Genomic DNA, 70,727 nt, shown 5'->3' on the forward strand with positions numbered 1-70,727 from the left:
TAAATTGCAAAAGCTGTATCAATCTCCAGCTAATTTCTCCCCAATAAAACGAGACCTCTGTGCTTGGTGTAACACGAATGCCACACCAAACAGAGTATAGAGGAAAGAAAGCAAACCCAGAAGGTAAATAACTCTTTGTGGAGCCTCAAAGAACGTTTGCTCTGTGTACACACCCTCTTAGTAAGTAGCTGTGGTTTGGAAGAGCTTTGCACTTGACAAAGCATGAAATGACAGCTGCCCCATCTCCTTCCGACCTGGAGATCAGTTCTGAAATGCCAAATGGTAACCCAAAGACAGATAGCATTAAGGGGGTTGTTTCACGCAACCACCCTGGCATTGTGGAAATAGAGTCGTTGGGAGGACTTCCTCGCTTCAGAGCTCAGCATGCAAGATCACGCCAATTTCCCACTCAGGGCTGCCTGCGGCTGCTGCTAAGGTGGCCAAGCTCCGTGTGTGTCTCTCTGTGTGTGTGTGTCAGAAGATCTCTCAGAATTACAGCTGACCTCCAAGTGACAGAGACCAGTTCCTCTGGAGAAAATGGCTGCTTTGGAGGGTGGACTCCATGGCAGTATACCCCACAGCGGTCCCTCCCCTCTAGGGTTGCCAGCCTCCAGGTACTGATGCAAATGAAACAGTAGTAGGCAAAATTGAATGGAGAATAGGCAATGGATAGCAGGCAGCAAAACAGCCAAGGCTGTAACTATATTACAAAGAAAATAAATATACGAATGAAGCTAAGCAACAAGGGTTACAAAGCAAGGAAATAACAACGTTGCTGATAATGGGTGCAAAAAAGTTCATGTAAGACATAGAGTCATTTTTTAGTCAATTTCAATGTGTCTTCAGGCAACGGAGATGCAGATGGTAACGTGGCTCCGGACATATTCCAGCGTTTTCACTACAAAAGTAGCTTCATCAGCCAAAGGGCTTAATATTACTATTCCTAGGATTAAAGTGGAGCTCCCTGGCGGGCTGCTATCTTGACACGGATACAACTGTGCTGCAGGTGGCAGCAGCACGGAGTGAAACACCCACCCCAAGAATTGCCAAAATGTGCCACTTGAGAGCAGACTGGAAGGGAAGAGAAAGTGTTACGGATGGTGCACGACACCTAAGAAAGCAGTTAAATAGGGTTGCCAGTAGGGCTGTTGAAAAAAAATCAGGAAAATTCAGGTTTGGGTTTAACCAGTCTTTTTTTCCCCTGGGAAAACCCAAATGCCGAATCCCCCTATACCAGTAAAGGTGGGAATTCAGCTTTAAATTCAGGATTCCTGAAAAATTCAGCCATTTAAACCCATTAAACCCATTTCAAGGCTTTCCATGGCTCCTGGGGGGGCATTTTTGCAGGTAGAGGTCCCAAATTTTCAGGGTAGCTTGAAGGGACTCTCCTTGCAAGAACCCCAAAGTTTGGTGAAGATTGGGTCAGGGGGTCCGAAGTTATGGTGTCTGGAATGGGTTGCCCTCTTCCTCCATTAAAACAAACTTTTTTTAATGCATTCCTATTGAGAAAGGGATGTGTGTGACCCCTTCCAGACCCAATCTTTACCAAACTTGGGGGTTCTTGCAAGGAGAGTCCCTTCTAGCTACCCTGAAAATCTGGGACCTCTACCTGCAAAAATGCCCCCACATGAGCCACGGAAAGAAGTTCCTGATAAAGCTGAATTTTCGGGAATGGCAAATTCGGCTTTGCCAACCTCCCAGATTTTGTCGAAGGCTTTCACGGTCAGAGTTCATTGGTTCTTGTAGGTTATCCGGGCTGTTCCAAGACCACGGTTACACAGCCCGGATAACCTACAAGAACCTCCCAGATTTTGATGAAACCCAAACCAGAAAATTACCGAAATTCATTTATTCTGTATTTTTTCGGTTTGGTTTTTACCGAATCAACAGCCCTAGTTGCCAGGTCCCTCTTCGCTACCAGTGGGAAATTTTTGGGGCGGAGCCTGAGGAAGGCAGTGTTTGGGGAGGGGGGGGACTTCGATGCAATAGAGTCCAGTTGCCAAAGCGTCCATTTTCTCCAAGTGAATTGAGCTCTATCACCTGGAGATCAGTTGTAATAGCAGGAGATCTCCAGCTTGTACTTGGAGGTAGGCAACCCTACAGATAAATGATCACAGTTTAATAATACAAGGGTTAAGGGTATGTGTGATTCGGTGGATACGAAGGACTATGCAATATCTCTTTGCATCAAAAACTCTCAAGAGGGAGCATTGCCAGCTCTGGCCCGGGAAATACCTGGAGATTGTGGGGATGGAGCCTGAGGATGGTGGGATTTGGGAAGGACCTCAGTGGGGTATAATGCCATGGAGTCCACTTTTCAAAGTGACCATTTCCTTCAGGTTAAGTGACCTCTGTCACCTGGAGATCAGTTGTAATCCCAGGAGAGCTCCAGCCATCACCTGGATGTTGTAATCAAACAAAAGGCTTACAAGTGCTTACAGGAGCATGGAATTCAAAATATGGCACCAAATAAATGTTTCCAATATAGGAAAGAGACAAAGCAATACTTGCAATTAGAAGAATATAATGAGAATATTGAAAACAGGTACACTTCTAAAGCAACAAATATACAACAATGGGTGAAGTCCCAAAACAAACACAGTTGTGAAAATATGCCGGCGTAAACGCTCAGTTCATATCAGTTCGTTGTCTATAATGTTCATAAATATATCACATAGCAACGGAAACCAGACGTAAAGCCCAGACGTAAAGCAATGGAGATCCGGTAAGCTTCCATTTCGTGTAGACTTTCTCAAGCCTTCAATCTTTCCGTGCAAAATTCATTCAAAATTTAAAGGAATGTACCTTTCCTGTATCTTGGGACGGCAAAAGTAAGACGTCTTTCAAAGTGACCATTTCCTTCAGCTTAAGTGACCTCTGTCACCTGGAGATCAGTTGTAATCCCAGGAGAGCTCCAGCCATCACCTGGATGTTGGCAACCCTACCAAGGGGGCAGTAGAACAAGCAACGTGGACATGGGTCAGGTTTCTGTATTCCTCTTCTCTGTTTTTCTGGTGTCTCTGTGTTGGATTATGAGGGCTTTTGTTACGCCCAAATCCTTTTTAAGTTAGTAGAGTACACAAAGGCTATTGGGGAAGGGCTGTGGCTCAGTGGTAGAACATCTGCTTGGCAAGCAGAAGGTCCCAGGTTCTGTCTCTGGCATCACCAGTTAAAGGGACTAGGCAAGTAGGTGATGTGAAAGACCCCTGCCTGAGACCCTGGAGAACCGCTGCCGGTCAGAGTAGACAATACTGATTTTGATGGACCAAGGGTCTGATTCAGTAGAAGGCAGCTTCATGTGATCATGTGTTCATGTGTACACAGAAAAGCCCATCCAAACCTCAGTGTGTGCCAGGAACAAAACTGCCGGGAGCCTTTTTGTCTATTCAACTAATATATTTCTGGTTAGGATAGGATAAAATATAGTTCCCTATCTATTCTAACTAACTAGGATGGAGGGAGATCAAGGACTTGCGTCCTTTCCTCATAGTGGCAAAATGGAGAAGAGGTGCCAGTGTGTGTGAGGAGGTGAGGAAGAAGCAGAAAGGAAGGAAGTTCTTCCTAAGAGTAGCAATCTACATATCAAAGGGATAGTTAAGAGCAGTAGAGAAAGGATGCTCCAGTGTCTTGCCCCTTCTATCTCTCTGACCCACTAGTCTTGTCTCCCTCTGATGTCTGAGGTTAAGAGACAGTGCAAAGTCCTTCACTTCCTGCACTCTGTTCACCCAGATGGCTACTGTCATAGGGCTTTCCTTCTAGCTGCCCCCCTCTCTCTTTTTCTCTCTCCCCGCCTCTCTTTCTGAACTTCCCGAGAAATTGAAAAGTAGATTTTGGATTGAGACCACAGGCATGAGAATGTTAAAAATGTCCCTCTTTCCTTTTGGTTTATGGCGCGTGCAATGGAACCATTTCATCTTGTCGTTTGGTGTTAATCTATGGAGGCAGCTTTATCCCGCTGGGTTTGTTGATGATCTGCTTTTAATTGCTTGTCTTCTAGCTATGAATCTTGCGAGCTGCCTTGGGAGCTTTTTCAGCCGGATAAAATAATTTAAACAAATAAATGGAACTACTGAGGTGTAAGGGCTAAGTGCCTTGGGTATAATCCTGGGCGTGACTGGACCCTGTCTTGCTTCCGCTGCGAAATCATGGTGGTGGCGGCGGCGGCTTTGGCAAAGTGCTCAGCAGTCTCTTTTTGACAGCAGTGGGGAGAAAAATCGTGTCCTGTCTTACAGGGATGCTGGAAAGCAAATTGAATGCTCTATGGCAAGGGTGTCAAACATAAGGCCCGAGGGTGGCATCTGCCCCCTTGGGAGCTCTTATCCGTCCTGTGAGCCAGCCGAGGCAGCCACCTAGGGTTGCCAGTAGGCTTACCAGGTCCCTCTTCTTCTTTGGAGGGAGGTTTTTAGAGTAGAGGTGGTGGTGGTGGTGGGGGGGGGGGGGTTGCGTGCGCCCAGAAGTGCAGGGCCCTTGTGGTGCATTTTACACCCGGAAGTGCCGCATCGCAACAGGCTTTTACCACTCAAACTGGGAGTTTGAGTGGAAACTGGCCCTTTGCAATGCAGCACTTTTGGATGTGAACCGGAACTGACGTGTCGCCGGTTGCATGGATTGCCTGCCGACCCTCATCTGGTCAGCTGGCAGCCAGGTGGATTGGCGGGGGTTTGCCCACCACCACCTGGCACTTGGCAACCCTAGTTGCCAGGTCCCTCTTTGCCACCGGTGAGAGGTTTTGGGGGCGGAGCCTGAGAAGGGCGAGGTTTGGGGAGGGGAGGGACTTCAGTGCCATAGACTCCAATTGCCAAAGCAGCCATTTTCTCCAGGGGAACTGATCTCTGTTGGGTGGAGATCAGTTGTAACAGCAGGAGATCTCCAGCTAGTACCTGGAGGTTGATAAAGAATATGCAGCCACTATGGCATATAGTTTAGCATTTAAATATGTTACAACAAAACATAGCTTCAATATTAAACTGAACTCCCACTGAGTTTTATTTTCATCAATTTTTAGAAGTGCATAACACAATACATATAGAACCTTTCATTTACAAAAACCTGTACATGTGGCAACAGTCCAAACAAAAAAAGGGGGGGAAAGAAGATGCAATAGCCTAAAGAAGAGGGTGGTACACGTATCCAGGAGTTTCTCCGGTAGTTTCAACCCTACAGCCACCCTCCCCCAAACTCTCAGTCTGGGCTAGCGAGGCATGGCCTGGCCTGACCAAGTGAAATTGATGTCATATCTGGCCCTCATAACAATTGAGTTCGACACCCCCTGCTCTGTGGGTTCAGAGCTCCCAGCTATTCTTTTTAATCATACATGCACAGGTCAGATTTGGATCGGGAGCTGGTTGCAGAGGGTCGCCGGGCTCGTCTGCAGTAGAAGAGTTAGATTTAAGTCTGGTAGCAACTTAGAGACAAACAAGATTTTTGGGGTACCGGTTGAGAATCCCTAATCTGAAATGCTTGGTACCAGAAGTGTTTTGGATTTTGGATTATTTCAAAATTTGGAATATTTGCTTATACATAGTGAGATATCTTGGGGATAAGGTTGCCAGGTCCCTCTTTGCCACTGGCGAAGGTTTTTGGGGTGGAACCTGAGGAAGGCGGGGTTTGGGGAGGGGATTTAATGCCATAGAGTCCAATTGCCAAAGCGACCATTTTCTCCAGGTGAACTGATCTCTATTGGCTGGAGATCAGTTGTAATAGCAGGAGATCTCCAGTTAGTACCTGGAGGTTGGCAACCCTACTTGGGGATGGGACTCAAATTTAAACAAAAAATTCATTTTTGTTTTATATACACTTTATACACATAGGCTGAAGGTCATTTTATACAATATTTTTTAATAATTCTATGCATGTAGGGCATTGTGGGGAACCTGCCATTGACGCGACCGGCCTGCACACGTGCCATATTATTACCCTTTGTGGGCACTGAAAAGTTTTGGATTTTGGATCATCTTGGATATCGGATTTTCGGATAAGTGGTACTCAACCTGTATAAGTTTTCGAGAGTAAAAGCCCCCTTACATATCATTCCTATCCTTGGATTGGGAGGACTTAACACACAAAGGGCTGTGTGTGTGTGTGTGTGTTGTGTGTGCATGTGTGTGTCTCCCTCCACATTTTCCCAACTAGAAACAACCTTGGACAATTGCCCTTTGCACATGGAAAAACAAGAGGGTATTGAAATGGGCACCTGCGGGTTTTCCCCAGTATAGCAAAAGTGGGGTCCCTGGTACTATTTTATGTCAAGAAGATGGCATAGGGAGGGAGGCTTAACCCCCCCTCTTGCAATGTGGTCTTGATCCAATCTGGCGCATCCTAATGTGATTTTCTAGGAACACATGATGCTGCCCTATAATGGACCCTCAGTCCATCAAAGACAGCATTGTCTACCCTGACTGGCAGTTGCTCTCTGGGGGGGTCTCAGGCTGAGGTCTAGGGTTGCCAACCTCCAGGTCTTAGCTGGAGATCTCCTGATATTGCAACTGATCTCCAACCAATAGAGATCTGTTCACCTGGAGAAAATGGCCACTTGGCCATTGGGCTCTATGTCACTGATGTCCCTCCCCTCCCCAAATCCCACCTTCCTCAGGCTCCAAGCCAGAAATTCCCACCGGTGGTGAAGAGGGACCTGGCAATCCTATTCACATCACCCATTGCCTGGTCCTTTTCACTGGAGGTGCTGGGGATTGAACCTGGGACCTTCTGCATGCCAAGCAGATGCTCCACCACTGAGCCATGGCCCCTCCCAGCATGCAGTTCACCCCCGAAGATGCTATCGAAATGGTCAGTGTTGGTAATGGTCAGTGTTGCAAACAAAGAGTGCTTTGCAAAGGAACGCAGCCTCTACCAGACCATGAAGGTTGCCTCAACGGGCTCCCAGGATGTGGCCGTTGTGTCAACTCAGCAGCCTTAAGTGCCACTAATCCTTGATAAATTTGGGCTGGCAAGACAGCCCTTGGTGACTGATGGCATCTTTCTCTCAAAAGTACATTGCGGGTGGTGCGAAGAAACCTCCCCGTTTCCCACTGTGCTTGGAGCCTCAAGTAAACACTCAACACCCTTGTTAAACCTTGGGTTGGCATCTCTCCTGATTGCCAGCTTTCCATTCCCCACTCCCAGTTGCCTATATAAAACCAAGGCATAGGCTAGCCCAAAAGGTGGGAACAACCAGTGCCACCAACATCTTGGAGACCCACAAAGGTAAGGACCCAATTCTGGTGTTTCAGAAGCCATGGGGCTATGGATCTCTTTATGCTGAGTGGTTAGTATTTGGATTGAGGGCCACCAAGGAAGCTAAGGTTGCTCTGCAGAGGCAGGCAATGACAAGCCACCTGTGTTCATCTGCCCTGACCTTGATGGTCTTAGAAGTTAAACAGGGTTGACCCTGGTTAGTACTTGGATGGGAGACCATCAAGGAATTCCAGGGTTGCTACTCAGAGGCAGGCAATGGCAAACCACCTCTTTTTGTCTCTTGCCTTGACCTGGATAGCCCCAGCTAGCCTGATCTTATCGGATCTCAGGAGCTAAGCAGGGTTGATCCTGGTTAATACTTGGATGGAAGACCCCCAGGAAGTCCAGGGGGGCTATGCAGAGCCAGGCAATGGCAAACCACTGAGCAAGAACCAACCATCAAATGTAAATGCAAATGGCCTTCATAGCCAAAGACAAGGGAACAGCCAGCTTAAACCTTGGCTGGAATCTGGTACCTAGAGGAGACAAATAACTGGGGGCTGTAAAGGGCCAAATGTCATCTTCTTGGAGATTTCAAGAAATCTCTTTGGCCAAAAAGGGGGTGGAAAAACAGAAGAGAGAAAATATTTTGACACAGAGCAAGAGAGGTCCATTTTGGCTGATCCCATCAAGAGGAATGAGCTGTCACACCTGAGCTACATCTTGACAGCTGCCATGGAGCAGACAGAAGGCTAAGGCTCCAAGGTAGTGGGAAGCTTTTTGAACACTGCAACTTCTAAGTTGAAAGAGTCTGCCTTAAAATAAGACCAGCTAGGGCAAGTATAGAGTGAGGGTCCCCACATCAGCAGGGCTATTACATCACATCCAAGTTAGGTGTAAAGAAAGCAGAGGGTATGGGTGGGTATGACTATTTTTAAACAAAAAAACCTGCGGTCAGATGGAATTCTGGAGTCTTCTCTCCAACAGGCCTTTGATCTTCTGTTGGTGGCGCACAGCAGATCTTAGTCAGAACTCCCTGAGAACTCTTTCGCCTTCCTCTTTCCAGATTGCCTGGCAGCTTCATCCCCGCAGGAAGATGTTCAAGCTGTGTACTTTGGGTATCGTTCTGTGCCTTCTGGCCCCATCTCACGAGACCACCCCTGGGACTGTGGTGAGAGTTCATCAAGAAGCGCTGGAGTATGGTACGTGAGTTTGCATGTCTGCCAGAGGGAATCTGACTGGCTCCTCCCACATTTGCATCTCCCACTTAAAAAAATGTTAAGGCTCCAAGTATTAACCAGGATCAACCCCCAGTGTGGGAGAAAAAGTGGGTAAAACTATTTAATATATTTATTTATTTAAAACATTTATTAGCCGCCTTTCTTCCCTACAGAGCTCAAGGCACCTTACAATAGAAATAAAACACATTAAATAAAGTACATAAATTTTCTGTGGGTGCTGATTTGTTTTCTGTTGCCCCAGAAGGTCGGACTAGAACCAACGGGTTGAAATTCAATCAACAGAGTTTCCATCTAGACATTAGGAAGAATTTTATAACAGTTAGAGCGGTTCCTCAGTGGAACAGGCTTCCTCGGGAGGTGGTGGGCTCTCTTTGGAGGTTTTCAAGTAATGCTAATTCTATAACCTTAGGCAGATCATGAGAGGGAGGGCATCTTGACCATCTTCTGGGCATGGAGTAGGGGTCACTGAGGGTGTGTGGGGGGGAAGTAGTTGTAAATTTCCTGCATTGTGCAGGGGGTTGGACTAGATGACCCTGGTGGTACTTTCAACCCTATGATTCTATGATTCTATACATAAAACAAAACAAAAATAAATAAATCACAATTTAGGACTGCTGTAATCAAATGCAGTCCTAAATAAAACCATCTTCAGCTTTTAAAAAATGTTTAAGACTGGAGATCAGTTCACCTGGAGGGTGGACTCTATGGCATCATGACCCATTGAAGTCCATCCCCTTGGCAAACCCCGCCTTCCTCAGGCCCAACCCCCAAATCTCCAGATATTTCCCAACCTTAGTCCACCAGAAAAGGGGAAGAATCCATTAATGGGATTATTCTCCTGCAGAATAATAAAAGAGGAATCAAAGCAACACGTTCTTTTAAAATTGTATTAAACATTAAACAAAGTAAAAATGGCAGGATAAGGAAGAAGCATGGTTAAACCCGACCAGTCTCTTTGGCATCATTTCAGGCTTTGTCTCTCTCTGAAAAAACAGACTAATCAGCAGGGTACCCTCTAAAGCAGCCATTGTAATAGTGGGAGATCTCCAGGTGCCACCTGGAGGGTGGCAATCTTAGTCACACATTCTCAGCCTAGTCTACCTGACAGGGATGTTGTGAGTATAAAATGGAGAGAGAGGAAGAATGATGTACGCTGGGGGCAAGGCAGGAAAGGAAGAAAGGAAGAGTAAACGTTAGATTCATACACTATAACTGCACAGATAAAGGAAGCATCTCAAGTCTTTCATGATACAGGTTGGGGAGCATCTTTCACAAGCATTTCATGTCTTTTCTCCACAGTATGCCAAGAAGGAAGACCATTCCTTATAAAGGGTATGATGGCCATACAGGTCCCAGCTTATAAGCCTCCTGGGTTTATTTTTGGATCCGTTCTGAAAATAGTGGGGTAAGTTGAGTCATGCATGGCTGTTTGTGTGAATGCAGAGAAACCGATGTTCAGATTCCGTTAAGCAGGAAAGAGATTTTACAGGCCCTGGGAACCTCTCTGTCATGCAGGAAATGAATTCCATCACACGTAACTGTGAGGAAATTTCCTATTTATTTTTAAAAAATAGTAATTAAAAAAAGGAGAAGATTTGTACTCCAGGGCTGAGATCATGTCACAGAGCCTATATCTGGCTGTGGAGACATGAAAAATACATGATGGATTTCTTCTCTAAACATGAAGCTAGTTTCAGAGGGTAGCCGTGTTGGTCTGCAGTAGAAAGGCTAGATTCGAATCCAGTAGCGCCTTAGAGACCTTTCCCAGAATTTCTAAGTGTGGATGTTACTTTGGTAGTCATATAACGGTTGCTTGATTTTGCAGCATCAAAATCCTGGATGTTCAGCTCCCGCACCTCTCTGTGAAGCTCATTCCAAAGACCGGCGTCCAGCTTTCCTTCAGCAGTAAATTGCACATGAAAGGCAACATGTGAGTTTGGGAGCTAAGCAGGGGGTCTTCCATGGGGCAAGGCATGGACCCCATAGTTGTCACAGGCTCCTGAGTGGGGGGAGAATATTCCTCCCCTGTCCGGTCCATGGGAGGAAGGGGCTGCCTCCTGCGACTGCGAATTGTGCACCTTCGATAAAAATCCATCTCCACCAAAGCATCACTCTTTCTGTTTGACCTATCGAAGCAGCAAATCTGTTTTTGTCTCAGTGCATGACCTGGCGATAAAGCTATCGCCACTCCTGGCTCCCTAATGCACGCACCTTTTGATTCCTGTGTTTGCGGAGTAGGGACGGGGCATACTGCTCCCCCGAACCCTGGTTGGGGTCCCTGCCTGTAGCAATGGCAGAATCATTTCGAGAATGAGCCTCGGACCAGCTGCCTGATGGGCTTCCATATCAGATCCCAGTACTATCCAATATGTGGGTTGAAATTAAATCAACGGGTTGATTCATGCAGGTTGAAATTAAATCAAAAGAGTTTCCATCTGGACATTAGGAAGAATTTTCTAACCGTTAGAGCGGTCCCTCAGTGGAACAGGCTTCCTTTGGAGGTGGTGAGCGCTCCTTCCCTGGAGGTTTTAAAGCAGAGGCTAGATGGCCATCTGTCAACAATGCTGATTCTATGACCTTAGGCAGTTCATGAGAGGGAGGGCATCTTGGCCATCTTCTCGGCATGGGGTAGGGGTCACTGGGGGTATGTGGGGGGTGGGAGGTAGTTGTGAATTTCCTGCATTGTGCAGGGGGTTGGGCTAGATGACCCTGGTGGTCCCTTCCAACTCTATGATTCTATGATACTGTGGTTCTATGATTCTACGCTCCATCAGTCCTGCAATCAGAGAATAACGGGGAATGCTGAAAATTCGTAGGGGAGACTTTTGGAGTGCAATTTAGTTGCAGCTCTGGAGGTTTTCCATGGGTTAAATTTTTCAAAAAGGGGGGGGGCTCCAGTCAGGGAGATTCCTTACAGTGCAGGACATATCAGAGGGGCCGTCATTCCAGACTCATCACCTGTCTTCCTTCCTCCTGCAGCTTGGAGTGGAAGCTGGGGTCGTCCATCTTGCTTGATGTCCGGGTCACGCGCAGCCCCAGTGGCTTCCCCATCTTGAGCATTACCGCTTGCAAGTCCCTATTGGGAGATATACAAATTCTCTTTGGCGGAAACAAGTAGGTGGCATCTATTTTATTTATTTATTTCTTGACTTCCTTTATAGTCCGCAGTGGACTCTGATCTGGAGAACCGGGTTTGATTCCCCACTCCTCCACATCAGCGGTGGAGGCTAATCTGGTGAACCGGGTTGGTTTCCCCGCTCCTACACATGAAACCAGCTGGGTGACCTTGGGCTGGTCACAGCTCTTTCAGCCTCACCTACCTCCCAGGGTGTCTGTTGTGGGGAGAGGAAGGGAAGGCGATTGTAAAACGGTTTGAGACTTCTTAAAGGTAGAGAAAAGCAGGGTATTAAAAAAAGATGCAGAAGTTACATAGTAGGATCATACTTAAAACAAGAGGCAGTATGTGTATATATAAATATATATTTGGACTTTCCCTGACCTGGATAGCCACCTCTGTTTGCCTGCCCTGCCTTGGCTGGCCCAGGCTAGCCTGATCTCGTCAGATCTGGGAAGCTAAGGAGGGTCGGCCCTGGTTTGTACTTGGATGGGAGAGGAGACCACCATGGAAGTCCAGGGTTGCGATGCAGAGGCAGGCAATGGCAAGCCACCTATGTTCATCTCTGCCCTGCCCTGGATAGCCCAGGCTAGCCTGATCTCATCAGATTTCAGAAGCTCAGCAGGGTCAGCCCTGGTTAGTAGTACTTTGAAGGGAGACCACCAAGGAAGTCCGGGGTCACTACACTGAGGCAGGCAATGGCAAACCACCTCTGAACATCTCTTGCCTTGAAAACCCCACGAGGTCACCATAAGTTGACTGTGACTTGATGGCAAAAAATAAATAGAATTGGACTGCTTTATTTCGTTGTCAACATTTATTGCTGCCAAATTTCAATTCCCCTTCATCAAAAACACAACTCAAGAGTTTTACCTAACAGTCTGGCTCTGTTGCTAAGGAGAATGGCCATCGCTCTGCCGCAGAAAGAAGCCTGTTTTAGTGAGCGGACTTCCCCTTATTCTTTGAAAAGCCCGGCAGCATGGCTGGAGAGTCAGGGAGGAGAAAAAGTTTTAAAAATGACCCAGTCCCAGGTGGGCAATCATTGGGTGTGAAGGGCTCTTTCTAGGGTTGCCAGGTCCCTCTTTGCCACTGGTGGGAGGTTTTAGGAGTGGAGCCTGAGGAGGGTGGGGTTTCGGGGAGGGGAGGGACTTCAATGCCATAGAGTCCAATTGCCAAAGTGGCCATTTTCTCAAGGTGAACTGATCTCTATCAGCTGGAGATCAGTTGTAATAGCTGGAGATCTCCAGCTAGTACCTGGAGGTTGGCAACCCTAGCCTCGTCACTGGCAGTGCCTACGAGGGGCTGCCCTTGTGGCACTGGGCCATGGGAATGTGGTTTCCATGCCAGGGCTGTGAACTCTAAACTCCACCTTAGAAATCAAGCTCACTTCAGAGGGAGGGCAGCAAGATGGAAAAAGGTGATTTTTTTTTAAAGCCCTTTGAAACTCCCCATAGAGTTCTACAAGGCTGTGCCATGTATTTTGCAGGCGTATTTTGACACCTGCATAATGGCACATTTTAAGCCCAAAAGGGGTTAGAAAGCCGCCTAAAGGCAGCTCCGCCCCTGGGAATGCTCTCCAGGATGCTGGCACAGGGGGAAACGCCGGGGAAATGCCAACGGGGGTCCATTCTGGCCTCCGAGAGCCAAGCTGCTGCCCTACCCCGGCATCCATGCCAATTTGCATGGAGCAAGTGTAATGCCTGAAATCATTATATTCTATGGGAAATGTATTAAAAATGGATTCTTTGATTTGAAATATATTCTTTGTAATCAATAAAGTATAATCTGCACTTATGAATATGCTAGACTCAGCATATAAGAGTTGGCATCCATTATAAAGTCACACCAAGCACACATATGTTAAAGGCCTTGAGTATAAGAGGCCCAGCTTTGCTTGTTAGTAGTTAATTAGAGAAGCTATAGAAGATCTTAGTATGCTCTCATAAACTGCCCCCCCTTCCCTCTTCGGGCCAGCTAGGAACACTCCCTTAGTTAGCTTTGGCAAGTGCGAGGATCCAAGATAAGAACTTCAGTAGCTTAGGATCAAAACATAGCAGCACCTGACACTGAAAACTCTTCTTGCTCATTAGTGGACATGAGATCATAACTTTCTCTGCAATGCCTTCAATGCTGTTATAGGCTATTCTAATTTAGACGTCCAAAGTATTGGGCAGTTGGATCTTACGTGTGTATTACGCCTCTGTAACCACCCATTATCGAAGTCTATATCCATGCTTGCAACCCTTTGATGTGCGTGGAAATTGCTCTGCGCTTTAGGCAATTTTCACCAGCTTTTTGTGTATTGGCCAATAAAAACAAACTGCTTTGAATCATCAACTTCCGACCGTTTTATTGTGATTGAATATTGATACAATACGACAGGCTTATCACAAGTGGCACAGATGCCAGTGTAGGGGTCACACCGGCTCCTATGGGCTTTTGGCCCCTCCCTTTAGGAATGGGCTGCCCATCACCCCATGCCTAATGATGTACAATGGGACCACCATGTCTCCCCCTCCAATTATGAGTATTTAAACTTTCCTCCTGCTGTTGATATTTCTTGTTTGCTTCCTCCCTTCTTCAGTTTACTTGGCTTCCTGCGGCCTTTTCAGAACCACCTCCGAGCCATATTGGTTGACAAGGTACAGTAGCCCAGAAACATCCCATTTGGCTTACAACTGTGCCTGACCTCTTCAGCCCCCAGAGTATCCAGACTACATCTCTCCAACACAAGGCAATTAGCATGACGGGTGTGATCACTAACTCTAAGTGCTGGAAAGGTGGTGGTAGCCATCCAGAAGATGCAGCTCTTGCATGCAGGTCAGATCAGTACCAACAGGTTGAAATTGAATCAAAAGAGCTTTCGGCTAAACATTCGGAAGAACTTCCTGACAATAAGAGCGGTACCTCGGTGGAACAGGCTTCCTCGGGAGGTGGTGGGCTCTGCTTCTTTGGAGGTTTTGAAGCAGAGGCCAGATTGCCATCTGATAGCAAGGCTGATTCTGTAACTCACTATGAATTTAGGCAGCTCATGAGAAGGAGGGCAGGAAGGCTGGGCTCTCGTGGCCCTTTCTTACATGCCCAGGGAAATGCCGATTGCCACTTTGGGATGAGTTAAGGAATTCTCCTCCAGGCCAGATTGGCCCAGGGATACTGGAGGTTTTTTGCCTTCTTCTGGGCATAGAGCAGGGGTCACTGGGGGAGTGGGGGGGTAGTTGTGAATTGTCTGCATTGTGCAGAGGGTTGGACTAGATGACCCTTGGATTCCTTCCAGCTCTATGTTTCTATGATAATCTTTGGTTGATGAGATTCGGAAAGCGAATCTTGAAATTTCAAATATTTAAAATTTAAGATGTTAACAGCAGCATTCGTGTTTGAGAGATGCTTAAAGCTCCCAGCTTTCTAAAACAATAAGCCAATATGTGGGGGGGAAGAGAGGGCAGGGATGATGTTAATCATGCCACGCCAATGGTGTGACGTCACTTCCAGTGAATTCAGGAAGTGGAATCGCATTGTAGGCATGATGTGGCTCCAACGCTCTTACCATAGAGTTTTGCCCAAATTCTAGAGCATCACATTGATGTCATGCCAGTGATGTGATGTCATTTCTGGATACTCACTGGAAATGATGTTATGCTTTTGGTGTGGTGCCATGTATTAAACTTTTTTCCTCCCTCCACCCTTTGGCAGGTAGGCAGGCAAGACAGATTTCACTTTGTCAGATTCAGTATTTTCCATCTCTTCCTCTCCGGAACCTTCTAAATTCCGTACCACCTGTAATAACCCCGGCTCACCACCTCCTTCTCTTTCTCCCTCTTCACGCAGATGTGTCTGAGCGTCTCCAATGTGGTTTTGGGGCTGAATGCCCACTTGAGAACCATGGTTGGTAAGTTGCAGCTGAAGGCTACTCTAGCGCAGGTCTTGCTCAGATACCTGGATATTTCGGGGGTGGAGCCTGAGGAGGGCGGGGCTTGGGGATGGGAAGGACTTCCATGGGAAATGATGCCATACAGTTCACCTTCCAAAGAGGCCATTTTCTCCAGGGGAACTGATCAGTAGTGGGATATCTCCAGCCACCACCTGGAGGGTAGCCACACTATGGGTAGGGCACCTCCACATGTGGTTGAGGGGCTTGGCAAGCCAGCTAGGTGCCTCCTCCCTGCACTGCACAGATGAAGGCCTTCAGGGGCTGTGCCCCTCCCAACATGGGGCCCCGGGCAGCAGCCCTGGATGCCCTATATAGGGTTGCCAGGTCCCTCTTCGCTACCGGTGGGAGGTTTTTGGGGCAGAGCCTGAGAAGGGCAGGGTTTGGGGAGGGGAGGGACTTTAATGCCATAGAGTCCAATTGCTAAAGTGGCCATTTTCTCCAGGTGAACTGATTTATATCGGCTGGAGATCAGCTAAAATAGAAGGAGATCTCCAGCTAGTACCTGGAGGTTGGTAGCCCTAGCCCTGTGTCCAAGACGGCTCCTGCCTTTTGGGTCCCTTTCCCTTCCCTTTCGGTTGCACCTCTGTGGGCAGCCTTCCTATGTCGTTGGTGCTTAAATCGGAAGCTTGTTGAGGATCGAACACAAATCGCAGGCCCAGCCTTTCCTTGGGGTGACAAGATGCCCACATTTGCTGTTCTAGAGCTCTGATTTGCCCCCCTGCAGGCCTGAACACCATCAACTCTATGTCTCACCTCCAGTACTCCATGCTGGAGAACCCTGACATCACCAGTGAATACATGGATCTCGATTTGGATGTAAGTTCTTCTTCCCCCTGTCCAGGCCCAAATCAAAGAGGCTGGCGGTTTGCATGGGACTGAGGGATGGGATTAACGCCGCCATGAACGATTCTCTTTGAGTCAACCCAAGTCCTCAGAATGGAGGGCAGGGCCATTGGTTTAAACCTGTGAGCACAGATCTGAACCCGACCTTTCTTGAACTATGGATCTGAGCCCCTGTGCATGCCTTTCCAATGGGAGGCAGAGCCCTAGGGGCCGTGGCTCAGTGGAAGAGCCTCAGCTTGGTATGCAGAAGGTCCCAGGTTCAGTCCCCACAATCTATAGTTAAAAGATCTGGTAGTAAGTGATGCGAAAGAGCCTAAGACCCTGGAAAGTGGCTGCCAGTCTGAGAAGGCAATACCGTCTTTGATGGACCAGTGGTCTGATTCAGTAGAAAGCAGATTCATATATTCAGGTATTTATAGTCTGGGAACGACTTTATCATTGACAGTTGTGTCCCAGGAAATCTCCCCAGTCTGTAGCTGAGGCTTCTGTGCATGTTACAAGTTCAGTTTCTGGGTCGAGTGTGCTTCTTTTCTGACTCCCCCTTTTGACTTTAGTTGTGACTTTGGGAAGGGCTGTGGCTTAGTGGCAGAGCATCTGCTTGGCATGCAGAAGATCCCTGGTTCAATCTCCGGAATCTCTCAGATGGTGGGTGATGTGGTGTACTGGTTAAGAGCGGTGGTTTGGAGTGGTGGACTCTGATCTGAAGAACCGGGTTCGGTTCCCCATTCCTCTACATGAGCGGCGGAGGCTAATCTGGTGAACTGGATTTGTTTCCCCACTCCTCCACATGAAGCCAGCTGGGTGACCTTGAGCTAGTCACACTCTCTCAGCCCCACCTACCTCACAGGGTATCTATTGTGGGGAGGGGAAGGGAAGGGAAGGTGACTGTAAGCCAGTTTGATTCTTATTAAGTGGTAGAGAAAGTCGGCATGTAAAAACCAACTCTTCTTCTGAATGGGAGGGGGTGTGCTATGGGATTCTACAGTGTTGTCCATTATGAAAATGACCCTTCCTTCCACTTCTTCAATCATTGCAGGCTGCCTTTGAAATGATGGGGAAGCCCGTGCAAGATTCCAGCCCCCTGCCCCCTTTCTCCTTACCCCCCCAAGAGACGGCTGACGATGACTCCATGGTGACCATGGGCCTGTCCGACGACATGTTTGAGCATTTCTTTCAAACCCTGGAAAAATCTGGAGCCTTTAATCTGAACATCGGAGGAAAGTCGGTTAGTAGAAGGAAGGTTTCTTTTAACCACTTTCCTTGCCCAGTGACCGTTTGAACTGTGGTTAGAACTGAATCAATCTGCCATCCTTTGGGTGTGTGTGTGCGCGCGAATCTTTTTGCCCCCGTTGCAAATAGGGTTCCCCTTTTCTACAGCAAAAAGGGCTTTTCGACAGTGCAGGAAGAATGTCTACATTCATGGAGGTGATGTGCCAACATTCCTGGAGCGGGGAGAAGCGAGGGAGGAATTTGGAGACAGATTTCACCTAAAACCTGTGGTATACCATACAGTCTGCTCACCAGAGCTGCCATTTGCTCCAGAGAAACTGGCCTCGGAAGCCTGGAGATCAGCTTCCATTCCAGGAGATCTAATAATCATGCAGATCTCTTCTGTGAATAGTTATAATTAGATTGCCTTTGTGTTCATGTTTAGTTCAATGAACTGCATATTTCACTGACCTTGCACCGTTAGTACAGTTATAGTGTTATTTTTCTTGGTGTGTTTTTACATACTTTTTGAATACATCATTGTATTTCTTTACATACGAGCTTGTGCTGTTGTTCTTTTGCTTGTATACCCACCTGGAGGTTGGCAACCCCAACCCTCCCTCCCCTTCTCTTGCTCTGTTGGAGAAAAGTTTGTGGATTCCTTTTGCTGCTGCTTTGGTAGGGTTGCCAGGTCCCTCTTTGCCAGCGGCGGGAGGTTTTTGGGGCAGAGCCTGAAAAGGGCAGGGTTTGGGGAAGGGAGGGACTTTAATGCTATACAGTCAAATTGTCAAAGTGGCCATTTTCTCCAGGTGAACGGCTCTCTATCGGCTGGAGCCAATTTATAATAGAAGATCTCTTGCCACCACCTGGAGGTTGCCAACCCTATGCTTTGGCTGCATAAAAATGGAAATTTCATGAACGTGCGCCCCCTCCTTACTCCTGTTTGTCACAGGGGAGGTGGGAAAGGTCTTTGACCCTCCCCAAGGTGAAAAACACACCTGCTTCTTTCTTTTCAGGGCTCTGGAGACTTCCACCTCTCCACCTCTATGCTGCAATCTGCCATCCCCTCGGTAAGTGGCATCTCTTTGCCCTTTTTGGGGTCACCGTTGATGACCTACCCATAGAGAGGGCAAAGCAGTCCTCAGATATCTTGGCACACTAAGGTAAACCCCCCCCCTCCCAAAATGATTTAGTCTGGAGACCAAGTCCTATGAGTATAGGTTGAAGGAGCTGGGTACGTTTAGCCTGAAGAGGAGAAAAATGAGAGGGGATATGATAACCATCTTCAAGTACTTGAAGGGCTGTCATATAGAGAGGATGGTGCCGAGTTGTTTTCTGTTGCCCCAGAAGGTCGGACCAGAACCAACGGGTTGAAATTAAATCAAAATTTCTGCTAGGGTATGAGCTTTTGTGAGACACAGCTCACTTCTTCAGACAGACTAGCATGGCTACCCATTGTGATCTATACCCAGAATGAACCTGTAGCATTACTGAGGTGTACCTCTGGCTAGGAGTTAAATGATCTGATATAGGAAAGTTACTGGGAGAGCCCTGCATAACTGTAGCATGTGTGCATTGTGTGCAGCAGAAGCTTCCAGGTCCAACCTCTAGCAGCAGGAGGCCTGAGGAAGACCTTAGAGGCAATGCAAGTTGTAAAAGGCAGCACTAGGCAAGACTGCTCAAGGGTCTGTCTCCCAGTCAGGCAGCTTCATACCCTCAGTGGGCAAATCAATCAATCAATAACTTTAATATAGTCTAAGACCAGCAGACAGTGGGCAAATCACATGAACACATGAAGCTGCTTTACACTGAATGAGACCCTTGGTCCTTCAAGGTCAGTATTGTCTACTCAGATCGGCAGCGGCTCTCCAGGGTCTCAGGCGGAGGTCTTTCCCATCACCTACTTGCCTAGTCCCTTTAACTGGAGATGCCGGGGATTGAACCTGGGTCCTTCCGCGTGCCAAGCAGATGCTGTACCACTGAGCCACAGCCCCTCACTCACCTTCTTGCTCTTACTCCTTCTGGCCCTCCCTTGCAGCTTGCACAAAAGTATCCCAGGGATGTTGCCATCGCTCTCATTGTGGTCCTCGCTGAGCTTCCTGTTGTCACCTTGAAAGAAGGCAGAGCCACGCTGAGCATCAGTCCCACCATCCACCTGGAGGTGGCCGATTCGTCCTCCGAGACCCTCTGCTCTCTGCGCTGTGTGAGTGGAAACTTGCTGGCCTTTCTCTCCATGTTCTGTGTGATTTTTTTTAAAATGTCTGTCCTCGCAGCCGTACAGCAGCTGCGGGGGACTCGTTTTTAAAAAATCACAAGGGCCTAATTTAGGTCGAGACCATGGTGCAGGGATTGGAGAGGCTTCTGCCTTCCCACTGGGTATTTTTCCTAAGCCGAAACAGCCCCGCCGGGCATTATTAACCCCATTTTGGAGCTGCATGTTTCTCTGCTCCAGCTAGCTCAGCAGGTGGGGTGTGTGACACAGGTACACACATCTGCAGCATGCTCAGAAGGCACTTATGCAGCACATTACTCTCTTGCTGGCTATTGTCTATATGCCAGAGACTATGAAATAGTTCCCTCCAGCAAGGCATTTGAAAGTAGAAGCTTCCGGCTAGAGTTGCCAGTTCTGGGTTGGGAAATGTCTAGAAATTTGGGGGCTGGAGCCTAGGAAGTGTGGGGTTTGAAGAGGGGGAGGGACCTTAGTGGACTGTATTGCCATAGACGCCATCCTCCAAAGCAGCTTTTTTCTCCAGGGAACTGATCTCTTAAGTCTGGAAATAGGGTCGCCAACTCTGAGTTGGGAAATTCCTGGAGATTTGGGGGATGGAGCCTGGGGAAGGCAGAATTTAGGGAAGGGAAGGACTAGAGTGCCATACAGTCCACCCGCCAAAGCAGGCATTTGGTACAGGTGAACTGATCTCTGTAGTCTGGAGCTCAATTGGACTTCTGGGAGAACACCAGGCCCCTTATCTGGAGATCAGTTGTAATTCTGAGGGATCTTCTGGGAGAACTTCTGGAGAACTTCTGGAGTTTGGCTACCCTACTTCTTGGGTTGGGGCTGTGATAATGTTGAGCAGATTCTCCCCTCCTTTGTTCTATTATTAGTCTATTGGCTCGGCTGTGCCTCCGATGCTGCCTGCTTTCTGTTGGCTCCACACACCCCTGCTCCTGTTGCCTCCCTTGGATCATGGCCTTGCTGCACAAGCAAGCCTTCATCAATGCACGTGTATGCCTGCCTTGTGACAGGGGAGGGGAAGATGCAAATGGACCCCAAGGGCTGGATGCTACATAGGATCACCAACTCTTGGTTGGGAAATACCTGGAGGTTTTTGGGGTAGGGCCTGAGGAGGGTGGGGTTTGGTCAGTGGAGGGACGTCGATGTCATAGAGTCCAATTGCCAAGGCGGCCGTTTTCTCCAGGTGAACTGATCAATATCGGCTGGAGATCAGTTGTAATAGCAGGAGATCTCCAGCTAGTACCTGGAGGTTGGCAACCCTAATGCTACAGCAGTGCACATTCCAGTTCCAAAAGCAATTTTAGCAACCTTCCTCATTCACCGGGGACTCTCAGATGACATGGGATGCAGGACCAAGGAATGGAAGGGTGAAATCCTCTCCGCTCCAGTTCATGAAAGACGTGTTGTCTTTTAGCATTCAAAGCTAATAGTGTGGATCCCTGCATCGCTTTCTCCTGCTCCTCTTGTCCTAACCTTCCTGTCTCTATTGCAGGTGCTGGCCTTGTCCCTCCAAGTGGATGTCTCACCGACCTACCTCCAGTTATCGGTTGCCCTTCAGGGGTGAGTTCACATTCACTACTCACGGGGATTTTCACGTCCTTCTGGGACACAGCATTGTTGCAGCGCAAAGTGGAGTACTGCAGGGGCAAGTAGGAGAGGAAGGGGGCTTGTAAATTCTTCTAGGCTGCCATTAAGAGGCAGCTTAATCCCCAAATCCCAAGATGACTGGGATCCTGAGGAACCAAGGACCTGGAGAGCCTTTGAGCTTAATGAATATAATTTCTACAGTTTGATTTTTCACGTTGAATGAACTGAGAATACATTTAGCAAGAGAAAGGTCATGCACCTCTGCTGCAGGCTTCTGCAGCTTCGATTAGCCTCGGGGTCATACATGGAAGGGAGGAGGGCTGACCCTTCAACTTGGTTTTCTCTAATCAAAACCTGGTCCTCTGCTTTGTTGTTAGCACTTTAGAAAAAATGGTGTTTTTAAAAGGATCCATCTCCCCCCCCCCTTAAAGTGTTAGTAGAAGTCAGAAGTGTCAGTTGTCTTGATTTCACTTGCAGGGAGATGGGTCTGGAGATGGTTTCTTCCAGTGTGAAAGACGTGCAGGTCAGTGTCAGCCGCCTTCCGTTTTTTCTGTGACTGCCAGCCTTGCCAGAAAAGGAAGCTGTCTTTTTATCCTGTTTCATGTCCAGGAACAATCAAAGTTTTCTGAGCATCCAAAGTGGAATGATGGGATTGCATTTTGGGGAAACTTTTCTGCAAAAGACAAGGTTGCCATCTCCAGGTTTGGGAAGTCCTGAGTTTTTTTTTGGGGGGGGGGTTGTGCAGCTGGGATAGGCAGGGTTTGGGGAGGGGAGGGACCTCAGCGGAGTCAATGCCATAGAGTCCACCCTCCAAAGCAGCCATCTTCTCCAAGGAAACTGATTTCTATTATCTGACGAGGGGTTGTAATTCCAGGAGATTTCCAAGCCCTGGAGGCTGGCAACCCTAGGTTTTCACAATGCAGATGGTTGTGGTTCTTCGCTTGCTTGCATTTTGTTTATCCAAGGTAGATTTAACTGAGCATTCATTTTCACACATATGATAATCTGGTTTGCTAGGTGGCTTAAGATGATTATCTGTAAGGCAAATAGCCATGCAAGCAGTAGATGTTCCCCCTTGAGTTGGGAGCCTTGGCCAAATAGACAACATATAGCACTATACTTTACATGTCTAACTGCACCGCAACAGCGTAGAGCATATATGCTTGCCAGGCTAAATGCACTACCCTCCACCTGGTCTCTCAGGTCCCTGTGGATGACGGGACTCAAACCTCTGCTCCCCAATGTAGGAATAGGCGAGTGTTGGTTATTGGGGATTCCCTACTGAGAGGGGTAGAGGGTAAAGCATGTCGACCCTACTTGTTGTCTCGAGAGGTGTGTTGTCTGCCGGGAGCGCATATCCGGGATGTGACGGAAAGTCTGGATAGAGTTGTTAGACCCACAGATCATTATCCCTTCCTTCTTATTCATATGGGAACAAATGATACTGCCTGGCACAGCCCTGAAAGTATTAAAAGGGACTATACAGCTTTGGGTAAAAAGGTGAAGGAACTGGGAGCACAGGTTGTGTTTTTGTTGGTTCTTCCTGTAGTAGGCCGTGGATTGGGATGAGAATGAAAAATTCTGGAAATAAATGAGTGGCTGTGTCAATGATGTCGCCAGGAAAGGTTTGGTTTTTTGGACCATGGCTTACGCTACCTGGATAATGCTCTTCTATCAGGAAATGGTTTGCACCTCTCAAAGGTGGGTAAAAATGTGTTTGGCCGCAGCCTTGCAAGCCTGATAAGGAGGGCTTTAAACTAAATCTTCCGGGGAAGTGAGACATAAATTTAAAGCCTCAAGTGAGGACAATAACTGCAAATATAGATATGAACGGTTTGCACAGGGTAGCACATACGCAAGGAAAGTCAGTTCAAAAACGTAACAATGGGAGGGAGTCAATCTTAAATAAGCTGCCAAGAAGAAGGACCTGTGGTCTAAGGTGTCTCTACGCTAATGCACAGAGCATGGGAAATAAGCAAGATGAACTAGAACTTTAAATAGCAAAAAGCAAATATGATGTAATAGGCATTACGGAAACCTGGTGGGATGAGTCTCATGATTAGAATGTATTAATTGAAGGGTATAACCTATTTCGGAAAAATAGACCAAATCAGAAGGGGGGAGGAGTAGCATTATACGTTAGGGATGATTACACCTGCGAGGAGATCCAGGACTTAAACACTGGAACCCAGCTTGAAACCATCTGGCTAAAAATTAAGTGAGAGAAAAATAGTGATGTCATTGTGGGGGTATATCATAGACCCCCAAGCCAAACTGAAGAGTTAGATGATGCTTTCCTGGAACAGATGTCCAAACGTTCAAAAAAGAAAGATGTAGTAGTAATGGGAGATTTCAATTATCCTGACATCTGGTGGAAGGCCAACTCTGCCAAAACATCTAGGTTGGACAAATTCCTCACTTCCCTTGCAGGCAACTTCATAGTCCAAAAAGTGGAAGAAGCAACAAGGGGAACAGCCATTTTGGATCTGATCTTAACCAATAATGATGGCTTGGTTTATGGGGTAGAAGGAGTGGGATCTTTGGGTGGGAGTGACCATGTTCTCCTGGAGTTTTTTATACAGCAGAAAGGAGAAGCAAGAAATAGTCAAACATGTACTCTAGACTTTAAGAAAGCTGATTTCAATAAATTTAGGGAACTACTGGGTGTGATCCCATGGGTGAGAATATTGAATGAGAAGGGAGTACATGAAGGATGGGAAATTCTTAAAAGGAAGATATTGAAGGCACAATTTAAATCAATTCCCACGAGGAGAAAAAAAGGTAGAGGTTTGAAGAAACCAGGGTGGATGTCTAAAGAACTTTTGGTTGAGATAGGATTTAAGAAGGGCATGTACAAGAAATGGAAAAAGGGAGAAATCAACAAAGAGGAATTCAAACAAGGAGCCAGCACATGTAGGAAGAAAGTCAGGAAGGCTAAAGCGCAGAATGAGCTCCGGCTAGCCAGGGAAGTTAAAAACAACAAAAAATGGTTTTTTGGTTATGTCCATAACAAAAGGAAGATCAAGGTAATGATTGGGTCATTGCGTGGAGAGGATGGTGAGTTATTAACAGGGGAGGCAGAAAAGGCAGAATTACTTAACTCCTTTTTTGTTTCAGTCTTCTCCCAAGAGGAGAATAGTGCTCAACCTGGGAATAATGGAGCAGAGGATGCAATAGGGGAATTACAGCATAGTATAGACACTGAGATAGTACAGGAATACCTGGCTACTCTTAATGAATTCAAGTCTCCGGGGCTGGACGAACTGCATTCAAGGGTGTTAAAAGAACTGGCTGAAGTGATTTCAGAACCACTGGCAATAATCTTTGAGAATTCATGGAGAACAGGAGAGGTTCCAGCAGACTGGAGGAGGGCAAATGTGGTCCCCATCTTTAAAAAGGGGGGGGGGAAGAAATCCCAAACAATTATCGCCCAGTCAGCCTGACATCAATACCAGGTAAAATATTCTGGTCATGTGCGTGATCTCAGGAGACAGAAAACTCAAGCCCAGGGGCCTTCCTGACTCATACAAGATTTTTAGAGGGATTCGATTTGCACCATTTACGCCCTCCTCTTTCATTTCTGGCAGGTTGAGAAGATGAGAACAATCATAGTCTCGGTGATGGAGAAGAATTTCCTGGCTCACATGAACGGTAAGGAGGGCTAGTATCTTCAGGAAACTGACCTTCCAGCTCAGTGATCCCCATTGTGGTTCTTGGGAGCACCGTACTCCTGCTGATGTGTTTCCGAGTGCCTGCTGAGGGCCCGTCCAAGGATTTTGGATGCCCTAGGTGAGGGTACCCATGCCATCCTCTTCCCCATGCTGTGAGGAGGCAGGAAGATGGTGGCCGCCCTCCTTGGCCCCTTACCAGGAAGGAGGGGTGGGTGGGAAGATGGTGCCAGCCCTCCTTATGCCCTCTTAATTGGGTGAGGTGGGCATGGCATAGAAAAGCTGCCTCTGACAGGGCAGGGCAAGGTACAGCAGCACCATCTGCACGAGATGAAGTGTGGTGGAGGTAGGGTTGCCAGGTCCCTTTGCTCCACTGTTGGGAGCTTTATGGGGGCGTTGCTGGGGGATGCGAGCTATGCGCGTGCGCCTCGCATGAAGCGCTGATGTCACTTCCGGGTTTACCGGGAAGCGACGCAGACGCTCTAGCAATCGCCACTGAAACTCTGGTTTTAATAGAGTTTTGGCGGAGGTTGTTAGAGCATCCATGTCGCTTTCAGGTAAACCCAGAAGCGACGTCGGCATTGCGCTCCTCCCACTTCCCTGGCTCTTTTGCCTGCTGACCCACAGCTGGTGGATTGGCGGGCTTTTGCCCGGCCCCACTGGGCAATTGGCAAGCCTAGGTAAGGAGCAGGAGGGTTAGGCTTGCCAACCTCCAGGTGGGGCCTAGAGATCTCCTGGAATTTCAGCTGATCTCCAGATGACAGAGACCAGCTCCCCTGGAGAAAATGGCTACTTTGGGTGAACAGTATGGATCACATTGCTGCTGAGGTCCTTCCCCTCCCCAAATCCTCCCCAACCTAGATGGTTGCCTAGGGCCACCTAGTGGACAGCCCCTACTCCCCCTGTACCTGCTTGCTTCTTGAAACCAGAAGATCTGAAATGGAGCACAGAAAAGCAAGGAGATTTGGTCTGTTCCCTGCAAGCTGAATGACTAGTAGAGTTGCCAGGTCCCCCCCTGGCCACCAGTGGTGGTGGTGGTGGTGAGTCGGGTTGCCAGATCCAGGTTGGGGAATTCATGGAGGTTTGGGAGTGAAGGCTGGGGAGGAGAGGGACCTCAGTGGGGTCAATGCCCTCCAAAGCATCCATTCCCCCCAGGGGAACTGACCTCTGTAGTCTGGAGATGAGTTGTAATTCCAGGGCGTCCCACCTGCAGGCTGGCACCCCTAGCAAGAACATATGGATAGGGGGCTGGGAGAGGCTGGTAATGATACTGAATGCAGAGGATGAGACCCTCTACTCTGCACCCATCATAAGGGGAAGGAGACGGTGACCGCATGGGTATTTTCCTTTTCAGCTGTTCTGGTCGGAGGAATCTCTCTCCCCAAGCTGGCCAACGTCCAGTATACCGATGGTGACATCGAGATCCATGAGGTGAGCTTGCTGGCTAAGCTGCTTCCCCCTGCCTTCAGTGCCCTCCTTAACACCCTTTCCTTGAGGAAAGCATTTTTCAGAATACTGAAAAACCAACTCCTTCCCCCCCTCCTCCTCCAGCCGCCTCTCCTCAAACCCCTCCTCATCACACCTGGGCCAGTTTTGGGCTTCCTCCTTACCTATTGTTGATATGAAGAACTCTGGGCATGGATCACCTATATGTTCTGTACAGCTCCTAGCATGTAGCTGGCGCCCTGTCCGTGTTAAGCAGTAATAAGTATCTACAGAAACATAGACCTAGAAGGGACCTCAAGGGTCATCTAGTCCAACCCCCTGCACAATGCAGGAAATTCACAACTACCCCTCCCACTCCTTCAGTGACCCCTATATATGCTGGAAAAAGCACAGGGGAGGGCAATCACGATGATCTAGGGCCTGGAGCACCTTCCCTATGAGAAACGGTTGGAGAGTCAGGGACTTTTCAGTTTAGAAAAGAGACAACTAAAGGTGGACATGATAGAGGTATATAAAATTATGGAGTGTGGAGAGAGTTGACAAAGAGAATTTTTTTCTCAAACTACTAAAGCTTGAAGGCATCCAATGAAGCTGATGGGCAGTAGATTCAAGACAGAGGGCTTTCCCGCATTTTCATTTCCCTCACTTGCTAACTTCTTGTTTCTTCTGGGGGAGTGTGTGGGGGGTTCAGTCCCACAGATGTTTCGCTCCCTCTAGTGGTCGATTTGTTATCATACACTTTTACGTCCGGCATATCTCCCTGCAGAATTAAAATGCAGGTTTTTATGTGTGACATAAACCTGTGTGATATTGAATCAACCCCCTAGAGGAGTGGGGAAAAGAAGAAGAGCTGGTTTTTATATGCTGACTTTCTCTGCCACTTAAGGGAGAATCAAACTAGTTTGCAATCACCTTCTCTTCCCCTTCCTACAACAGACACCCTGTGAGGTGGGTGGGGCTGAGAGAGCGTGACTAGCCCAAATTAATCCAGCTGACTTCATGTGTAGGAGTAGGGAAACCAACCCAGTTCACCAGATTTGCCTCCGCTGCTCACGTGGAGGAGTGGGGAATCAAACCTAGTTCTCCAGATCAAACTCCACCGCTCGAAACCACCGTTCTTATCCACTACACCACACTGGGAGCAAAACATGTGCGGAACTGAAAAATACCCCAAAGAAACATGAACTGACAAGTGAGGAAAATGAGAATGTGGGGAAGCTCAGACAAAAGGAATTTTTTTTTATACAGCAAACGATTAAAATGTGGAATTTGCTGCCAGTGGATGTAGCAATGGCCACACACAGAGATGGCTTTCAAAGGAGATTAGACAGATCATGGAAGAGAGGCCATCTTCCCCAGCCTGGCCCATATCAGGATCCAGCATGGTCAGTCACTGCCATTTGAAGATTGCCAACTGACTCCATACTCTAGCTCGCCTGCTTTTGTGCCTTTAACATTAGCCATTATTCAGGAAACCCTTTCAAGGCATGGAGGGAAATGCAGTCTGTGCTGTTAAAAGCACAGGAGCAGATGTTGGTGAAAAAGGTGGCAATCCTAAGAGCCACTTTCTGGGCTTGGAGCCATAGTGAGTCCCTTTCTCATTTGCTCAAGGGGCCCAGCGCCGATGCCAGGAGATCCAGAAGCGGTGTGATGTCTTTTGAACACGCTTCCGCCATCCCAAACCCTTTAGGCAGGAACATGCACTAATTCCTGCCTTTTCTCTTTGCACTTCCAGGGTTATGCGCAAGTCAACTGTGACCTTGACTATAAACACTGAGCTGAGGTGGAGATCCACCAGGAATGCCTCTTCCCAATACAGTTTCCGCTCTGTTTGCAATGCCTATTGCGTGAAGAAAGGATAGGAATCGACATTTCTTTGCTGCAAGAAACATGGGGAGCCTAAATGTGTGTGTTGGGGGGTGGGGTTGGCTGCAGGCGAGGGCCAGGGATGGGAGCAGAAACATTTTCGTAATGGAACTTACTTCTGAATCAGTGGATGGGGCTCAGGATGGAGTTTTGTTTTTGTAGTTTGCCTTCTGAGCAGGGTTCCAGATGGAATTTACCAGGACTGAATCTCACTGATTTCAGTGGAAGAGAGTTCAATGCCTGTTTCACTTTCCCATCGAAATCAGCGAGATGGACCAGCGCTTCTCTCGAACAGCATGCTTCTCCTCTGGTTTTATTCCATTGCCGTTTATCTTTATCCTCTTTATTAAAATGTTCTTCCTCTTGTACATTTTGGGCACCTGTTTTCACTGCAAAATGTCGCCTGGTCCTGATTTAAAGTCTCCTGCAGCTTTGCAGGCTCCCTGGCAAATTGGCAGAGGGGGCTTGGGTAGGGTTGCCAACCTCCAGTTACTAGCTGGAGAACTGCTGCTATTACAACTCATCTCCGGCCGATAGAGATCTGTTCACCTGGAGAAAATGGCCGCTTTAGCAATTAGACTCTGTGGCATTGAAGTCCCTCCCCTCCTCAAACCCCGCCCTCCTCAATGAAGAGAGACCTGGCAACCCTAGGGGGGCAGTTCTCAAATCCAGGGTGGCTGTCTATGACCCAACTGTTTGTTCTCTGGCGTCCTCCCTCCTGAAATGGATTTCTCCATTGCATTTCACCTTTAAAAAATACCCATGAATTTAGGGGCGTCCAGCGGTCCCTTAAAGATGAACAAAGGCTTATTGTATCAGGTGCTTTCATGGAACAGAACACACTTTTTCACCTGTTCCTGCCCATGGAAGTGTACGCTAGAGTAAAACCATATTAGTCTTTAAGGTAGGGCTGGCAAGCAGCCTCATGGACTTGCCAGACGTTCATACAGAAAGTGACAAAGGGTAGCTCCAGGAATCCAGTTATTCCTAGAGCTATCTTGGTGTCACCATAGAGTTTCTGGCGATTCCTAGAGCTACCCTGGTTTTACTCTAGTTTTACCATAGAGTTTCTGGCGATTCCTAGAGTTACCCCGGTTTTACTCTAGTTTTACCATAGAGTTTCTGGCGATTCCTAGAGCTACCCTGGTTTTACTCTAGTTTTACCATAGAGTTTCTGGCGATTCCTAGAGTTACCCCGGTTTTACCAGAGCTACCCCGGTTTTACCAGATTCCTAGAGCTACCCTTTATCACTTCCTGTATGAATTGGTAAGTACATGAGGCTGTATTAAAAAGAAAAATGCCTGCTGTGATGCTGTGCACCGCCACAACCTTCCCACTCATTTTCATGCCTGCAATTTTTGGCAGCTGATTGACATGAGCTACTTGTTAATGCTACTTGTATAAATAGCACTGTCAAAAGACTGAGCTTATAGCTGACCGTTTCATGCCCCCTGGAGCTAGGAGTTGGGAGAGCAGCTCTAAGCAAAAATACAGCACCAACCGTGCATTGCTATTTTATCAGTGCTAGCCTCAAAGTACAGAATTTAGTTCATCTTGCGGTAGCCAAGCAAACCAGAGCAATTGTTTGCAAGGGATTACGGGCCGTGTTACAAAAATGGGAGCCCCCCTCGGACTCTTGAGAGAGTCGAAATCTTTATTTTGAAAAGATGCACAAAGGGCCAGGAATATCACCCATAGGCCACCACACAAAGATACAAAGCGCCAGAATTGTACAGCGATGGGAAAGGACAGCTAGATTTGAGTCCAGGAGCACCTTAGAGACCAATCAGATTTTCGGGGTGTGAGCTTTCGAGAGTCCAAGCTCCCTTCATCAGATGGGACAGAAAGCCTCTCGAACGAAATCATGCTCTTCTTGCATAGAAAACAATCCTCCTTCCTCTCACCCAGGACTGGTTTTTACAAGCAGTCGCACCAAGAGGTAAAGCTTTTGCTGGATTATAACCATTTCAGGCTACAGTTGACACAGGGTTGCATCCCCAAATGCTTCCCCCACACGAAACAAGGGACTGGACCATCTTCTGTGCAAGGAACTGCTCTGAAGAGTTTGGGGCTTTTCAATTTAGAAAAAAAGAGGACTAAGGGGGGAAATTGCATGGATTTATAAGTTATACATAAGGTGGCAAAAGGAAACTTTTTCTTCCTCTCCTATAATGCTAGAACTTGGGGAGAGAGTTCAGAAAAACTGGCTTCTGCCATTGCAAACTCTGCTCCTCCAGATAATGTGTTCATCTTTTCTGGAGGCATCTCCAATCTAACTCCAGTCTCAGTCTCCCGACAGACTTTGCAGATCCTCAGGACTTTCCTCTCTGCTATTTGAGAATGCAGCACTACTAGAATGTGAGCAAATTACACTGAACTTGCCCCAATGAGCTGAGAGACAGTGGGAAATCAAAGTAACATTAAGCATAGGATAGACACAGACTCTTCTTTCTGGCAAAGGCCTTCTGCTCTGCTTCCTGCTCCCAAGTGTATTCGGCGGCGGCCCCTACCTCTCATACACACAGTGCAAGGGAGCCCTGCGGAAAGGTCACAAAGGAAAGGGTTAGATCCTGGCTTCCATAAATGGAAAAGGTTAGATCCTTGGCTTCCATAAAGCGAAACGGTTAGGTCCTTAGCTTCCATAAAGGATCATGGTGAGGCATGTTGTGGCGCTTTTGGGATTTTGCCAGGTGCTGGAGGAGGTTTCAAGAGGTGAATGCAAGGAAAAGTGCCAGATGAGACATTTCCAAGCCCAAGACTACTTCCTGTGCCCATTTTCCTGGAACTGGGACACACTATGCACGGTAGACCTTTATGCCTCTACATAGCAACCCCGGACTTCCTTGGAGATCTCCCATCCAAATACTAACCATGGCTGACCCTGCTTTGCTTCCGAGATCTGAGGAAATCAGGCCAGCCTGGGCTATCCAGGTCAGGGCGAGAGAGGTTCAGAGGTGATTTGCCATTGCCTGCCTCTTCATGGAGACCCTGGACTTCCTTGGTGATCTCCCATCCAAGTACTAACCAGGGCTGACCCTGCTTAGCTTCTGAGATCCAATGAGATCAGGCTATCCCAAACAATACTGGAGCATAAGGATGTCTCGTGTCTTTTACATGGGCTCAGGAAAATCAGTTTTAGAAAGAAAATGCCCAGTCATGGCGGTCAAGTTCACCAGGCCCTAATGTGGAAGCCTATAGAATATAACCAACTAGCAGAGCTAAAAAAACAACAACAAAACCCACAAAATGTAGCCATGTGCTATTCTGTCCATAAAATGCAAACACGAAGCCTCAATTTGCCTTGGGGCTGTGTAGGGAAGGGAAAGGTGGTTTAACCCTTCTATCGCCACATGGGGGTCTTCCACATGGGGACAAGACTTCATAGTTTCCCTGTTGAACACATACTGAATCAGACCCTTGGTCCATCAAAGTCTGACTTGCAGTTGCTTTCCAGGGACTCAGGCAGAGGCCTTTCACATCACCTACTTGCCTAGTCCCTTTAGCTGGAGATGCTGGGGATTGAACCTGGGACCTTATGCATGCCAAGCAGATGCTCTTCCATTGAGCCACAGCCCCTCCCCACACAGCCCCTGTTGTTGGTGTGCAGCCACAACGGAGCTTCCACATAGCAGGTTTCCCTGCAGTTCCCCTGAACTGATCCCCTGAGAGTGGGTACTACTACCAGGTCAACAGGGCTTCTGCAATATAAAAAACAAAAACAAATCAGCTCTAAGACACCACTACATCAATGTGCCATTGCAGCAATAGGTGTAGCAGGTTTTCTGAATCCCCAGCTTTCATTTTTTTAAAAAGTAAGTCTCTGGCCTCTTCCCTTGCAAAGATATGCCTCTTTCTTTACATCTCTGCAAGGCAAAGAGATGGAGATTTACGTTTTTAAATGAAAGCTGAGAATTCAATGAACCTGCTTCACCTGTTGTTATAATGGTATATCGATATAATGATGTTTTTAAAGAACATGTCTTTCCTCCTTTTAAATGCAAGTCCCAAAGCAGGGATCCCAGTTTTGTACCATGAAAGTGAATAGAGGTTGAAGGGTTAAGTACCCTCTTCCTCCAGTTCACGATATTGCTGCAAGATTTCATCAAAGACCTTACCTGCAAAATCAAAAACTTTGGGTAATCCACTTTAATGTTCAACAGAGAAGGCACGGGGAGCCCAGCATTCAGGCAATCTGAAACAAGCCGAGAGGATTAGTTCAGACATCTGTCCCACGGCAGGGTTCAAGTCGTGGCTTAAGCCTGCGTTTGCCCACGATGATGCCAGGCAAGTAAAGGGGCAGAATAGGGTTGCCAAGCAGCCGGTGAGGGCTGGGAATCCCCCATCCCCTGGCCCCATTACCTGCTGCTGCTTTGAAGTGGCAATGGGAAAAAATTAGGCTTCATCTACTTATAGGAAGTTCTTACCACAGAGTTTCTGGCAATTCCTAGAGCTACCCTTCTCAATTTCAGGTAGCCAACCAGGTGCCTCTAGGAAAGCCTCAAGCAAGACAACTGCAGCAGCATTATCCTGCCTGTGCTCCACAGCACCTAACATAATAGGCATGCTCCTCTGATCCTGGTCAGAATAAGTGTGCATCATGACTAGTATCTATTTTGACTAGTAGCCATGAATAGCCTTCTCCTCCATGAACATGTCTGCTCCCCTCTTAAAGCCTTCCAAGTTGGCAGCCATCACCACATCTTGGGGCAGGGAGTTCCACAATTTAGCATTAGAATGAAACATGCTTTGGCTGGTTTCTTCCTACTTCCTCATATGTCTTTGGGCCCCCGTGCCTTGCTTGTAGTTTTTCCAGGGCCTATAGTTGGCAACAGGATGCTGGTGTGGATGGACCACTGATCTGACCCAGCAGGGCACTTCAGAGGTGCAGGTTGATGTAACGGCTCACTCGGTGGATTGCAGCTGAACACATTAATGGTTTCTAATGGAAACCTCTGTGCAGAAGCATGGGACTGAAACTGTACCATGAGGAAGAGGGAGGGGTTGGTAAAATAAACTCAGGAAAAGGCTGTTGGTCAAGATACAATGCCGATTGGTGTTGGCCGCAGGTGGCAGCTAACTGGTCTTACCATTGATGCGCGGCACGAATGTCTCCACTAGAAGAAGATGAATCCACCTTGTAAGACTGGAAACCTGCAAGGTGGAGAAGCGGTGATCAGTCATGCATCAGCAGAAGATGCGTGCTGTGTGTGAACTTCATACTGAACAATGCCACTAATGGCCAAGGCGAGGCCTTTAAGGGTCTTATATCTTAGAATTTTAGTCTTCTTTTTAGATGTATGTTGTTTTTAATGTCGTAATCTACCCACCAATCTCTCTTATGTACAGAAAAGCACTTACAGAAATGTGTCCGATGTCTGTGGAAATCACAAGCAGGTCAACTCTGTGGGGAGAGGTAAATAGGTAAGAGCTGAGCTATCAGAAGATCCTTTGTTACACACAAGTGTCTGTCTCAAAACTAACCAGAGGCAGCTTCTAAGTAGAGCCTGTGCAGGGGTCCCCATTGTGGAGCCCATGGGCCCCACAGTGCCTGCTGACATCTTTCCTGGTGCTTCTCAAGTGTTTTTAGGATGTGGCCGATTCCAAGAGGGACTTTTGCACAGCAGGACTTGCGATTGGCCATAGGACATTTGGTTGGCTGTGCAGATGTTTGAAAACATTTTTTAAAAGTTATTTTTTCTATTTAATGCATTTATACCCAACCTTTCTCCCTAGTGGGGACCTCAAGTGGCTTACATTATTCTCCCCTCCTCCCTTTCACACTCACAACAATCTTGTGAGGTGGGTTAGGCTGAGAGAGTGCGACTGGCCCATGAGAGCTTCCATGGCCCAAATGAGGATTTGAACCTGGGTCTCCCAGATACTACTCTGACATGCTTAACCACTGGCCACCACCACACAAGTATCATCACTTTGTGACTGAAGGTAAGCTAAACTTTACCATGCTTTTCTAAGGAGGTGGGGGTGATCCCTTCAGGACCCCATACAATCGGACCCCCTGTCCCAAACTTTACCAAACTTTGGTCTTTGTGCAAGGAGAGGCCCTGGGAGCTACGCTGTGAATTCGGTGACTCTACCTTGAAAAATACCGCCTCCCCAGAGCGCCTTTAAAAAAATTCCATATAAACTATAATGGACCTGCATTTTTTCGGAAAAACTGGAAATAAAGCTGAAATGCCCATTGACTGGTATGGGCATTCGGCTTATTCCAGGTTTACTGAAAAAAATTGGGCCCAATAAACCCAAACCCGAAATTTACTGATTTTTTTGGGGGGGGGCACACCCCTAGACCAGAGAGCACTCCATTGGAGCAACAGGACAAGGAGAGCCTGTTGATGCTGATTCCAGTTAAGGTTGCCAACTCTGGGTTGGGAAATTCCTGGAGATTTGGGGGTGGATCCTGGAGAGCAAGGTTTTTGGGAAGGGGAGGGATCTCTGTGGGGTATAATGCCATAAAGTCCACCCCACAAAACTGCTATTTCCTCCAGGGGATGCGATTTCTGCAGTCTGGAGATCAGCTGTAATTCTGGGGCATCTCCAGGCCCCACCTAGAAACTGGCAACCCTTTGTTTGGTCCATATTCTGGCCCTGGCCTACTGGAAGTGTTTGTGACCCTCTGCTTTGCTTCCCCTTCAAAGGCTCTCTGAAAGTGACTACTCACGCAGCAATAAATAAGATACCTGATCAGAGTTGTGTGGAAGATCAGTCTGGAGTCGTGGACGGACATCTCAACACTCAGTTTGAGGTTCTGAAAGCAAAACAGCAAGAGTAAAATCTCAGGGGTGAGCAGCTGAGAAGGACCCACCTGCTTCCGTTCCCTGCCATTCTCCTAGGGTTGCCAACCTTCAGGTGGGGCCTGGAGATCATCTAGAATTCCAGACAATCAATTCCCCTGGAGAAAATAGCTCCTCTGGAGGGTGGGCTCTATGTAGGGTTGCCAACATCTATGTACTAGCTGGAGATCTCCTGCTATTACAACTGATCTCCAGCCGATAGAGATCGGTTCACCTGGAGAAAATGGGCGCTTTGACAATTGGACTCTATGGCAGTGAAGTCTCTCCCCTCCCCAAACCCCATCCTCCTCAGGTTCCACCTGGCAACCCTACATTGTACCCTGCTGAGGTTTCCTCCCTCCCTAAATCTCAGCCTCCTCAGGCTCTACCCCCAGATCTCCAGGAATTTCTCAACTTGGAGATGTCAACCCTACATTTTCCAGTCGGGTCCAGCAAGTGAGGGAGCCGGCCCTCAATGCCAAGACTTACCGCCTTGAGGACGAAGAGGTCGGTGATGGTCCCGAGGGGGTCCTTGGCAGCCACCGCGATCTCGAGGGCCAGCTGGAGGTGGGCGCTGCTGGACTGCAGGACCATCGCTGCGGGTTCGACCACATTGAGCAGAATTCTCAGAGGAGACTTATCGGGGCACCTGGGACACTGCAAGAGGGGGGGCACGGAAGGGGTTAAAACGCTTAGGGCTGTTTAGCTTGGAAAGAAGGCGGCTGAGAGGAGACATGACAGAGGTCTATAAAATTGTGCATGGTACAGGGAGAGTGGACAGGGAGAAACTTTTCTCCCTCTCTCATAATACCAGAAGGCGGGGTCATCTGCTGAAGCTGGAGGGTGGAGAGATTCAAAGCAGATAAAAGGAAGTATTTCTTCACACAACACATAGTTAAATGGTGGGACTCCCTGCCCCAGGATGTGTTGATGGCTGCCAGCTTGGAAGGCTTTAAGAGGGGAGTGGACATGTTCATGGTGGAGAGAGCTATCCGTGTCTACTAGTCAAAATGGATACTAGTCATGATGCATACCTATTCTCTCCAGGATCAGAGGAGCATGCCTATTATATTGGATACTGTGGAACACAGGCAGGATAATGCTGCTCCAGTCATCTTGCTTCTGGGCTTCCTAGAGGCACCTGTTTGGCCACTGTGTGAACAGACTGCTGGACTTGATGGGCCTTGGTCGATCCAGCAGGGCTCTTCTTATGTTCTTATGGTGCATCCCTATTCTCTCCAGGATCAGAAGAGCATGCCTATTGTATGAGGTGTTATGGAACACAGGCAGGATAATGCTGCTGCAGCCGTCTTGTTTGGGGGCTTCCTAAAGGCACCTGGTTGGCCACTGTGTGAACAGACTGCTGGACGTGATGGGCCTGGGTCTGATCCAGCAGGGCCTTTCTTATGTTCTTATATGAATAGGGCTATCCATGGCTAATAGTAGTCAAACTGGATACTAGTCATGATGCATACCTATTCTCTCCAGGACCAGAGGAGCAGGCCTATTATGTTAGGTGCTGTGGAACACAGGCAGGACAGTGCTGCTGCAGTCAACGTCTTTTTTGTGGGCTTCCTAGAGGCACCTGGTTGGCCACTGTGTGAACAGACTGCTGGTCGTGTTGGACCCTGGTCTGATCCAGCAAGGCCTTTCTGAAGTTCTTAAGTGATGCTTGGATTGCGCTGGGCCTCCAGGCAGAGCGTCACACAGGGCCGGCATCAGCCTACTGTGAAGTGGGGCAGCTGCTGTTGGCCAGAATTTCTGGTGGGCCCCACTGCTGCTCACCCCCACCCACATATCTCTCCTGCCACCTGTCTGTACCCATACTCCCAACCACCTCAATGATTCTGGAGGTTATGTGGGTGGCGCACAGTGGAGGCACTCCTGGTAGCAATGGCAGCTGCATACGCTGTCCAGCACTGTCGGGGAAAGGGCGTGCAGTTGGTGCAAACAATTGAGCGTGGACTGTGGAGTGCTTGCAAGAAAGAGAAGGACATATGAGCGGGTGGGGGCATGCAGGTTTGGGGGTGAAATGAGGGCATGAGGGGAGCCTCTGGTGGTAGGCAGATGGGGTCCCCTCATCAATGCCTACCCTTGCCCCCTGCCAAAACCTTAAACTGGCCCTGGGTGAGGGAACCCTGATTCTCAGCCCAATTAACCGAAACCGTCAAGGACCTCTGCTTACCTTTTGATGAGAAAGAAGAAGGGCCACGGCATTTATGAGCTGCATGGAACCAGAGAACTGTCGGCAGGAAGCAAGGTTGTGGGGGGAGAAAATGGCAGATCCGGTTGTTAAATCTGATCTGTTCAAATTTTTTACATCCCCCTTTACTAAAATTCAAAGCAGCTGACTCCCCAACAAAAGAAACCAAGGATATCTCGAACAACGGATGCAAATTAAAGAATAGCAACAAAATCACAAAACTGTAGCGTGATGAAGCCAGAACATAAATCACAGCATCATTTAATTCATATTTTAAAGTCAAATGAACAAAGAAAAAAGTAACCAAAAGCACAAAACCAAGCTATTTCAGAGATATAGGGTCATAGTTGAGAAGACCCTGTCAACGAGGAAGTCCAGAGTTGCTACCCAGAGGCAGGCAACGGCAAACCACCTCTGTTTCTCTCTTGCCTTGAAAACCCTTCAGCGTTGCCTTAAGTAGGGTTGCCAGCTCCAGGTTGGGAAATACCTGGAGATTTTGGGGGTGGAGCCTGAGGAAGGTGAGGTTTGGGGAGGGGACTTCAATGGGGTATAATGCCTTAGAGTCCACCTTCCAAAGCAGCCATTTTCTCCAGGCGAACTGATCTCTGCCACCTGGAAATCAGTGGAAATCGGCAGCCACCACCTGGAGATAGGTAACCCTAGCCATAAGTCAGCTGCGACTTCATGGCACTTTCTACCTACTACTACTCCCATCCAAGAACTAACCTGGGCTGACCGTTTTTAGCATCTGACGAGATCAGGCTAGCCTGGAACATCCAGGTCAGGGCAGATGAACAGAGGTGGTTTGCCATTGCCTGCCTCTGTGTAGCAACCCAGGACTTCCTTGGTGGTCTCCCATCCAAATACTTAACCAGGCCCACCCTGATTAGCTTCTGAGATCTGACAAGATCGGGCTAGCCGGGGCCATCCAAGCCAGGGCTGTCATAGACCAGACCTCCACCAAACTCACCACTTGTGGCCTGGTAATGAACTCCTGAGGCGCAACCCGGATCACCACAGGGAGCATGGCATTAATAGCATCCTGGGTGAACAGCATGCAGAGATCGTTGCCCTTCAGGGAAGGGAAAGCGATAGGGTGATCACTCGCAGGAATGGAGAGGAATCGTCCAGCAGTTCGTATCCAGATCTGTAAAGAGAGATAGTGGAGGATTGGAAAGAATAGAATCATAGAATCATAGAGTTGGAAGGGGCCGTAGAGGCCATCTAGTCCAATCCCCTGCTCAATGCAGGATCAGCCAAGAGCATCCCTGACAAGTGTCCAGCCTCTGCTTAAAGACTGCCAGAGAGCAACCTCAGGAGTGGCTCAAATTTCGCTGATAACACTGACCATATTTAGAGAGTCTGCTGAATTACAACTAATAACGAAGCTCAACACAATGCATTCTCCTGGACTGAATAGGGACCTGAGATTCATGTCTCACTACCAATGCTGATTTCTCCACGTCTACTACCCCTCTGCATATCACACCTGATCCAATCATGCCTGCTAATGTCATTTACCTGGTATTGACATTTACATGCTATTGCCATTGGGTGTGTGAATTCACTCTTCTCTACTTAAGGATAGATGGACTCACATTCTAGCTGTATCTGAAGAAGTGAGCTGTGAGTCAGGAAAGCTCATAGCCTGCCAGAAATTTTGCTAGTCTTTAAGGTGCGACTGGACTCTTGCTCTTTTCTACTGACCATAGTTACTTTAACAGAACACTTTTTTTCACACTGTCTGAAGTGAGCCACTGCATAGGCTGCCTCTATTTTTTTAATTTGTTTTTAATTAATGAAATTTTCCAAACGGAAGACCATCATCAAGACAAAGATAACAAAAAACCCCTATTAAAATACAAACATAGAAAAAAATGACAAACCCCGCACAAATGCATAAAGTTGAATCAAATTATTGACAGAGGGCTTAGTATTTAACACATTTTCCAATTTATCTTACAGTCACAAATAAGAGAGAAATTCATTAATGGCACTAGGGATTAAAAAATAATTCTTTATATATTTTGTACTTAATTCATTTTCCATAACCTGAAGAAGGGCTTAGATAGATGTTGGATAACTTTCTGATTCATGTATGAAATAAAATCATGCCAAATTTCATAGAAATCTGATATTTTAGCTTTACCTTTGACTATTCTCAGTTGATGTGTCAATTTTTCTGCCATGGCTATTTGTCATAGTTCTGAATACCAAGAATGTAATGTTAAGAGTTTTGCGGTTTCCCAACATTTTGCTATTACCCTATGGTAGGATTGCAAGATCTGAGCAAGGCTGTCAAAGACAGGACATTTTGGAGGACTTTCATTCATAGGGACGCCATGAGTCAGAAGCGACTTGACGGCACTTAACACACACACACACAGGTTTGCCAACCTCCAGGTACTACCCAAAGACACACAGAATATTCTGTGTGTCTTTGGGTTGAGTGTGTTTGTACACAGAAGTGTCTATTTTGATATAACCTCCAGGTACTAGCTGGAGATCTCCTGCTATTACAACTGATCTCCAGCCGATAAATGGAAAAAATGGCCACTTTGGCAATTGGACTCTATGGCATTGAAGTCCCTCCCCTCCCCAAACCCTGCCCTCCTTAGGCTCCACCCCAAAAACTTCCCGCTGGTAGCGAATAGGGATCTGGCAACCATACCCCATGGGCTGCCATCAGCATAAACACAATTACCTCCCCTGGATGCTGATTTTCCATTTTATTCCCCCCAGATTAACAGAGCCAATGCTGCTGTAGCATGAATGATCTGAGGTGTCATATTTGCCATTTCTATCAATATTTTCCCCAAAACTGGGACACTACAGTGCATGACATGACCACCACATGTGGATATACATGCCTTGCTGGTTGCAGTTTCTCCAACATTTTGTATTATTTGTATTACTTATTCTTGCAAGACACACCGGAGTAATATACCATCGACGTAGTAATTTTAGAGAATTCTCCCTCAGGACTGTTGATATAGTTTCCCTTGTTTGAGTCATCCACAATTTATTACATATATTTTGTTCAATTTTTATCCCAATAATGTCTTCCCATATTGTTTTCAGTCAATTAAATGAGAGTATATTTTGGAAATTAATCCTTTTGCGCTATTCATTTGTTCCAGTAGGATATGTTCAAATTTCATCATCTTTCTGGTCATACTTTGCTTTACTGTAGGATTCTTGAGACCGCCTCTTAAAAACTGGTTGGTGACAAAGTTATGGAGTCAAACACACGGCTTACGTTTAATTTCACGGCAAAGGAGATGGGCGTTAACTGTGGCAGTGCGGCCAGCTGATACTGGAGCGATGTTGCTGAGCGGATTGAGACCAACACTGAAAACACAAAATTAGACATCTCATTACAGCATCACAAAATTACACACACACACTCCCACCCATTCTGGGATGCTGTCAAAAAATCAGGCCGTCTCAATAATTGTGACTTTCACAGGTTTGGGATTCTCTCAGGGTTCAGGAAGCAGACAAGGAGGAGGAGGAGAAGAGTTGGTTTTTATATGCTGACTTTCTTTGCCACTTAAGGGAGACTCAAGGGAGGTAGGTGGGGCTGAGAGAACTCTAACAGAACTGTGACTAGACCAAGGTCACCCAGCTGGCTTCATGTGCAGGAGTGGGGAAACAAACCCAGTTCACCAGATTAGCCTCCGCCGCTCATGTGGAGGAGTGGGGAATCAAACCCGGTTCTCCAGATCAGAGTCCACTGCTCCAAACCACCGCTCTTAACCCCTACACTTATTTCATTTTGCATTTGGAAACCAGCTTTATAGCGTGTTTATAGATTTATTTTTTAGGGCTGTATTAATTTTTAGCTTGCAACGTCAGGATATTTCATCGGGCTATCTTGTGCACCACTTCGGGGAAGCGGCCGCTGAAAAGTGGGTTTGAAATCTTGCACAAAAACACACACTGGAGAACCCGTCCTGATAAATTGCACACACGAATTCCAGCAGGGTAGCCATGTTAGTCTATCATCATGGAAGCTTGCTGGGGGACCTTAGGCCAGTCAAGCACTCTCAGCCAAACCTACCTCGCAGGGTTCTTGTGAAGATAAAATGAAGGACAGGTGACCAATGCTTTGGGCCAGTCACCCACTCTCAGCCTAAGCTACTTGTGAAGACAGGAGACCAATGGAAGCTGCGTTGGGTCTCAATTGGGGAGAAAGGGAGGATATAAATGAAGAAAAATAAACCTGAGCCTGGTGGCACCTTTAGAGGCTAACAAGTTTTTTTTTTCTAGCATAAGCTTTCAGCCAGAATGATGTAGTGGTTAAGAGCGGTGGTTTAGAGTGGTGGGGTCTGATCTGGAGAACCGGGTTTGATTCCCCACTCCTCCACTTGAGCGGCGGAGGTTAATCTGGTGAACTGGATTTCTTTCCCCACTCCTCCACATGAAGCCAGCTGGGGGACCTTGAGCTAGTCTCATTCTCTCAGCCCCACGTACCTCACAGGGTGTCTGTTGTGGGGAGGGGAAGGGAAGGTGATTGTAAGCCAGTTTGATTCTCCCTTAAGTGGTAGAGAAAGTCGGCATATAAAAACCAACTCTTCTTCTTCTTCATGGACCCTGAAGGCTGCAGCTCATGCGCGAACATAAAAATGTGTAAATTCTGATGGCGCCCCAAGATAGCCCAAAGGCCATTTCACCTGTTTGTGGGCTTCCTAGAGGCAGCTAGTTGGCCACTATAGGAACAGAATATCAGACCAGATGGGGCTTTGGCCTGATCCCGCAGGGCTCTCCTTATGTTCACATTCCTTGAGCAGCAAATTGAGTTGTCAACACGTACAAAGGAATCAAGGGATGGCACCGACTGCTTCCCTGTTGAGTGTTTTTAATGTGATGGAGCCCATGTTTACTGTATTCCCACATTACAGTTTCAGGTGCACACCCAGTATGTCTTAAGCATAGACATAAAAATATCCTCCATGTTTTCTTTGGCTTTTTATGCAGGGACGTTTCCCCGTGGTCACCCCCACCGACTGCTTCAGGGCTTCCTTTTGATTATGCATGCCTTTCCCACCCATCAGAGGTCGCCTCACACTTTCTGTGCATTTTGCCTGTGTTTTCCAGATGCTGTTTTACCCAGAATCTGGAAAGTGCTGGCAAAACGCATGGGGAGGGTGAGGTGACCTCTGATAAGTGGAAAAGGCATGCATAATGAAAAGGAAGCCCTGCAGCAGTCGGTGGGGGTGGCCGCAGGAAAACATCACATGAACACATGAAGCTGCCTTATGCTGAATCAGACCCTTGGTTCATCACAGTCAGTATTGTCTACTCAGACCGGCAGCAGCTCTCTGGGGTCTCAGGCAGAGGTATTTCACATCACCTGCTTGCCTAGTCCTTTTAACTGGAGATGCCGGGGATTGAACCTGGGACCTTCTGCAGGCCAAGCAGAGGTTCTACTACTGAGCCATGGCCCTTCCCCATGTCGCTGCATAACAGGCCTTTCTGTCCTAGTGATGGGTGAACTAACATTCCCCCGATCACCCTTTCCCCTAATTCAAGCTTTTCTGCCACACATTTAAAAAATCACCCTTTTTTTTCCCCTGAGGAGGAGATACCCATCAAAGGGTCAAAGATAAAGATGAAAGGAGCTGGCTTGGGAATCAGTCCAAGAAACTCACCATTTGCTGTATACAGAAAATCAAATAATGCCACGTTGCCAACTAGTTTCACTGCTTGGCAAAGCTGAAATGCAAACCAGACATGTTAATGTGCTCAGAACCCAAATTTTCCACCCATGAGCATCATGTCTACTGTCTCCCAACAGGAGACCAGAACGTTCAAGGCATATCAAGTATGACTCTACCCCTTCCCCAGGCTTCTGAATGCTGGGGCCAAAGCAACCCCAGGACTGCCTGGCCTATGCACATGAACTTCATATAAAGCTCGATTGCATTGTAGACATTAAGCATTTGCAGTATTGGGGTAAATTTGCAAATGCATCATTATACTGGTAAAATCCTACATGAACTCACTGGCTGGGTGTTCGAATTAGGGTTGCCAGCTCCAGGTTGGGAAATACCTGGAGATTTTTGGGGTGGAGTCTGAGGAGGGCGGGGTTTGGGGTGGGGAGGGACTTCAATGCCATAGAGTCCAATAGTGGCCATTTTCTCCAGGTGAACTGATCTTTATCGGCTGGAGATCAGTTGTAACAGCAAAAGATCTCCCAGCAACTACCTGGAAGTTGGCAAACCTAGTTCGAATCAAGCATCTCTGTGACAGGCTTCCAAGGTGCCCCATGATCCTGAGTTCTTCATATGGTTCAGTAAGTGTGCCTCAACAGCTATTCCTCTTCTCTGCCTTGGCAGCTATTCCTCTTTTTATGAGACCCTTGTAATATGCTCAAAAACAGAGGTCACACCTCCAGCATCACAGGAATTTAGCACTGTAAGAAAAGGGCAAATAAATTGTTCCAGCATTCCTGCCTGTCTCTCTTCACCCTCTAATGTTTTTTGCAATGCATTGTTATTTGGAAAGATACCAGCTGGCCTTTTTTTACAGATAAAGGTCATGGTGAGCCCAGCCCTTTGTAATATGAGAGCTAGCTGGGAAGGGGGTGCGAATCCTCCCCTCATTTGCTGTCTTGCAATAGGGTGTGTGAATCCTACCCGCATTTTCAGCAGTGGGGCTGTCTTGCAATAGGGAGGGTTTGGGAAGCTAAATTGATCTCAAAGGGAGACTGACGGCCCAAGGTGACCTGTAGGGGATATGGTACAATGATGCCCATGTACCTCCCAGTGTACGCAAGGAGGATTTTTGAATTAGGACTTGGGAACTTCAAGCCCCCAGCTCCAGGGTTAGAACTGAAGAGAAGAAGCACTTTCACACAGGCTGAATAAGGCACTTCCAATCTACTTTCAATGCACTTTAATGATCATTCAAAAGGAGCTTTGACTCTTGAAAGTTAATATACCTCAAAAACTTTGTTGGACTTTAAGGTGCTGCTGGATTCAAACATTGTTGGTCTTTCAGGTTCTACTAGACATGAATTTTGTTTTGCTACTACAGCCTACCGTAGCTACCCACTTTAAACAATCCAGGGAAAGAACTATTTGGCCTGTTGTGGAAGACGTGTTCTACCACAATGGGCCATTTCTTTTGGGGGTGACAGAGCAGGCAAAAGGCTGATTCCAGAGTGGGAGTCACAGATGTGGGAACTGAGGGCAACACATGAGTCAACACATGATTTTGTGATTGTTTGCAAGTTGGGTCTGGGATCTCCACCCTGTACGGAGCTTGGTTTCATGGAAATCAACCTTAATGGCACATTAGTGAATTCTTCCATTTGTCTTTCCAGAATATACTGTCAATCAATTTCACTGGTGCCTGCAATTTCTATTAGTTTGGGGGAAGGAGAAAAAGTTCTGTCTGTCTACTTTCTCCAACTCATGCATATTTTTATAAACCTCTATCATGCCCTCCTTTAGTTGTCTCTTTTATAAACTGAACAGTCCCAGACTCTTCAGCCTTTCCTTTTCTGCCCTGGCCCCTGCCTGGTGGAATAGCCTCTCCAGTGAGACCAAGGCCCTGCAGGATCATAAAGAGTTCTGCAGGGGCCTGCAAGACGGAGCTGCTCCGCCAAGCTTACGATTCAGGCCAGTCACGGTTCTTTCTCTATAAACGCTGGCCTCCCCAACTCTCCCCTGCCGATTCCCCCGTTTACTACCTTGTGGGGGCTTCCCATCTGTTCACCCTGCTATAACTCTATATTACAATTTAGGGGGCGCCATCGGACTTTTTGTATCATTTAGGGATTTTTATAGGGCTGTTTTAATTGCAGTTTAAAATGTTTTATTCTATTTTATTACGTTGAAATGTTTTGTGAGCCCCTCTAAGCCTAGCCATTGGCTGGGGAGAGCGGGGTATAAGTTAAATAAAATAAATAAACAAACAAACAAATAATCCTCTTGGTTGCCCTCTTCTGTATTTTTACCAGCCCTGCGATGTCCTTTTCGAGATATGGTGACCAGAACTGCTCACAGTATCCCAAATGAGGCCGCACCGTAGATCTCTACACAGGCATTATAGAATCATAGAGTTGGAAGGGACCACCAGGGTCATCTAGTCCACCCTCCAGCACAATGCAGGAAATTCACAACTACCCCCCACACACCCCCAGTGTCCCCTACTCCATGTGCAGAACATGGCGAAGCAACCTTCCAGGATCCCTGGCCAATCTAGCCAGGAGGAAAATTGCTTCCTGACCCCAAAGTGGCAATCGTCATTACCCTGAGCATGTAAGAAGGGGCCACGAGAGTCAAACACTGATGCAACCCTTCCTGCCCTCCCTCTCATGATCTGCCTACGGTCATATAATATTGACTGTTTTATTTTCAGCCCCTTTCCTAATAATCCCCAGCATGAAGTTTGCCCTTTTCTCCCTTGTTTATATTTCTTGTGAGCTGTGTGTTGTGTATGTATATAGTTAGGGGATAAGCAGGAGAACGTTGGAGCTTGAGTCTTGGGCGAAGGCTCCAAAGCCCTGCTCACGCGATTGGCCAAAGCCAGCGCGCGCCATTGGCCCTAAGCCGGCATGCGCCATTGGTACCCCGGGATTGTTTTACCCCTATCACGGATCAGGGGGGGAGTGGCCGCGGGCGGCCAGAGGAGCATATAAGCAGGGCCTTTTCTACTGTGTTCTCTAGTTCTGTTCTGTACTGCAATAAACGCGTTGTGTTGGAACTCCGTCTCCACCTCGTGTGTCCTCCCCACGCGGACTTAACAGTGGTGACGAAGGCTGGTAGGCAGCCCGGCTCTGATACCGAAATCATTCTAGCTGAAATCGCCTCGCTTTCCGTGACCTTACAGTGACCGGTAGGCAGTCCGGTTTGCCTTGCTGAAATCCTACGACACACCAAGAGACGCAACACCTCACTCCGATGGCCACCCGAGGCTCACTGGAACCGTTCGACTCCGCCAGCCCAAGCGAGTGGGACAGCTACGCCAACCGGGTGACATGCTTCATGGACACCAACGACGTCACAGACGTCAGCAAGAAGCGCTTGCTGTTCCTCAGCATGTGCGGCCCGCGGACCTTCCAGCTCGCCAGTCCCTGCTGGCCCCCGTTAAAGTGCTCGAGAGAGCACTACCGGCCATCTTGACTGCGCTGGGCAACCACTTCTTGCTCCAGCCAACTCACCTTGCTCGTCGCCTATGGGACCAGGAGCCCAGCGAGTCGGCAACCGACTACCTAGCAGAACTATGCCATATGGCCCAGTTCTGTGAATTCCTGGACCTCAATGGCTCCCTGCTAGACCAGTTCGTCTTCGGCCTGAGGAACGAGAAGGTGCGTTGTTGCCTCATCGCCCACAAGGAAGTCTCCCTCACATTGGCTGTTGAGGAAGCCACCTCTGCAGAGGCCTCCTCCAGAGCTGACTGCTTGGGCCACCGCGCTACTCAGCCACCTCCTCCTGCTCCCGTCCATTATGAAAGAGCCAGCGACAGGGACAGCGAGGCTGAGACCCACAAAATGGCCATCCTGGAGCTGGTCTCGAGTGCACAATGGGAGACCCCGATAGTCATGCCGCTGAAGCCCAATGGCGACGTCCGGATCTGTGCGGACTATAAGTGAACCATAAACAAGGCCCTGCAGAGCCATGCGTACCCGGTGCCCATGGTAAGCCACCTCCTGGCCTCCCTCGTGGGTGGCCGGGTGTTCGCCAAGCTCGGCCTGGCACAGGCGTACCAGCAGCTGCCGGTAGATGCCGAATCTGCGGATGCCCAGACCATTGTCACACACCGAGGTGCCTTCAGAGTCAAATGCCTGCAGTTCGGGGTCAGCACCGCGCCCGGCATTTTTCAAAACTTAATGGAAGATCTCCTGAAGGGCCTTCCGGGCGTCGTTCCCTACTTCGACGACATCCTGGTCGCAGCCGGCTCTGATGGGGAGCTCCTAGACCGCGTCCGGGGGGTTCTCCGCAGGTTCTGTGTCGCTGGACTCACCGTTAAGCGCGAGAAGTGTCAGCTCGGCCTTCCCCAGGTAGAGTTCCTGGGCTACCTAATCGACCCTGGCTAAGGTCGCAGCTATCCATAAGGCCCCCCCAAGCCCCCCCCCACCCCAGTGCAAGCAGGAGCTCCAGGTGTTTTTGGGACTATTGAACTTTTACCATGCCTTCCTGCCCAACAAGGCGTCGGTAGCCGAGCCCCTCCACCGCCTGCTCGACAAGGCCGCTCCGTGGTCTTGGGCCGCAGCCCACCAACGGGCCTTCGAGGCCACCAAGGGTCTCCTTTCTGAATCCAGCCTGCTTGTCCACTTCGATGAGCAGCTGCCAGTGGTACTAACGTGCGATGCCTCGCCCTATGGCATCGGCGCGGTCCTTAGCCACCGGTTGCCTGATGGGAGGGAGGCCCCGATAGCATTCTACTCCCGGACCCTATCGCCGGAGGAGCACAACTATGCCAGATAGACCGGGAGGCCCTCGCCGTTGTAGCCAGTGTTAAAAAGTTTCATGACCACGTCTACAGCCGGCCCTTCGAGATCGTCACCGATCACAAGCCGCTCCTGGGCCTCTTCCTCCTGGATCGACAGAAGCCTCAGATCCTATCACCCCGAGTGCCCCACTGGTCCATCTTCCTGAGTGCGTACAACTTTCGCCTCACGCATCGTCCCGGGAAGTCAATCGGCCATGCGGATGCCCTCAGCTGCCTGCCGCTGGAGGACTCCGACCCTGATCCCGACCCTTCCCCAGCGTTCAGCGTGATGCTCATCAAGACCCTGCCAGAACCGCCCCTGCACGCCTCTGACGTCGCCGCCCACACCGCGAAGGATCGCACCCTTGCCCGTGTCCTTAACTGGGTGGGGAAGGGGTGGCCTGCAGCTCGTCCAGGGGAGGAGTTCAAGCCGTTTGCAACCCGGAACTATGGCACGGGCCCGGCCTCGATCCCAGCCACAGTCCAGGAAGCAACTGGCCCAGTCTCCTTCCGGGTCGCCACCCCGGATGGGCGAGTCTTGCAGCGACACATTGACCAGCTGCGCCGCAGCCCAGCCAACTTGCCGGGCCACGCCGCTGCTCCAGAAACCACGGCGGACCCCAACACCGCAGACTCCGCGCCTGCCACAACGGAATCTGCCGCGTCCGACTGGCCACTACCAACCGACGAGGCCGCATCGCCCGGAGACGGAGCAGAGGCCGACCTCACCACTGAGCTACATGACAGCCCCACAGCTGCCGAGCAACCGGAAGCCCCTGTTCGAGCACCACGCCACTCACAGTGCACAAGATCGCGGCCGAGCTATCTTAAGGACTATGTTTGTTTGTGTGTTGTCAGGGCTTAGGGGGGAGGGTGTTGTGTATATATATAGTTAGGGGATAAGCAGGAGAACGTTGGAGCTTGAATCTTGGGCGAAGGCTCCAAAGCCCTGCTCACGCGATTGGCCAAAGCCAGCGCGCGCCATTGGCCCTAAGCCGGCACGCGCCATTGGTACCCCGGGGTTGTTTTCCCCCTATCATGGATCAGGGGGGAGTGGCCGTGGGCGGCCAGAGGAGCATATAAGCAGGGCTGTTTCTACTGTGTTCTCTAGTTCTGTTCTGTACTGCAATAAACGCGTTGAGTTGGAACTCCGTCTCGACATCGTGTGTCCTCCCCACGCGGACTTAACACTGTGAGTTAGCCCGGACTCACCGCACTGGGCAGGGTGGCTCTGAGGATCTCCTGCACCAGGGGCCTCACTTGTGTCTTCATCAAGCTGAAAAAACAAGGAAAGGGAAATTAAACGAAAGAAAGATGGAAAAACTCCCAGCAATCACCTTGTTAATGCAAGAGGGATGGCAATGAAAGGGGATTTGGGAACCATATGAGGGTGTATTGTAATCAGCCACTGAGCCACTGTAGAGATCAGTTCACCTGGAGAAAATGGCTGCTTTGGAAGGGGGACTCAATACCCCATTGAAGTTCCTCCCCTCCCCAAACCCCACCCTCCTCAGGCTGCACCCCCCAAATCGCCAAGTATTTCCCAACCCAGAGCTAGTAACCCTAAGGAGTAGCTCCAGGCAAGCATGCCAGGCACACAAAAACATGAAGCTGCTTTCTACTGAATCAGACCCTTGGCCCATCAAGGAGTCTTGTCTACTCAGACTAGCAGCAGCTCTCCAGGAGCTCAAGGAACGGTCTTCCACATCACCTACTACCTGGTCCTTTCAAGTGGAGCTGCCGGGGATTGAACCAGGGGCCTTCTGCATGCCAAGCAGATGCTCTGCCGCTGAGACACAGCTGTCACCCTCATTGTTTGTCCAATTCCAAACCCTGCTAATCCCTGGTGCCAGTATTACACTTCCAGGACTGTAACAATATCCTGATTTGAGGGCTTTGTGCATGGAGAAGCCCAAATAGCACCTCCAGGCAGTGGGGCTAGAAAGGGTTTCAATTTGTTTTGTCCATTTTGGGACCGGGTTTGGGAGTTCAAGCCAAGCACATACTCATGAGTTAGAATTACAACGACTGGGGGAATTCATTGGCGCCACTTACTACGACGGGCAGATGATTTGTGCAACGGTGAACCCCGTTTCACACGTCTCGTACTTGAGGTGGACGATGCCCGCTGAATAGTTCTGAAACTGGGCACTGGCCACAAAGTGCACGTCTATGATGGTGTCGATCCTTTCAAAGAGGTGGCCGAAGTAGCTAAACAAAATAAAAAAGAGAGCATTAAACTGAAATCTCGGCCTCTCCTTAGCCCCAACTCACGAGAACATCCCTACCACCACCCAAAATATTGTGCTTCTTGACAGAAAGTGATCTTAATTGCGAAAAGAGAGCTTTCCACCAGCAGAAGACTTCAGTGTCTTTGCATTTTGGTTGTTTGTTTTTAAACTGTCTCCCAATTAAATAGCTTTTATTCTTCTTTGGATTACTGAAAATAAAAACCACAGGGTTTCAACAAAAATAGTCCTCAGAGAACATTGAAGGATGACCCAGTGGTGACTTGAAACTTGTTGGGAATGAAGGACTTTGCACTTTCTCTTAGCCTCAGACTCCAGAGGGGGATGGCAGAGAAGCACAGTGGTAGACAGGTCAGGACCCGTGCATCTCTTCCTTTCTGCTACTCTCATACTGCCCTTTTGAATCTTCCTTCCTTCCAGCTAACACCTTCCTTCCTTCCTTCCTTCCTTCCTTCCTTCCTTCCTTCCTTCCTTCCTTCCTTCCTTCCTTCCTTCCCCCCCTCTTTCTCTCCCCTCTTTCTCTCTCCCCCCCATCTTGCAACCATGAGGACATCCCTTATGCATCTAGATACATCCTAGTATAGCTATTCAGATTAGAATGCTATCTCTACTCTATCCTATCTTGAATGGAAGACGAAGACGACGACAAAGACGAAGAAGAGTAGTTAGTTTTTATATGCCAACTTTCTCTACAATTTAAGGGAGACTCAGACCGGCTTACGGTCACCTTCCCCTCCCCACAACAGACACCCTGTGAGGTAGGTGGGACTGAGAGAGCTGTGACTAGCCCAAGGTCACCCAGCTGGCTTCATGGGGAGGAGCGGGGAAACAAATCCAGTTCACCAGATTAGCCTCCACCATTCATGTGGAGGAGTGGGGAATCAAACCCTTTCCACCGCTCCAAACCACTGCTCTTAACCACCACACCACTCTGCATTCGAGTCCAGTAGTATCTTAGAGACCAATACAATTTTCAGGCTATGAGCTTTCGAGAGCCAAAGCTCCCTTCGCCAGATACTGATGTCAATTTTCTTTATCAGATTCTGAGTGCTTTGACTCTCGAAAACATATACCCCGAAAATCTTGTTGGTCTCTAAGGGGTCTCTAGCTTTTCTACTGTAGACCAACATGGCTACCTTCTGAAACTATCCTGAACTGAGTTCCTTTAAACCAGTGGTTCCCAACCTTTTTTTGACCAGGGACCACTAGGACTTTTTTGTTCGGTGCAGGGACCCCAAGGTTCAAAATAAACATTCTGAGAATTTGAAAATAAACTTTAATCATAACTGTTAGTTAAACATTAAACTTAGAATAATATTTGAATATATATTTTTATAATAGAGAACTTTTAATTGAAAATATTAATTTATTATGGGTTTATAACTTTGTTTCGCGGACCTTAATTTAGTTCTCGCGGACCCCTGGGGGTCCATGGACCCCTGGTTGGGAACCAGTGCTTTAAACAGAGGACTCATATGTCTTTACTACAGGCTCTGTGTGAATTCTACTTCTTTGGCAATAACCCAATGCAAATTCTGCTGTGCTGTATGCCCTCTGCTCAATATATCCTACCGGTCTTTTGAGCCACATTTTGTGGCCTTCCTCCAGCTCAACAATAAAGAACCACGTTCAACAAAAGAAGGAAGGTTTCGGACTTGGCTGAGTACCATGGCAGGACACAAGCCAGTGATTATTTACGGTTGATTATAAAGCACAGTCAGTTTACATCAAAGATTAAGACAAGCATTCTGTTCTGTGCTGAATGAGGATCAGCCCACCACTGTTTTCTTTCAATTCCTCCCTGCAATATCCACAGGGGGAAAAGATTTCATTTGGGGGAAGATCTGGAAATGTGCAGGACTCACTATTGAGCACTGAGGTGCAGCCTGACTTTGAGATGGAATCGTGTCGTCGCATTTGTCTTCAGCTCCACGTAGACGTCGGGAAGGAAGACCTTCACGATGTGCAACCTGCAGGTGGAAAATCAAGGAGGCAGTCAGAACAGAGCTGCCCACAGAGGGCCGGGCAGGCTCCTCTTCACAGGGGAAGCTTGATTCGAATCCAGGAGCCTCTTAGAGGCCAACAAGATTTTCGCGGTACGACCTTTCAATAGTCAAAGCTTTGACGCTCAAAAGTTCGTACTGCGAAAATGTTCTTAGCCTCTCAGGTGCCGCTGGACTCAAATCTAGCTCTCCTAGTGCAGTCCAACACAGGTGCTCTCTGAAACTATCTTTACCAGAAATTAACCTGGGACAAAGTCAAGGGAGGTCATTTATTTATGGGTACTTTCACTCAACATCGCCCCCCCCCCCGTCTGTCTTGGTTGTTCCTTGGCGTTATGCATGAGTTTTCCATCCATTAGAGATGACCTCACTGCCAGCCCTCACAAATCCCAGACCTTCCCGTTCCTCTGTTAACCCGACCCTACCATCTTCTCTGAGCAAAGACCGGGTGAAATCCCCGTGCATAAGGCAAAGTGGGGGCACACAAGCTTGGTTTTGCTCACAGCCAATTACAAAGCAGCATGTCCAGAGGCGGGGATTGAAATGCTTCCTGCTCCCTGGGAGCTCATTCTGAGCAGAAGAAAATCTTTTTAAAACCAAAGCTTGGATTTCTCCTCCCCCTCTCAACTTTTAAATGTTGTTGTTCTTAAAATGCTTTTTTATGTGGCATTGGTTTTTTTTTTTTGAGGGGGGGTTCTCTCACAGTAAGCACTGCGAAGTAAGCCAATTGCAAAGCAGCATTTAAAGGGCCGGGGACTTGATTTGAGCTTGGAGGCTGCTGGTGCATGGATTCCCGACAGGAAAGTGTGGGTCCAGCGAGCAACGAACCTCGGGTAAAACTCCCATGCATAAATGACCAGAAAGAACTCTTGCATTTCAAAGCCGTGCATGCCCACCTGCTTAACTGCCTAGAGCAGGCACTAGATCTGCTGGCAATTGGACGACGGCCCCCTCTCTGTCCTAAAGACAGGCAAGGTCTGCGTGGCATGAAAATCCCCATAAAGGTCACCCAGGGACAAAGAGCAGAACCCTGCTTGCCCTAGGAACTGCCACCCTCCCAAGCAGGGACGCCAACGCAGATGTCCTCTTTGGACCAACCGTCAAGGCACTGACATTACTCTGTGCAGTGATCCTGAAGCGGGACTGGCAAGAAAGAGGAGATTAGCCTTTGTAGACTCACTTCAGCCTCGTATTTGCCCTTTTCACAATGTCAAGGAAGCGGAGATCAAAGGCGGCTCAGCCTTAGGAGACGTGGCTGTGTACACAGGGCCTAAAAGTCAGCCTTTCTTTCCAGCAGGATACCTGCCAAGATCTTGGTGTACTGTGGGTCAGATTCACCTGTTCCCTTGCCTTGGAGTGAGGCAACAGCAGCCCTGTTTTTTTAAGCTGTGGCTCCTGGACCTCTGGGGAAGGGTGGCCATGGCCGGCTCTCCAACGGGCTTGTTGGAAGACACGTCAGAACTAACAATGAGAAATGCTCCACGTATTCTCTGCAGCAAGGAGTGGCGCACGATGAATTAAAACTCAGCTCTATCTATTTTCTGAGGCAGCTGTCCTGAATGTGTGAGGTGATAAAGGGAGATTTTTTGGGGGTGGGGGTAGATATTTCCCCCCCTCCCTGTGTCATCACACTAGAGGCCTGGCTCATCTAGTTGTTTGCTTCACAGATGGCAGAATTCACATTGGCCTTTGGCAGAGATGGTTTGCAAAGAATAAGAACAGTTGGTTTTTATATGCCGACTTTCTCTACCGCTTAAGGCAGAATCAAACCAGCTTACAATCGCCTTCCCTCCCCCTCCCCACAACAGACACCCTGTGAGGTAGGTGGGGCTGAGAGAGCTGTGACTAGCCCAAGGTCACCCAGCTGGCTTCATGTGTAGGAGTGGGGGAAACACCCCAGTTCACCAGATTAGCCTCCGCCGCTCATATGGAGGAGTGGGGAATCAAACCCGGTTCTCCAGATCAGACTCCACCGCTCTTAACCACTACACCAGGGGTCTCAAAACTGCGGCTCCAGAGCCGCATGCGGCTCTTTGGCCCGTTGAGTGCGGCTCTCCGAACTTGGTTTGGAGCCCCTGCTCTTGCGCCCGCTCGCGCCGGCAGCTGGGCTGCAGAGCCGGCGCGCCTGAGAGAGCGAGCGGGCGCGCTGTCTCTCCTCTCCCCCACCGTGGAGAATGGCCGGGTCCCCCTTTCCCTTGTCCTCAATGGTTGAGAGGCTAAAGCCTCCCCTCCCCTCTAGCCGCGCGATTGCTGGGTGGGCGGCTCAGCGGTTCCTGCCCCCCCGCCTATCAGCTGTTGGGCGGGGCGGGCTTCTGGCCTCCAGCTGAGTCCCATTGGGAGGCCATGTCTACCCACTGGCTTTCTTGGTGGTAGACCTGGACTCCGAGGAGGGGAAAAAGTCCCCCTTCAGAGGCCAGGTCTACCAATTGGCTTCTATGGGCCTCCGGAGGCCAGGTCTACTGCCAAGAAAGCCAGTGGGTAGACCTGGCCTCCCAATGGGACTCAGCCGGAGGCCAGGTCCACCAATAGGCTTTTATGGCAGTAGACCAGGCCTCCAGACAAGGACTCCGGACGGGGAGGGGGAAATGGCAGGTACTTACAATTTAATTTTTATCAATAAATAAGATCACTATTAAGTATGATATCAAGTTTTATTCAGTGTACCTATAGTTTAATTAAGACTTAAAATTTTAATTAAAGTTTATTAAGTTAATAAACAGTGTACCTACCTATATAGTTTAAGTTTAAGAAATTTGGCTCTCAAAAGAAATCTCAATCGTTGTACTGTTGATATTTGGCTCTTTTGACTAATGAGTTTGCTGACCCCTGCACTACACCATGCTAGAGGGGTAGATAAATTCAGAGTGGGGGGGGGATCTAGGAGGCATAATGGACAGTGGCACTTCCATGCTCTGAATACCAGTCATTGGGGGAGGGGCAAGAGGCAAAGATGGCTGCCTTCATGGTTGCTGGTAGGCTTCCTGGATGCACATGGCTGGCCTCTGGGGAATACCATGCCGAATGAGAGGAGCTGTTTTCTGTTCCCTTATTTATTTATGTGCTTATTTATTTTATTTGACTTCATTTCCACGCCGCCTTTATCCCCAGTGGGAACACAGGTCAGATGACAACATTCTCTCCTCCATTTAGGATCCTAGTCTGACACTCTAACCACTACACCACACTGGATCACTGTGCTATAAGTTGGTACAGGAGAGCAGAATCCACGTCCCTAAAACCTGTCAATCAAGGCATCCCTGTTCTGGGCTGACGGCTTCCCCTTTAGAAGAAGAAGAAAAAGAGCTGGCTTTTATATGCCGACTTTCTCTACCACTTAAGGAAGAATCAAATTGGCTTACAATCACCTTCCCTTCCTCTCCCCACAACAGACACCCTGTAAGGTAGATGGGTCGGAGAGAGCTGTGACTAGCCCAAGGTCACCCAGCTGGCTTCATGTGGAGGAGTAGGGAAACAAGTCCAGTTCACCAGATTAGCCTCCGCCACTCACGTGGAGGAGTGGGGAATCAAACCCGGTTCTCCAGATCAGACTCCACTGCTCCAGACCACCACTCTTAACTACTACACCTCACTGGCTGGCTTACATAAGCTCCGTGTATTCAGTACAGTCACGCTGAACTGTAGAAGAAATGATGCTTTAATTGTGAAACCTTTCAAAAACAGGATCCCAGCTGATAGCCATTATGCACCCGGGGAGGTCAGTAATGTTCAGGGTTGCCAACGTCCAGGTGAGGCCTGGAGACCTCCTGGAATTACAACTGATCGCCAGATGACAGTAGTCAGCTCCCCTGGGCCACATGACTGCTTCGGAGGGAGGACTCTGTACCATTATACCCTCCTAAGGTCCCTCCCTTCCCCAAACTCTACCCCAAATTCCAAGAATTCCCCAGTCTGGATTTGCCAACCCTACATTATCTGCAAGATCACAACGTCTAGGATAAGTGAAAAGGAGGCATAGGGTCACAACAGTCCTTGGGGGGGGGGGGCTTTTCCACACCATGAAACTGGTTCTTCTGCAGACTTAGGGCAACCCCTGGGTCTGCAGAAAAACCCAACAGTTTTAAAAAATAAATAGGGGGTTTAAATCCTCTCCCCACCAAAACTAACTAACTAAATCAGGGCACCTCCGGTCTGGAGAGAGTCCTGGAGCCATGATAGGGGAGTGATCAGATTCCCCTAGGGTTGCCAGGTCCCTCTTCACCACTGGTGGGAGGTTTTGGGGGCAGAACCTGAGGAGGGTGGGGTTTGGGGAGGGGAGGGACTTCAATGCCAGAGAGTCCAATTGCCAAAGCAGCCATTTTCTCCAGGGGAACTGATCTGTATCGGTTGGAGATCAGTTGTAATAGCAGGAGATCTCCAGCTATTTCCTGGAGGTTGGCAACCCCAGATTCCCCGCCTCAGTGAATTTTGTGGGCCCCCACTTGTTTCTCTCAATTCTTGTTTGTTGCTTTGCAAAGGGCATTTCTTTGCAAAGGGCATTGTGATGTTCCATTCACTCATTGCCTCACTTTGAGACTGACTAATGAAGTCAAACGGGATTAAATCATCAGCAGGTTAAAAATAAAACCGCCCCTCCAAAAAAAAACAACATCTTGTGGACTCCACTTTGAAGCCAGCCAAGAGAATCAAACACACGTATCTTTAGAATGGCAGATTGTTCTTTGCAGGGCCCCAGTGAGTAAGATGAAATGCCACCAAGATCCAACGGCAAGACAATGGGGAGTCTGTGGATGCTGGCGTAACCTCCCCAGAGGCAAACCAGGAGCACGTACCCTGTCTCTTACTTACCCCTGGATCCAGTGCCCCATCTCCTTCCCTAATGCAGGGGTACTTGGTGGGAAATGAATGGCCAGGAGGTGACTCTGAAGTAGTCTATTCCGAAGGAAGGTGGCGGAAATATCTGAAAGATATGTCAGAGTCAAGATGACATGAGAGACTGTAAACGCTTGGTCCAGTTCAAGTATCCATAAAGTAGGGTTGCCAGGGCTGGGGTGAGAATTTCCCGGAGATTTGGGGGTGGAGGCTGGGGAGGGCACAGTTTGGGAAGGGGAGGGAGGGACCTCAGCGGGGTATAATGCCATAGAGTCCACCCTCCAAAGCAGCCATTTTCTCCAAGGGAATTGATCACTGTAGTTTCTAGATCAGTTGTCATTCTGGATCTCCAGCCCCCACCTGGAGGTTGGCAACATTAGGGTGAAGCCTGGGTGGGGTTTGAGGAGGGGAGGGGCTTCATCAGGCTATAATGCCATAGAGTCCACCCTCCAAAGCAGCCATTTCCTCCAGGGGAACTGATCTCTGGAGTCTGCAGATCAGTTGTAATTTTGGGAGATCTCCAGGCTCCATTTGGACATTGGTCACCCTAACTGGACATTGGTCACCCTAACTGGGTGCCATCCCCCCCAAGAAATTGCTCTTAAGCTTGACCTTGACACAAGATTCTGCATGTGAGATTCCAGCTGGAAGCTCTTTCCCAGAAGCTCTTTCGGGTTAGCCCCTTGCAATCAATCAGACACATGTCAGCTTGCTATTTTGTAGTTACCTTAAATACAAAGATATTTATTGTGGCAGAAGCTTTTATGATTCTGTATAAGGCAGCTTCATGATTCTTCATGTTTTGGGGAGAGGCTGTGGCTCAGTGGCAGAGCATCTACTTTGCACACAGAAGGTCCCAGGTTCAATCCCCAGCATCTCCAGTAAAGATAATAATAATAATAATAATAATAATAATAATAGTAGTTGGTTTTTATATGCCGACTTTCTTTACCACTTAAGGGAGACATAGAGTTGGAAGGGACCTCCAGGGTCATCTACTCCCACCCTCTGCACAATGCAGGAAATTCATAACTACCACCCCCATAAACCCAGTGACCACGGCTCCATGCCCAGATGATGGCACCCCCCCCCCCCGCTCCATGATCCAATCTGGCCTGGAGGAAAATTGCTTCCTGGCCCCAAAGTGGCGATCAGCCTTTCCCTGGGCATGCAAGAAAGGTCCACGAGAGCCAAGCACTGACACAACCCTTCCTGCCCTCCCTCTCAATATCTGCCTAAGTTCACAGAATCAGCATTGCTGACAGATGGCCATCTAGCTCTGCTTAAAACCCTTCAAAGAAGGGGCGCTTACCACCTCCTGAGGAAGCCTGTTCCACTGAGGAACCGCTCTAACTGCCAGGAAATTCTTCCTAATGTTTAACTGAAAACTCTTCTGCTTTAATTTCAACCCGTTGGTTCTGGTCTGAGCTTCTGGGGCAACAGAAAACAACTCTCCACCATCCTCTATATGACAGCCCTTCAAGTACAGGCATACCTCATTTTATTGCACTTCATTTTATTGCACTTTCAAGCAAGTCTATCGGCGCCATTTTCTCAACAGCACGTGCTCACTTCGTGTCTCTGTGTCACATTTTGGTAATTCTCGCAGTATTTCAAACTTTCCCCATTAATATTACAGTACATTGTATTTTTAGACATAATGCTATTGAACACTTAATAGACTACAGTGTAGTGTAAACATTACTTTTATATGCACTGGGAAACTAAAAAATTCACATGACTCGCTTTATTGCAATATTCGCTTTATTGGAGTGGCCTGGAACCGAACTCGCATTATGTCCAAGGTATGCTTGTATTTGAAGATGGTTATCATGTCACCTCTCAGTCATCTCCTCTCCAGGCTAAACATACCCAGCTCCTTCAACCTTTCCTTATAGGACTTGGTCTCCAGACCGCTCACCATCTTTGTTGCCCTCCTCTGGACACGCTCCATCTTGTCTACATCCTTCTTAACTTTACTCTGCTCTGGTTAGACCTCACCTAGAGTACTGTGATCAGTTTGGGGCACCACAAGTGATACCATCGCTTTGCATGATCTGGACGCTATACTATGTCCAGCTGTGACTTGACAGCAAAATAAAATAAAATAAAAGGACTGTTGAACACAACATGAACACATGAAGCTGCCTTATCGTGAATCAGACCATCAAGGTCCATCAAAGTCTGTATTGTCTACTCAGTCCGGCAGAGGGTCTCCAGGGTCTCAGGCAGAGGTATTTCACACAACCTACTCGCCTAGTCCCTTTAACAGGAGATGCTGGGGATTGAACCTGGGACCTTCTGCATGCCAAGCAGAGGCTCTACCACTGAGCCACATCCCCTCCCTTATCCTTCCTCCCTTATTTATTTGTTGACTTATTTTGTATATTCCCCCCACCCTTCCTTTAAGGAGTTCAGGGCACCGTACATAATTCTCTTTCACTCCCTTTTATCCTCTCAACAACCCTGTGAGGTAGGTTAGGCTGAGAGAGTGACTGGCCCATGGTCACCCAAGGAAGAAGAAGAGGAGTTGGTTTTTATATGCCGACTTTCTCTACCGTTGAAGGCAGAATCAAACCGGCTTAAAATCGCCTTCCCCTCCCCACAACAGACACCTGGTGAGGTGGGTGAGGCTGAGAGAGCTCTAAGAGAGCTGTGACTGGCCCAAGATCACCCAGCTGGCTTCGTGTGTAGGAGTGGGGAAACATATCCAGTTCACCAGATTAGCCTCCGCCACTCATGTGGAGGAGCGGGGAATCAAACCCGGTTCTCCAGATCAGACTCCACCGCTCCAAACCACTGCTCTTAACCACTACACCACACTGGCTTTCTTGCAAGGAGCACTTGCAAGCAGGTCAGTGTGGTGAGAATTTTTTGTATTGAACATTAGTTTGTATTAAATATTAGTTTGGGTTATGAAAAACCAATTTTATTAATCTGTAGTTTATTAATCTATAACTTAGAAGCCATACGAAAACCTGACTTTTAGCTGACCTCATCTCCAATTAGGATCTTGACCCTAAAAGGTCATAGGAAATTGCATTACTTAGAGTTAATCACCTGCAACGCATCGGATGCCCCAAAATTATGTTTGTGATAGCAAGGCCATTTAAGCAGGCAACACATTGCTCACGTAGGGGGAGATTGTTTTTGGACATTGGCTGACGGACAGAACAATCAGTTATCAGACCTGGACACGGAAAGAATTATTATGGAACAAGAGGTCTTCCAAACAAGTTATAGCCATGATTTGTGAAAACTCATATCCTGAAGAATTTGGCAGGAGGGGGCCATTTGAGACCCTTTCTCATGGTTCAACCTATAAAAGGCTGGTCCAGTTGCCCAATCCCGGGTCCTTCTAAGAGAGAGACCCATTTCTGTCTCTTCCTTGGAACGACCTCAGAGATCTCTGACTGTTTGTCGGTCGGTCAGTGTGTGTGCTGTCATATATATATTCAGTTAAGTATTGCTTTCTCTCTTTGCTTTATATTTCCTTGTAAGTATAATAAAGCTGCATGATTTACTTTATACGTTTGGTGTGTGCTGTTTAAGAGTGGCTTGTGTGCAAGGTTAAATTCTCTGAACTCTGCTCCTGGTAAGTAGCAGGCAGAGAGATAGCTAATCAAGAGGGACTGAGATAAAGGGGGAGGGTAAGGAAAATTCTCCCTACAGTCAGCTCAGAAGTAAGTCTCATGTTATTCAATGGAACTTACTCACAAGAAAGTGCCTTTAGGATGGTAGTGAGTTTCATGGCCGAGTGGGCGGCGCTCCTAGAATTGGTCTGGCACTCTACTGCACCATGCTGCCTCCTCTGCTGTTCATCAAGGTCATCTCCCTCTCTTCCTTCTCATCTCTCCTCAAAACCTGCCTTTTAATTTAAGTCACTGGCACAACTCCTTTTGTCCTTCCTCTCAGCTGAACCGAAACCAACACAAGACCCAGTATTTTTAGGTAAATCCTGAGCGCGGGAACTGCACTTCTTGACCTCTCTAACAAGTCCCAGAATGACAGTCTGGGCTTTTGAGCAGGTTTGAAAGGCAGGCATCTTTTAAGGAAGGGAGGGGTTTGGGGTTGCTATTTTTTTTAACTAGGTTTTAACCATTATTGTGAACCAACTTGAACCATGGGGGAAGGCCAGATTTATATGTTTCAATGAACAAACAAACAAACAAACAAACTTGTGCTTAGAAGCATTCTTACATTTGCTAAAAGCTGCTGGGCTGACCACAATCACAACCCCAGGGGGATTTTCTTTTGGGACTCCTTGCAAGGGGCTGATCAGGCTGCAAAAGGCGATGAATCCCAGGAATGTCCACATCTTTGGGTCGGGATACCTGCCGGGAAAGGAGGTAGCAGTATGCAAGCAGGCAGCAGCAGGTTGAGACAAGCCGCTGTGAGAAAGGCAGGCAAGTCATCATGTGCCTGGGTCAACAAGATTAGAGTCCATGAGAAAGGAAACACTGCCTCACAAAAGCTTATACCCCACAAATCTCGTTGATCCAAAAGGCACTCCTGGACTCCAGTGTAGCTCTTCTACTGCAGACCAACCCAGCTATCCTCTGAAACAACGGCCTTTTACGTATGGGTTGTTTTCGTCACCGTCAAGCCCCGAGTACTTTGGGGCTTTGTTTTCATTATGCATGTATTTTCTTTAGAAGTTGCCTCGCGCTCCCCTCACATTTCCCCATGTTTTGTGGATGCTGTTTTACCCCGAGTTTAATGTTTGCCTCAATCTCACATCGAAACCTGGCCCTGTGCATACTTGTCACTTTGGGTTTTTCTCCCCACATCCAGTCTCACTTCTCCCTCCCACTTCTCTTTCTCCCTCATCCAACCACTCACCTCGAAGCTGGAATACTATGAGGCTGCTTACTGGTCAGTTTCACATCAAGTGCTGGTCAGTTTCAGACAGCCTTATTGAACAGAGTTTTTTTTGTGTGTGTGTGTGACTAGTGAGAACGCTGAAATAATCACCAGCGGCTTATGAGACTTCTTATTTGAGCCAGCGTGGTATAGTGGTTAAGAGCCGTGGTTTGGAGCGGTGAAGTCTGTTCTGGAGAACCGGGTTTGATTCCCCACTCCTACTCACAAAGCCAGCTGGGTTACCTTGGGCTAGTCACAGCTCTTTTAGCACTCTCTCAGCCCCACCTCATTGGATCTCGGAAGCTAAGCAGGGCTGACCCTGGTTAGTACTTGGATGGGAGACCACCCAGGAAGTCCAGGGTTACTCTGCAGAGGCAGGCAATGGCAAACCACCTCAGTTTGTCTGCCCAGACCTAGATGGTTCAGGCTAGCCAGATCTCATTAGATCTTGGATCCTCAGCAGGGTTGGCCCTGGTTAGTACTTGGATGGGAGACCACCAGGGAAGTCCAGAGTTGCTATGCAGAGGCAGTCAATGGCAAACCACCTCAAGTTTTCTCCCCTGACCTGGATGGCCCAGGCTAGCCCTATCTCATCAGATCTCAGAAGTTAAACAGGGTCGGCCCTGGTTGCTATTTGGATGGGAGACCACCAAGGAAGACCAGGGCTGCTAGGCAGAGGAAGGCAATGGCAAACCACCTCTGTTAGCCTCTTGCCTTGAAACCCCCTGAGGGGTCACCATACTTTGACAGTGACCTGAAAGTGAAAAAAAGCCCAATCAATAAAGATAGAAGAGCCAGCTATGTTTTACAAGGTAATAAAAAAACCCTTTGGTAGGACCCCAACCATGAAACTTGTGGCTATGTGCTGGATTAGACCCGCCTTAGACCCATGGAATCTGGCTGCCCCATTGCATATTTGGGAAAATAGATGTCAAGACAGTGAAGCAGTGAGGCAGGATGAATGTATGAGAATTGCATGGATGTTTTGATCCTATGAAACCCTCGACATCAAAGCCCTTGCAAAGAAAAAGTTTCAAGGATGTGCATCAAGGCTGACCCCCGGCCATAGCAAGGCACCAGGTGGCTTCCCCTGTCCCAAACCTGTCATGTGGGTTGGATCAGCTTCGACTCGCAGTTTTCCTTACCTTCTCGCCTTCCCGGTTGGTCTTGAACTGCCAAATTCCTCCAGATCAGAGAAAGAAATGGCATCCACTTTATATAGCTGCCATACGGGACGGGCATCCTGATAAACATCAGATGGGGAGATCCTGGATCCATTGTAAAGACATCGGCGGCGTTGAATGTTGCCCTAGAAGGGACATAGGGTACAGATGTCCATGTGACATACAGGGATTTATATTGTTCTCTAGGGCCTGTAACAAATTTGGCAGTGGGGCTGAAGGTTGAAGTAAAACATTAAGCCAGTGGTGACTTGGAAGATTGCCCTTCTGGGTTGTCTTAAAGTTCCAGGAAACTTATTTGCAAGGGGATGTACTAAATTCGGAACCCATCCTCTCCAATAACCTCAGTTTGGCTGGTGACGTTTTGGCACAAACAAACTAAATTTGGGGTTTCTGAGAATGGTGGTATTTAGGAGGGAGGCTATATGGGAAGGGGCGGTCCTGAAGATACCGTGGTCCCAGACTGTTTAGGGCTTTAAAGGTTAAAACCAGCACCTTGACCTTGATCCAGAATTCAATCTGGAGCCAGGGCAGTTAGCAAAGGACTGGTTGTATATGTGCAGTCCAAGATGTTCCTGTTAGGATTTGCACAGCCACATTCTGAACCAGTTGCAGTTTCTGGAGCAATTTCAAGGGCAGCCCCACACAGAGCGAATCACAACAGTCTAGCCTAGAGGTTACCATCGCATGGATCACTGTGGCTAGGTCGGTACAAGATAGGTGGGGGGCTAACTGCTGGACTGAATGAAGGTGGAAAAACGCCATCCTGGCAGTCTGCAGCTTGGGCCTCCATAGACAAGGAGGCATCTGAGGTCCCTGATGGGTAAGAAGGTGGAACAAGAACAGAGCAGGCAGAACAGAGGCTTTTTCTTTGATCCTGTCTCCATACCCTGAGATTTTACTTCTTCCCCAGAGAAGCAAGCTAAAACCCTGGGACTTCAGTCCAAAGCCTGAGCCCTGGCAACCCTAGCAAGGTCCTAGCCTCAGTATCCCAATCGTCAGAACCTCATAGTCCATGCCCAAGATCCCAGCAATGCTTTTCTGTGCATCTTGCCCTCTGGGCTTGGCATAGGGTTGCCAGGTCCCTCTTCGCCACTGGCGGGAGATTTTTGGGGCAGAGCTTGAAGAGGGCAGGGTTTGGGAAAGGGAAGGATTTCAGTGACATAGAATCATAGAGTTGGAAGGGACCAACAGGGTCATCTAGTCCAACCCCCCTGCACAATGCAGGACATTCACAACTACCTCCCCCACACCCCAAGTGACTCCTACTCCATGCCCAGAAGATGGCCAAGATGCTCTCCCTCTCATCATCTGCCTAAGGTCACAGAATCATGTAGCCTAACAGGTTACCATCTCCTGGACTGGTCATAGCAACCCTGGCAGATGTGTGCAGCAGCCTCTCCAGACCAAGCGGCAAGCCTGTGCCATCATGGAAAGGAATCCTCTTCATTCCGCGAAACTGGCATTCAAAGAGCAGCAGCCAAAGTAGTCCCTCCAGCGAACCAGAATGCATCCATGTTCCTGTGCAAAGCCTGTTCCAGCCGCAGCTATTTCGTGGAAAGCATGCAGTCATGTAGCCTGCACCAACCCCCCTTCCCTGCATCATCAGACTGCTTAAGCAAAGCCATTCAGAGACATTGAGATAACGATCCCTGGATGTTAGCAAGACTGCACCTATTGTTTTAGATCATTAAGCTCATCAGCGAGACTCCTGACTTCTCCTGGGGTTGCATAAGTCATTGGAATCAGAATAGTATTTCAAAATTGTCACCACCCACCCCTCAGCCGGTCATTCATCCTTTTGTTTTCGCTTGGGAATCACCTGGATAATCCAATCAGCCCCCACCCCCTGAAAGAGTATAACTGAGGTCCCAAAAGTCCAGACGATCCCTTAGGCCTGCCTCTCCATACTGCCTGGCACTCTGCCAGAGTGGGCATTTATGCTTGGACACATAGGGGGTCTCCCCCTGTTCCCTTTTATCCCCTATAGCCGCATGGAATTCAGGACGGACAACTACTCTGCAAGAGCGGTGCAGTATATTTCTTCTGCCTGCCACATGGCAAAAGTCTCTCTATTCCTCTCTTTGATTCCTAGACTCTGTATGTTGTGTGATGTGTATGTGTAGTTTTGTATGTGCGTGTGAACATATAATCTGAGTAAATTCCTTTTAACCTAATTCCATTGCTTCTGCCTCTTTACTGGTCATGGTATGGACTCTGGTAGACAAAGGTTGCATCCCTGCTTAAATTATGCCCATTGCCGGTTATTGATTCGCTAATTCCCCCCCATATAACAATTCATAACCGGGCATTTTGGCTAACAATCAGCATTGCTGACAGATGGCCATCTAGCCTCTTCTTAAAAACCTCCAGGGAAGGAGAGCTCACCACCTCTTGAGGAACCCTGTTCCATTGAGGAACTGCTCTGTTAGAAAATTGTTCCTAATGTCTAGGTGGAAACTATTTTGATTTAATTTCAACCTGTTGGTTCTGGTCCGACCTTCTGGGGCAACAGAAAACTCAGCAACACCGTCCTCGCTATGACAGCCCTTCAAGTACTTGATGGTTACTTCTTACCCAGAGAAGGACACTAAAACCCAGGGACTTCAGTCCAAACCCTGAGTCCAGTTGCCAAAGTGGCCATTTTCTCCAGGGGAACTGATCTCTATTGGCTGGAGATTACTTGTAATAGCAGGAGATCTCCAGCTACTACCTGGAGGTTGGCAACCCTAGCTTGGTGCAAGGGTGATGTCATGAAAAGGATGTTCTCGGTTGACCTTATAACTTCCGTTCTGGCTTAAGGGTGAGACTGGGGCACTGCTGTTTTGAAATCAGCTGAGGCTGAGTGAGATGAAGGGAACCTAAGATGGCACCTTATCCTCTCGAAATCTTTTTGAAGCATGGCACGGAAAGTCCTGGCGGAAGACTTAGCCTGCATAGGATAGTGAGGGATTGTATTACCTGCCACAAAAGCATCTTTATGACTCCTCCGAGGGATCTTAAATCCTTGTTCACTCTAAAAACTTAAGGCCCTGTCAGATAAAAGAGTAAATCTTCCAAACTGGAAATTCAGCCAGACAAACACATGAGTTGCAAAGAGGAAGCAGAACAGAAATGCCGCTGTGGCACCTTTCTGATAGTTGGATGCGTTTTGCCGGTAGGCTTGCCAACCTCCAGGTACTAGCTGGAGATCTCCTGCTATTACAACTGAGCTTCAGCCGATAAAAATCAGTTCACCTGGAGAAAATGGCCGCTTTGGCATGCTCTGTTGAGAAACGTATATGTTAAGATAGCTACACGTAAGTTTCCCCACCAAGACAAATCACAGTTTACCTGGGACACATTAGGTTGGGGAAATGGGCAAGAAAGGCTTAAACCTTCTCCTTGCATGCCATGGTCCTGATCCAAATCAAGCAGCACATACCTAGGAGGCAAGGATCTCCAGAACATGTCTTTGCAACATGTGAATCTGCCCAGTTTGCTGTGGGCTGGTGAACTCTCTGAGTATGCTTGAGACACGTGAGTCATGGGCCACCGAAGACTCCTTTTCATTTCCCTCCTTTCTTTTTCTCATTCTGGAAAATGCAGCATCGTCTCTTCAGTTCCTGCAGAAACATTTTGCGCCAGATATTGGCTCCGCTGGAGTCACAGGATCCCTGGTGCTCAATTTTTCCTCTTCCAGATTTCCTAATATGTCAGCTACAATATTGATTTTGGAAGAAGCCCCTGTGCGTTCACTTCACACCCTAATGGTTATCAGGGTTGTGAATTGGTTCTTTCATTCATGGGGCAGATATATAACACCTGGCTCTTCCCTACCATCACAGGGAAGATTAGCAGGTGAGGTGCCGACTGTACCTGAGATCTCTCCGGCTGGACATGTAAGTGAGCGGCATAATTGTCCACAGACAACTCTGGCACTTATAGAGCCCTTGTAAGGTTAAATCCTGAGAGCTGCCCTTCAGACGGGAGCATCTGCTCCATATAACTTTCTGGGCTACTAATTCCATCTTCTCAAATGTAGGTGTGACAAGCTGCTGTAAGTCCTTGTGGCTAATAATGCTTTACTCAGTGTTGTGAGCTAAAAGCAGAACATGGACTCCAGTCTGATTGACTGACTGAATTAACTGGGCTGACAAATTTTATTCTGGAAGACGTGCTTAGGAGAAAGCCACAGCTCACTTATTCAGAGCTGTGGCTCACGAAAGCTCATACCCTGCCAGAAATTTTGTTACTCTTTAAGGTGCTACTGGACTCTTGCTCTTTTCATGGAGTCATAGAGTTGGAAGGGACCACCAGGGTCATCTAGTCCAACCCCCTGCACAATGCAGGAAATTCACAACTACCTTCCCCGCCACACCCCCAGTGACCCCTACTCCATGCCCAGAAGATGGCCAAGATGCCCTCCCTCTCATGATCTGCCTAAGGTCATAGAATCAGCATTGCTGACAGATGGCCATCTAGCCTCTTCTTAAAAACGTCCAGGGAAGGAGAGCTTTCTATTGCTATTGACAGACTAACAGGGCTACCTTTTTCTTAGGAGAAAATGGATTTTCCAAAAAGCCAGCTTTCTTTACACAAAAACAATTTTTATGGTTTTAGGAGACATTTCTTCCAAACCTCACAAGACTGCGTTTATCATTGGTTTTGGAGTTCCCTGGCCAAGGCCTCTCCTACCTGCGTAGGGAAGCCAAGCAGTTGCTTGACGTTTCAGTGTTCATTGGGACCACCGAATGGAGCAACTGCCTGCAAGCTATGCGTCAAAATCTTCTGTGGACCTCCTCAGCCTGAGGAGGTCCATTTCAAAATGGGGAACAAGGGGCTCCCCTCATTAGGGTTTTGTGGTGTGTGGCCACCTTCTGGGCATTGGGGTGTGTGTGTGTGGGGGGAGGTACTTGTGAACGTCCTGCATTGTGAAGGGGGTTGGACTAGATGACCCTGGTGGTCCCTTCCAACTTGATGATTCTATGATTTATGGTGGTAAAACTAGGAAAGCCAGAGTGAGATCATGGTTTGCTTCAATTGGTCTAATCCCCAGGTTTTCAGACCTGTGAGCTAGGAGGACTCAAAACTGGCAGGGGCAGTCAGTGATTCTAGGGCCCTGGGCAAAAGTCCAGTGTGGGCCCCTGGAATCAATCACACCCCCACCTCACCCGGGGCCACCCCACGCTTAAACAAAGGGTGAGTGGTAGCACATGCAGCAGCCAGCTGCTGCCAGAGCACCTAGGGGGCAGGGTAGGGTGCACATAGCAGCTAGCCACTGCTGAGAGAGAGGGGGGCCTCTGAAGCTCATCGCAGTGGTTGAGTGGGTTCATAAGGGATTATGTGGTCCTTCAGGTATATTGGTCCCTAACCGTAGATGGCTCTGAAGGATGCAGTCAATTATTATCTTAGGACATTATTATCTTAGGACAGCTTCTTTCTGGAGAGGGATAGGTAACTGTATTACTCCATAAGGTCCATAAGAGCAATGTTCACAGACGTTTCATTCGTCCCAAGCAAGATGGGCTGATAACTCAGAGCAGAGCACCTGCTTTGCACACAGAAGGCCCGAGATTTGATTGCCAGCACTGCTGGTTAAAAGGACCTCGTGTCCTTCGGGCTGGAAAGTGACTGCCTGTTGGAGTAGATGGGATTGGATGCAGCAACAGTAGACTTGGCATAAGGCAACATTACGCGTTGGTCAGTTCCTGATTCCTCTCCTCTTTTTTAACAATTAACAGAGGACTTTTCAAAACTAAATCTTCTGGAATTAAACAAATATAAACAAATATATAGAGCCAGCATGGTGTAGTGGACTTTAATATGGAGCGGATTTTAATCTGGAGAACCAGGTTTGATTCCCCACTCCTCCACAGGAAGAAGGAGAGATGGTTTTTATCCCCCACGTTTCTCTACCAAAAGTAGTCTCAAACCGGCTTACAATCTCCTTCTTTTCCCTTTCCCACAACAGAGATCTTGGTGGCCAGGGCAACCCCGGCAACCTTAGTTGAAATTTCCCCATGAAAACTTAATTTAGAAGCACCCCAGTGGCCCAACTGAGATCAGGATAATGACACGGAGGGAGGAGGGAATCGTGTCCCCCACCTTCCTGTGCTGTGGTCCTGATTTAAAATGGCCTGCGAGACGTTACCTACCCTGCCAGGGGCTGCACACACACTGAATGTTTGTATGTATTAAATGTAACGTGCAGTTTGTCCCTAAGCCCTATTCAAGGCAACTGGTTTTGGTATTTAATGACCAAATGATCATCATGCCTTGTTTTTATTTGCCAAACGTGGTGGCAGTTACCACTATTTTGGGTGGTAATTCTTATTTCAATTATTATTCTCACTGATAGTCCACCGTTCTTGCAGGTTGAAGTCCACATCAAGGCATTCATAATGAATTCCACCCCGCGTGTTTCTGTTTCTTCTTGCTCAGATCCTTGTTTCAGACCTTCTGTCGGTGTGCCGCTTCCAGGGAGGTGAAGTACCATGGGGCTGGATCACAAGAGGCTGCAGATGTGCTTACTCGTCTTCCTCTGGGGCTGGGTGGCCCTTTCAGAGGGGACAAAAGTTCCGGGGATATGTGTGAGAATTTCCGTCTGCACAATAATGGGGGGTAAGTGACTGGTAAAGGCCTGAGAAACACGTTCTCCAGAGGATTAAGTAGGGCTGCCAGGTCCCTCTTTGCCACCAGCGGGAGGTTTTGGGGGTGGAGCCTGAGAAGGGTGGGGTTTGGGGAGAGGAGGGGTTTAATGCCATAGAGTCCAACTGCCAAAGCGGTCATTTTCTCCAGCACCAGCAGAACGGATCTCTATCGGCTGTAGATCAGTTGTATTAGCAGGAGATCTCCAGCTAGTACCTGGAGGTTGAAGGGTTGCCAGGTCCCTCTTCACCACCAGCGGGAAGGTTTTGGGCGGATCCTGAAGAGGGCAGGGTTTGGGGAGGCCCTCCCTCAATCCCCCACCATTGATAATTTAAGGACCCAGGGAAAAAAAAATGGCATTGATGGTGATGCTCTAGAAAACTCTCCTAGTTTCTATGGCCTTTACCATAAAGGATAGGAGAAGATCCTGAAGTGTCACTCACCCAGTAGTGATGTCACATCCTCCTGAAACTCAACTCTCCCCAGGCACACACACCCAATCTCCCAGCATTTGGCGTTGCAAGACGGGGTGCCCTAGTGTCTTTACAGGCAGCAATTGAATAGGAAGATAAGATACTGAATACTTCCATCTTAGGAGCAAGGGGAGCTTCAGAATGTAAATGGCCCTGGGGCAAGCCTCTCCTCCACTTTCTCCGCATAATAAGCCTATGAGGTAGGCTAGGGTATGAGTGTGTGACTAGCCAAAGGACATCCATTGAGCTTTGACAGCAGAATAGCGTTGCCAAACTCCAGGTGGTGGCTGGAGATCTTCTGCTATTACAACTGATCTCCAAGTGACAGAGATTAGTTCACCTGGAGAAAGTGGCTGCACTGGAAAGTGAACTCTATGGCATTATACTCTATGCAAGTCACATGATAGTTACCTGGGTGTTGCTGGTGGGACTGGCCCTGAAGAGTCCTCCCTCAAAGGCTAAAACAGCTCTGGAAAGAAACCAGCCCCCTCTGCTGCCTTTTACAGATATAAACCAAGACTTGAAGTCTGACAATAGTATTCTGGTTACCTAGCAACCCTGACAATAGCCACAGAGATATCAGAAAGAATCCATTTCTTAAAGCTATAGGTGCTGCTTCTATCGTAGGTAGGGTTAACCTCCCGAGGTTTGCTTGGTTGTTTAGATTTCAGATTTTTCTACAAGGCCAGAGCTTTTCTCAGATTTACAGTTCAAAAAGATCTAGTTCATTGGTCCAGTCTCTGGATTT

General features: G+C 48.2%; 2 protein-coding genes across 2 annotated transcripts; one reads left to right on the top strand and one right to left on the bottom strand.

The window, feature by feature from the left end:
• Positions 1–8,242: 8,242 nt before the first annotated feature.
• Positions 8,243–28,223, top strand: BPIFB2 (BPI fold containing family B member 2). The gene is made up of 15 exons (XM_056844938.1): positions 8,243–8,375; positions 9,714–9,819; positions 10,240–10,344; positions 11,394–11,528; positions 14,114–14,171; positions 15,355–15,415; positions 16,182–16,273; positions 17,337–17,525; positions 18,526–18,579; positions 19,548–19,712; positions 21,238–21,305; positions 21,810–21,861; positions 24,926–24,983; positions 26,355–26,431; positions 28,182–28,223. The coding sequence occupies exons 1-15, from the start codon at positions 8,270–8,272 to the stop codon at positions 28,221–28,223; spliced, it is 1,368 nt and encodes a 455-aa protein (XP_056700916.1). The 5' UTR covers positions 8,243–8,269.
• A 2,603-nt stretch (positions 28,224–30,826) lies between these two features.
• LOC130473419 (BPI fold-containing family B member 4-like) lies at positions 30,827–54,966 on the bottom strand. The gene is made up of 14 exons (XM_056844939.1): positions 54,923–54,966; positions 51,865–51,969; positions 49,806–49,961; positions 48,963–49,026; positions 42,962–43,025; positions 40,567–40,658; positions 38,278–38,454; positions 37,290–37,346; positions 35,594–35,761; positions 35,012–35,079; positions 33,672–33,714; positions 33,401–33,464; positions 32,429–32,505; positions 30,827–30,850 (listed from the first exon to the last, which is right to left on the bottom strand). Exons 1-14 carry the CDS (start codon positions 54,964–54,966, stop codon positions 30,827–30,829), a joined length of 1,203 nt encoding a protein of 400 aa, XP_056700917.1.
• Positions 54,967–70,727: the final 15,761 nt, after the last annotated feature.

This window comes from Euleptes europaea, chromosome 2 (genome assembly GCF_029931775.1).
Source record: "Euleptes europaea isolate rEulEur1 chromosome 2, rEulEur1.hap1, whole genome shotgun sequence".
Taxonomy (NCBI): Eukaryota; Metazoa; Chordata; class Lepidosauria; order Squamata; family Sphaerodactylidae; genus Euleptes; species Euleptes europaea.

What these genes read in the sequence shown, in the direction of transcription:
- BPIFB2 (XM_056844938.1), top strand. Translation starts at nt 8,270, where the DNA reads ATGTTCAAGCTGTGTACTTTGGGTATCGTTCTGTGCCTTCTGGCCCCA. An exon ending in GAGCCATATTGGTTGACAAG is followed by an intron (nt 14,172 to 15,354) that starts GTACAGTAGCCC and finishes CTCTTCACGCAG; the next exon opens with ATGTGTCTGAGCGTCTCCAA. An exon ending in TTATCGGTTGCCCTTCAGGG is followed by an intron (nt 21,306 to 21,809) that starts GTGAGTTCACAT and finishes TTTCACTTGCAG; the next exon opens with GGAGATGGGTCTGGAGATGG.
- LOC130473419 (XM_056844939.1), bottom strand. Translation starts at nt 54,966, where the DNA reads ATGAAGGCAGCCATCTTTGCCTCTTGCCCCTCCCCCAATGACTG. An exon ending in ATTCGTGCCGCGCATCAATG is followed by an intron (nt 32,506 to 33,400) that starts GTAAGACCAGTT and finishes GGCTTGTTTCAG; the next exon opens with ATTGCCTGAATGCTGGGCTC. An exon ending in CAAAGTTTTTGATTTTGCAG is followed by an intron (nt 30,851 to 32,428) that starts GTAAGGTCTTTG and finishes ACCTTTCCGCAG; the next exon opens with GGCTCCCTTGCACTGTGTGT.